The following is a 72089-nucleotide window of genomic DNA, read 5'->3' as shown; positions in this document are numbered from 1 at the left end:
GCTTCCTGCGGCGGAGCCCAATGGTTCCTACTCTGGTAGAAAACCACAGAAGGATTCTTTTAACATACGAGGAACGTGGCATCTTTCCCAACACGTTGCACCACTATAGTTTGCGGTCAGGTTTTTCGTATTATGACCAGACGACCTCAGCATGTAGCATGCCAGGGGAACCGCATTCCCCAGGTCGTCTTTCACGGCAAGCTTAGCGCTGCTGCGGGCCTATTCTTTTGACACATGGACCCGCATTGAACCTGGAAATAGGAAGAGGTTGTTTGGGTCAACTATAGAACTCAATACTCGACGGCCGTCTTTGAGACAGTAAAGTTTTTTTTTCTTTTTTTTACATTGTGCCAGTGAATAGTGTAGGTAGATGTTAAATGAAATGTTTTCTTTTATTGTTTGTTTCTCTGTCCTGATTTGCATCCTAGGCAGACAGTTTTTTGGACTATATTTTAAAAAAATTTTTTCATAAATTGAAAGTTTTACTGTACTGTAAGGGGGGCATATATTCAAACACTGTGTTTATGTTTTATTTATCAATAGTTTATGTTCGTCTGAGCCTACGAATAAATAAACATAAGCAATGTGTAATATATCTACACATTCACAACTATTTTGATCGCTATATATATTAGCTTTGAATGGGACGTGGAAACTCTAACATTTTACTGCTTACTGTCTGCACTTAGTCAAACGCCCTAGACCACTCGGCCAGTGAGGCTATATACAAATATATTTTTCATTAACCGAGTGATACTTCCTCGCAAGTAAATTTATTTCTAGTGTGAACATTAGCACATGATGTAAGAGTGTATAGCGCTTTCGATAGGACATCTTAACATGGTATTTGGAAAAACAATAGAGGATCTGCAACTAATACGGATAAAGACACATTTTTTGTTAAATATAACAAGCATTAAAAATCAATACATTCTATAGTAAAACAGTTTTTGTCTTGGTATCAAGTCAGTCCCAGATTATTACAAAAAAATGTAGTATGTGTCCATTAAGTTCTTGAACTTGTGCATGACAACAACTCAATGACTGTCTAAATTTATCTAAAATGCTTCAACATTAAAGTGACATTACACTTACTGGGAAGTTATTCTAATAGTATAGTAATAGTGACACTGAATATAGTGAAATATAAAGCTAAGTAAAAAGAAATCCATGAGACTGCAATAGGTTCCTACTTACGTAGGATGGTTTGTTGGGATTTAACTTCCGAGCTGCAATATTTTAGCTATATTCAGACGATGAACATGAAATGGATGATAAAAGGAACATAAAATGATGATGAAATGAGAAAATGATAGGACACCAGGATAATAGAGTCGACGAATTCTGATTGCCACTAGAAAAAGGGGGGATGGGTAAGGTCGGACAATTTAGCCTCCTGTGGCGGAGCGCAAAGGTACCTACTCCTATCGAATACCACAGCAGGGTTCTTTAACGTGCGAACATGACATTTGTCCCAACACATTGCACCACTATGGTTTGCGGTCAAGTTTTCCGTATTATTGTCGTGCCTTGTTTTTCACAAATTCAGAAGATGTAACTTGTTTTTGGAAAAAAATATATGTTATAGCCACCTTCACATCTCATAAAACGCATTAAGGTAAGAAAAATTGAGATGAACTAGTAATATGCATTTTTAAACAAAGTTTTACCTAAACGTTTCGTGATTTATAATTTATGCATTTCTATGATTTCAGAGATTTTAATAAGCCTTTATATGCTGAAATCCGAGAGAAAACATTTCCCTAATTCAAAATCTCGACATTCTGTCGAAAATTTCAGATTGTCTATCCGTCATCGGCACAACTTTGGTTCTTACTTTCTGTCATGTTCATAGTTAGCAAAACGCAAACACAGCTTGCAATTATGGTGTGAAGGAGTATCAATATATCTTCATCTTGAAAGCTACATTATTTGGTTCTAATAACTCTTCAGCTTGATAAAGTTTCAATAAATTAGAACCATCCAATTCAAGAAAATGGTTCATTAATGGGAAAATATCTGAAAAGTCTGACGCATTTTCATCATTGTCTGCAAGTTGATATTCAGGTTTATGTTTGTTTGTTGGGTTTTAACGTCCGAGCAGCAATATTTCAGCTATATTCAGACGATGAACATGAAATTGATGATAAAATGAACATGAAATGATGAAAGAAAAAGGGATGAGACACAAGGGCAATGGGGTCTACAAATTCTGATTGCCACTAGAAATAGAGAGAGGTGGGATGGGTCGGGCCATTTAGCCTCCTGTGGCGGAGCCCTATGGTTCCTACTCCGGGATAATACCACAGTAGGGTTCTTTAACGTTCGATGAACATGACATCTTTCCCAACACGGTGCACCACAATGGTTTGCGGTCAGGTTTTCCGTATTATAGCCTGACAACCCCAGCATGTAACACACCAGGGGTACCCCATTGATCCACCTGGGGCACACATCCCAGTTGCTCTGTGGGCAAAGCGCCCTAGCCCCCGGATAGGGTTCTGAGCACTATTTAGTCGCCTTTTATCACAAGCTTAACGCTGCTGCAGGCCTATTCTTTTAACACCCGGACCTGCGCGGGGGATATTCAGTTTTAAATACTTCATGTTCATTGATGGGTTGAGAAACATTAATCTCTACCACTTAATTCATCTGCTTCTATGTCAATCCAATATTCACACACGTTTATTTTTTTCTATTGGAATTCTTTCTTTTTTTTAATTGGGTTGCTCCGTGTGGGTCCGCATGTTCAAGGAATAGGCTCACAGAAGCCCTACGGTTGTCGTAAAAGGCGACTAGAAAGTGCTCAGAACCCTGACCGGGGGATAGGGCGCTCTGCCCCACAGAGCAACTGGGTTGTGTGTCCCCGATAAAGGAATTGGGTAACCCTATCATGTTTCATAATAGAAGACTAAATTACCAATCCCTATCTACCTATCCCTATTTTCAGTGGCAATCAAAATTTGTCGACCCCATTATTCTTGTGTCATATCCCATTTTTTATTACATGTTCATTATATTATCCATTTCATGCTCATCGCCTGAATGTAGCTGAAATATTGTTGCTCGGGCGTTAAACCCCAACAAGCAATCAATCAATCATGGATTATGAGGTAGAGTTTTTCTCATCGTGAGAAACATTGTCTTGGCCATTCAATTCATTTGCTTCTATGTCAATCCCATAACCAGACTCATGTTTATTTTTTTTCTATCAAAATGCTTTCCACAAGACGAAATTAAGAGGAATTATTACTCTTTTTGGATTATGATGCAGAGGTTTTCTTAGCGTGAAAGACGTTTTCTTGGCCGCTCTGATTATCATCATCAGCTTCTGGTAATGTAGGTTTTTGTCTCTGATCTGAAATGTGATTAAATAATGCAATACAACTGCAAAATCAAGCTAGAGGGTCAAGAGAGCCTGAATCGCTCACTTGTCAAAAATAGTCTTTTTTCACTATTGTGACACAATCATTTAATCAATAATGAGCATGTAAGTTAACAACCCGGTTCTCATATTATAAAATAAATCTCATTTTTTTTACTCTTCACGGGTAATAACTCCGACGTGGGTCAACAGACCATTATGAAACAAATCTGCATATGTTGATATTACCATGCTAATCAATATTAACCTGTCTGATTTTTGCCAAACCCATTAGTTTCTAACTTGTTTTCGGAAATCTTCAAATTGACCCCATGGTCTATTTTTTTTGGGTAACATTAGTCGTGTTTTTTGCAAGATCCAAAAAATAATACAACACAAAATCGCACAGATTGTAACGTGTATCGTAGAGTACATTCATGCCAAGTTTGATTACAATCCATCCAGTAGTTTAGGAGAAGATTTTCAAAGCTAGTTATCATAAATTCCGGAAACAAATCAATTTCAAGATCCATAACTCATTTATCCATCAATGGATCATCCTGAACATTTTAGCATAGGTCCATCCCATCAAACGCCCCATACAGGTCAAGGCAATTGGCCTTCAGCAACGCTAAGCTTTTCATAGAAGGCGACTAAATAGGGCTAGGAGCTCTGCCCACACAGCAACTGTGTTATGTGCCCCAGGTGGTGGAATGGGATACCCCTGGCGTGTTACATGCCGAGGTTGTCAGGCTATAATACGCAAATTATAGCGGTGCACCGTGTTTGGGAAATACGCCACCTTCCTCTAACGATAAAGAACCCTAATGTGGTATTCGGTAGGAGTAGGAACGATAGGGGTCGGCCACAGAAGACTAAATTGCCCGACCCTACCTACCTCTCCCTATTTCCAGTGGCAATAAAAATTGGCCGACCCCATTCTCCTAGTGTTCCATCCCATTTTACATTTCATTTCATGTTCATCGCCTGGGTATAGCTTAAATATTGCTGCTCGAACGTTAAACCCAAACAATCAACAATTTTTGTAGTGCCTTGTTTTTCACAAATTCAGAAGATGTAACTTGTTTGTGGAAAAAATAATCCTGTTATAGCCACCTTCATATCTCATTAGCCCTGTGCAGGTCCGGGTGTTAAAAGAATAGGCCTGCAGCAGCGCTAAGCTTGTCGTAAAAGGCGACTAAATAGTGCTCAGAACCTTAGCCGGGGGCTAGGGCGCTCTGCCCACAGAGCAACTGGGATGTGTACCCCAGGTGGTCGAATGGGGTACCCCTGGTGTGTTACATGCTGGGGTTGTCAGGCTATAATACGGAAAACATAACCGCAAACCATAGTGGTGCACCGTGTTGGGAAAGATGCCACTTCCTCGCACGTTGAAGAACCCTGCTGTGGTATTCAATAGGAGTAGGAACCTTTGTGCTCCCTCACTTACCATAACTGCAAGGTGTATGTCTTCCTTTTTGCTAACTATAAACATGGTAGAATAGAATTTGCGAGATTGAAGTACAAGAGAATTATAAATATGTGTGATTATGTCCATCGCAATTTATCTCATCCATTGCTTCCTCTTTCTCATCCCTTGTTAAATCTATCATCTCCTACAAAAATACTTTTTTTAATCCTTAGTTTACTCTGGTATTGTCAATGAGAAATCTGTGATGCATACATAAGGTCAGTAATAATCATTAAATGGTAGATAATACCTCAATTCACGTATAATCCATGTAATATATACAAGGATAGACTAATTGACGTATAATGTTGTATTTTCGATACCATTTCATGAAATGAAATTCGCGCGTTTTTTGTTTTGTTTGTTTGTTTTTTTTTTGTTTTTTTGCATATACAGGCATCACTTTTGAGGACAACTCACTGATGCCATGCAACTAGTTCTGACACTTGTTCTTCGTTTTATGCGACAAAGTGAATGCATATTAGTTTACCATTCTCTCCTTACTATTAATACCAGAGTTTGTCTCTAAACCTTCAGTATTGATGTTAATTTGGTTTCTGTCGTGTACATCGATCAACAACCGGATGTTGGGTTGCTATTGCTAATCGTGAAATCGATGCAGGGATGCGGATGCTGCAATTTCCGTAATTGACGTAAATTATTGATTTATCTCTCACTACAATTTATGTATGACTGATCGAAATAACAAAAATGAGTAAGGTGAGTCTGATAGTATTATATATTAAATTTTAGGTTTTATACAGCGTTAGTAATTAAGCAGTAATTAACACGCCAGGGGTACCCCATTCCACCACCTGGGGCACACAACCCAGTTGCAATATTAAGTCGCCTTTTACAAGCTTAGCGCTGCTGCAGGCCTATTCATTTGACACCCGGACCTGCACGGGGCAATTACACTTAAGAGACCTTCTTGTGTGAATGGCTATACTCCCAAATGTAAATAATTTATGGAGTGTAATGAATCTCTTTCAATGTCTGGACGTCCCAGTAAAGGAGAGGGTGGTGACTAGTTTTGGAATCCAAAAACAAACGGACAAAAATGTGGCTACCTTCTGGTATACCATCAGAGGAGAACTGGTTGCGAGTATGTCGAAATCAAGACAGACAAAAGGTTCAAATATTTATTTTCTGTGTTTTGGAAAAAGTATGGCACTGTGAATTTTCTCACACACTTCCTTTTCTTACTACCTCCTTTCACAAATATTCCTACGCACTTCGCATGTACCCATACTTACAATCTTTCCACTTATCCTTACTTTTCAGCACTTTAAAATAGCACCCCATCCACTTCGAATCAGTGTCAATGTCATCTTGGCTCTCGTGTACTATTCCACACACACGACATTTGTCTTCTCCCCTCTCTCTCGTCACCACTTTCATCTTGTTCAGTATTATTTGCTCTGTTAATTGTATATCTTTTAACTGGGTTATTGTACAAGTATTCTTTATGATAACTTTTGGAAGCAATTGTTGCATTTTGTCCTGCACTTGTACTGATATTTATTCATCTTCTGTCACTCTTTTTGTCAATTCATATTCCTGTACAATAACAAAAAAGTATATTTTGAACATCATGCGGCATATAAACTAGCATAGTCGTGAGTTTGTACCAAACAAATGATTTTTTATTTAGTTCTATAAGCTTTATAGACAATGATGGTAGCATTACGATTTAACTATTGATTTTTTTGGAATAGGAGTATAAATTGAACTTGCATATAATTACTAAATAACGTGTGTTTTACACATACCTCATAGAATGTATTGTGTTGGTGGCCGTACTTCTAAACCAAAACTTCACAATCTACTGTGGATTCTATTTCTTTAACCTAAAACAAACAATGGTTAGAAACAATGTCAACACAGTCCTTGGGTTTCATAAATATGAGAATGGAATAGGATCTATATTCAACAAAGATCTGAGTGAAGAAATATTTCAATGGCTCACTAAAATTGGACTGTCTTAGTACATTGCAAACCCAAAAGATATTGTTAGACAATAAATATACATTTAAGTACTTGATATTGTTACACAATTTTTGTCAATTCATATTCGTTTATTATGACAAAAAATATTGATATACAATAAATAATATAAATTTATTGATAAAAATTTCTTGACATTTTGTAAATATGCATTCCTCATATGCTAATAAGAGACGTACGTAATTTCAATATAGTCTTATCATTATTATTATTATTTATTATTATTATTATTGTTGTTATACCACTATACTTTTTTCCAGCAAAACAAAAGATACATTAGTCAAAGAAATCGAGACACTTCTGGTAAAAATCAAAGAAACGAGTGAGAGATGTGTACTGAAAAAACAGTGGAAAAGGGGCATTAAAAAGGGGACAAAAAATGACTACATTTCATTTTATAAAGAAGGTATCCAAGCAGTGGATAATGCGACATGTGAATAAGGTGTTACTAAAATTTTACCTTTTTATACAAGGTGAGCTTCCTTGAATAAAGTGATTTTGCCCTAGATTTTGGATCTTCTATATAGGTGTCACTTCTTCTACCTTCTTGATACTTTTTCACAGTGGATGTCTGTCCCTTTTTTTGTTTTGTTTCTTTAGTTATGAAATCTTGATTTCCGGCAAAGTCTATCACTAAATATTTTTTATCGGCATTTAATTCTAACCCCCCCTCAACAAACTACCCCCAAAGTTAATGTAAATTAGTATTATTTATTTAAATATAAGTTTTTTTTAAATACATGTATAATTCCTATCATTTTTTGGCCATTCAATAAGTTTAAATATTTTCTTAAAGTTTTAGTCTGATCTGATATACATTTTACGTACCTTATTCATTATTGGGAAAATGACTTGTAAGATTAAAATTAAGAACAACGAAACGAAAACTGCCTGGACCTAAAAATCTGCCGAGTTTTCTTATAATAATGCGCACAAATATAACAGAAAAAACCGTCGTTCATTGCTAATAAAGGGCTCATGTAAATTTAGACTGCACTGAACGCTGATTAAATGTGCTATCCTATGTACAACAATACAAGCAAAAATAGGATTGGTTGGACCGACTCGGGGTGTAGGGTGGGGAGCTGAAGGGTGGGGATGTATACACCTATAACACCTTATCTCGTAACGAACGTCGCATCAATGAAAAAAACTTTCACGATTTGTTTAAATACTACAAGCAAAATCATCAAAGCGGAAAGGACTACTCGATTATACAGAACTTAATTTGCATATTAGGTTGAACTATTAACAGAATTTCATATACGAAAAGAAATTCAAATGCAGAATCTGGTTGTATCTCTCCTCGAGTGATGCGGAATTTATAGCAGCCTTGTCAGCATCCGGTTTTTGGAAAATATTGAAAAACGGTGAATGTAACGACAGGATGTTTGAAATCGGTATTTAAAGGTTTAGAGACAAAATCCGGTATTTATATTAAGATAGTAAAGAGAGAATGGTAAACTGATATTTATTCACTCTCACAAAAAATGCAGCACCAAGTGTCAAAACTAGTTGCATGGCATCAGTGAGTTGTCCTCGAAAGTGATGCCTGTATTTGCAAAAAAACGTCCGAATTTCATTGGAAGAAATAGGATCGAAAATACAACATTATACGTCAATTAGTCTATCCTTTTATATATGTTAATACATGGATTATACGTGAGTTGAGGTATTATTTAATGGTTATTACTCACCTGTACATGTATCCCTCATGCAAACTCTTAATTATTCTTCAATATAATTTCCTACCCCTAGAAATATATATGTTTTGTTTGTTGGGGTTTAACGTCGGAGCAGCAATATTTCAGCTATATTCAGACGATGAACATGAAATGATGATGAAATGAAAAAGGGATGGGACACAAGGACAATAGGGGGTCGACAAATTTTGATTGCCACTGGAAATAGGGGGAGGTGGGTAGGGTCGGGCAATTTAGCCTCCTCTGGCGGAGCCCTATGGTACCTACTCCGGGAGAATACCACAGTAGGGTTCTTTAACGTGCGAGGAACTTTGCATAATTCCCAACACGGTGCACCACTATGGTTTGCGGTCAGGTTTTCCGTATTATAGCCTGACAACCCCAGCATGTAACACGCTAGGGGTACCCCATTCAACCACCTGGGGCACACATCCCAGTTGCTCTGTGGGCAGAGCGCCCTAGCCCCCGGCTAGGGTTCTGAGCACTATTTAGTCGCCTTTTACGACAAGCTTAGCTCTGCTGCAGGCCTATTCTTTTAACACCCGGACCTGCATTGTCCTTGTGTCCCATTCCTTTTTCATTTTGTCATCATGTCATTTCTGCTCGGACGTTAAACCCCAAAAAACAAACAAACAAAACAAACATGATCAATTGAATATTTTTATATGAAATAACAAAAACAAAAATTGACTTACTTTCTGTTCTTCTGTGATACTTTTTTTCAACATAGAGAGAGACATTTTCTTGTTAGCTAATTCCATCGTAAACTATGAAAGATGCTGTGTGAATACATTTGAGCAAGATGTATTTTTATACTCAATAATCAAAGGTTGATCACAAAACTAATTAGCAAAAGTTTCTCATCAGAAAGCACCCGTGCAGGTCAGGATGTTAAAAGAATGGGCCTGCAGCAGCGCTAAGCTTGTTCTTGTTTGTTGGGGTTTAACGTCCGAGCAGCAATATTTCAGCTATAATCAGACGATGAACATGAAATTGATGAGGAAATGAACATGAAATGATGATCAAATGAAAAAGGGATGGGACACAAGGACAATGGGGTCGACAAATTTTGATTGCCACTGAAATTAGGGAGAAGTGGGTAGGGTCGGGCAATTTAGCCTCCTGTAGCGGAGCCCTATGGTACCTACTCCGGAAGAATACCACAGTAGGGTTCTTTAACGTGCGAGGAACGTGGCATCTGGTTAGGGTTCTGAGCACTATTTATTCACCTTTTACGACAAGCTTAGCGCTGCTGCTGGCCTATTTTTTAACATCCGGACCTGCACGGGGCTCGCTAGATTGAGCCTCGAAAAATTTTTCAGACGATAGTAGTGACATTTCAGTAGAAAAATGCGTCTTTTTCTCACTTTTTTATGTTTCGCTGAGCGTATACATCCACCAACCTTGCAAGTTCGGTTCTGAGTGTGAGCTTTCCGTTTTCTAGTCTTTATAGGAACCCCTTCACCCTCCAATGTATCTTTAAGTTTCCCGTCGTTGTCGTAGAATCCTTGACGGTTACGGCTTTTTGGATCGGGATCATAAACGTCCCAATCCTGTTCGCCCCTTGCATGTGGTTTATATATAATTATTTTTCCCTTGTACGAAATTTTCATAATATTTCATCCACTTTTCCATATTTAGAATGTACAGTTTTTGCGAAGTCATTGCCACGTCGTCGCTCGTCTTTTCTTGCTTCGAATGTGTAGTGTGAACGGTAAGTATTGCGTAAGAAATGAAGCGTGTCCCCCTCTTTCGGTTAATATATGAACCTCAATGTCATGAATATCAGTTTTCGTCACGGGAACATACAAGGGGTGTGAAATAATGAAGTTCCAGCTGTTCATCTCTTTTCACAAATCGCTAAAGATGTATAATTCTCGAGTGCCATTTTTCTTCGCTAGTGCAAGGGTAAAAAAATCCACAACACCCATCTCCCACGTTTCTCCCTCCGCTAAATATGTCGATTCACACTGATTCACTTTGAATATGGTTTATTTTCAGGATAGAATGTGCGTGATTCGTCGCACATCGTAGGCGTTATATTTGTATGACCATCCTTGAAATATACACAGATACTCAGTTTTTCCTCCAGGCTTTCGCTTTTTAATTATTTTTTCCACAATCCATAGACTGTTTTCATCTTTGTCTACTCGCTGCAATTCGCTCTCGTAAAATGTGCCCTTCATCGATTCATCTCCACACGGTTAACGTGTACTGGTTGATGTCTTGACGCTTGAACCGGTGCGCCACTTTCAAAATTTCCTCTGTCCACTTTTGACTGTAACTACGATCGAAAATGTGTTTGGTGCGAGAAATTCGAACCAGTGAACCAATTTTAAACTTGTATTGTCGTTTAAAATTTTGTCTTTTATCTTTCTTCTCCCGCACCTCTTACTTGACTTGGGATTCTGTACGACTTGGGTTTTCTCTTTCTTGACAGTGGCCGTTCAAGTACAGCCGAGCCCACACGTAAGCCTCGTTGTGTTCATTCACGTCGTTAGCTGCTAAATTACTTAAGATATCTGAGAGGTGTGTTGTAACTTTGAACTATTTTTTGTAAAATATCCAGATAGCGATGTGTTCTTTTCCTGGTGAAGTATCTGAAAAGTTTATTTCGAACTGTCTGAATTACGCGTTTAGCGTAATTCGCTTTCTTCTTAGCGTTGCTGCAGGCCTATTCTTTTTCCACCCGGACCTGCACGGGGCACCTGAAATGTAAAACTACAATTATAACTATCACATACTAACTTATGTGCAACTATTACAACAAAACTAATATACGTCTATCCATTAAAAGAAATCACAAATAAAAAATTCCACAAATATTCAGAAATCAAAATTCCAGTTACCATAGCAACCGGTTTTAAATATACGAACTCTTCCCATAACTGAATATAATGAAAATGTTATATTCCTTTACAATATTGAATGTCTGTTATATGTGAAGACGAATCTATTGAGTCAATTTTGATTATAAATAAGATTGTTACAATAAAGGGTCAAATAATGTGTACATCGTAGCAAACTTTACTCAATCGCTCAAAATCATACGAATCCTTCTTACAAAAGGAAATATGTTAACTGCACATACCATAAAATTATTGCTTGTACTAGACTTAAGTTCTATACTCAAAATGTTGCTATTCATCAACATATCTAATTAAATACCGACCCGTGCAGGTCCGGGTGTTAAAAAGAATAGGCCTGCAGCAGCTCTAAGCTTGTCGTAAAAGGCGACTAAATAGTGCTCAGAAACCTAGCCGGGGGCTAGGCGCTCTGCCCACAGAGCAACTGGGATGTGTGCCCCAGGTGGTGGAATGGGGTACCCCTGGCGTGTTACATGCTGGGGTTGTCAGGCTATAATACAGAAAACCTGACCGCCAACCATAGTGGTGCACCGTGTTGGGAAAGACGCCACGTTCCTCGCACATTAAAGAACCTCGCTGTGGTATTCGATAGGAGTAGGAACCTTTGCGCTCCGCCACAGGAGGCTAAATTGCCCGACCTTACCCATCCCCCTTTTTCCAGTGGCAATCAAAATTTGTCGACCCTATTATCCTTGTGACCCATCCTTTTTGTTTCATTTCATGCTCATTTTATCATCCATTTCATGTTCATTGTCTGAATATAGCTGAAATATTGCTGCTCGGACGTTAAACCCCAACAAACAAACAAACATAATTAAATACCGCGACAGTTCTAAATGGCAACTATAACACGAGTAGCCAAATTACATTGCTGAAACTTTCGACCAATATAAATCCACAAAAATAGATCACAAAATAGAATGAAATATCACGAACCAGTAACTATATTCATAGAACCAGAATACTGCAACGATGAGGGTCTCAACGGAATCTTTCATACAATGAGGCTACGTACGTAATATCGCACATACAACTCAATAAATCAAATACGCAAAACTATCTCCCCGTCACACTAGCTCTCTATAAGACGCTGGGTTTCTGTTATAAAGGGAAATTCCCATGCATAGTATTTATTCCATTGCCTTCCCTTTCTTTGGATACAGAGACGATTTAATTTGCGCCCTCATCAGCAAACGTTGGTTAGGTTGTAACTCAGGTGCCATTTTTTGAATTTTGTCAATAATTTTGTCTACACTATAATTATGATCGTTTTCTTTATTTTGATTCAGGCTACTGGTATATCAGATGAATTTCAAACAATTGACACGTGTAAAACTACTAAAGGTGATTTTCACTACAAGCATACATGTCTTATGCCACAAAATTGTTGAGCAGTTAGAATCTGAAGTAGCATTGTATAGTTCTTTAGTACAATTTGTAGTATTTGCAAAGGCGTGTTCGTCCTTCCACACAACTTCCTCATTCTCGAAAGGGTAGCATTCTTTACAAGAAAATGCTTTTAATTCGTTTTGATGAGAATAATAACAGATAAGTGCCTCGTTCAGTTCTGGTAAAAAATCTCTCATGATCTTCATTACATTGCAAAGGCGTTCCCACTTCCGTTTATTAAGGGCGAGTCCTTTTCTCGTAGGTATCACTTTATCGACTCCGACTGGTTTCCAAAAGTGTCGAATGTCTACTGTCGGAAATTTTTGGTCTACGGTCACATAAATACCTCCGCCTAAATGACAGATATATGTTTCTGTCAGTTCAACAGTCAATGATGTTAATAACATTTCGTCAATCTCTTTCTTCTTTGTTTCCAACAACAAATAACTTGACATATTGAAAGTGACCCCCTTCTTTGTCGGAATTTTCGTTTGTCCTGTTTCATTGTAGTGTCGAATGTGTATTCACATTCTGTTCTTGGACTCTTTGGCGACTACGTACACATCGCTTTCAAGATGAACAAAGCATTTACCGTCGTTGGAAGTGTTAATATCGTTTTTCATCTCCGTATGTTCATCACCTGTCTTTACTATTTAGACGAATCAGGATTGAACTCTTGTGGTCGTCCATAACTGCTGTTTGATTCTTGTGTTCGCCACAAACGCTAACGAACCGGTAGTCTTCGTAAATTGAAATAATCGTGTGCAAAATATTCGTAATAACAGGCACAGCTATAGTATGTAACCTCCCTGTCGAATCCCATTTGAAACATTGTAGATTTGAGAAATTGCATTTATATATTTGTTCTTTACGTTTAAATGATTTTTTTTTATTAAAAGTCATTTTAATATTTTAATCAATTGTGACTGATTCTTTGGTATCCATTTTTAATAAATTCACATGCATGGATACCAACGTATCCATATGAATGTTAATTGTATTAAGTGTTTTAAGATATATTGACCAAAGCCTGTGTGTACAAATGGGATTCTGCCGGCATAGTTTTTTGGTAAAAATGTGTAATGTTAGTAAGCATCCAGTGTTGACAATACCATCGTTTAATAAAGTTGACACAATACGTTAATAAATCTGGAGATCGATGTCATCCATTGTCACATCTAATGAGACGGTCTGTTGTCAATGTGGTTATGAACGAAATTGTTCAAAGTGCTGAATTTATACTTGAATGTAAATTTAAACTATGGTCAAAATATAACAGATACTGATGAAGAACAGTGTTTCGTTTTTTTTTTTTTTTACATAATCCTAGTTGGCTTAACCTAATTATTCATTCTGAATCATTATTCGTATGGTATTTATCTAAAAGGTCTTGGACTAATCAAACATTACCAAATAAGAACTGAAAATCGTTTGTCGAACATCAACCATTACATGTACATCTATCGCCAAGTTATTCCTAATGTTATAGAAATCAAAATGCTACCCCAGACCTCGGGCTGTCTGTCTACTTCTTCCAATATGGGATCAGACCTTTTTGCGACGCAGTCGGTATTTAGTTCACTTTGACATCACGTGACGTTCATGATGCTTAACCATGGCAACCTAACCGATGTAGCTTACAACCTCGCATTTCATTGGACAAATGTGATAGCAACCATGAAATTTAAGACTCCATCGGGGGCATTTATGTCCGGAATATTTTCAATCACTTTTATATCTTGATAATTGGAATTGTTTATTTCTTGAACCAACAATATAATAGAAATACCAAACATAGCACAGTGATCACACAGTTCACCAAATAAAATCGTAGCCAGATTTGGGTATTAACAAAGCGCGGATATGCGTCGCCTATCTTTTTTAAGATAGTACTTGTTTAATTGTTCTGTAAGGCTAATGAGAACGACATTTAGCATTGTTAAATGAGGAATTGAATTCTGTCTTAATTCAATCGTTGTAAGGAAGATCTCTGACCATGTAGACATTAAGGACCGCCTTGCTGACTTACTTTGATTGAAACAGAGAAACTGAATGACAAGCAACAGTATTGATTTTATCGGGATACCACCTTCGTCCCACTTTTTTTTTAAAAAAAGAAAATCACTAAAGACCTTCACCTAACCTCAGTTATCAACCTAAATCGCCATGAAATTACAGAAGAAAAACTTCATTTCTGAGAATGACATTTAGTATTGTTAAATGAGGAATTGAATTCTGTCTTAATTCAATCGTTGTAAGGAAGATCTCTGACCATGTAGACATTAAGGACCACCTTGCTGTCTTACTTTGATTGAAACAGAGAAACTGAATGACAAGCAACAGTATTGATTTTATCGGGATACCACCTTCGTCCCACTTTTTTTAAAAAAAAGAAAATCACTAAAGACCTTCACCTGACCTCAGTTATCAACCTAAATCGCCATGAAATTACAGAAGAAAAACTTCATTTCTGTCTAAAAGCATCAAGCTGGTCCCGAGACTACAATGTAAATTGATGGATGAGCTTGACTATATTACTACGCGCATTTGACTAAGGGAATATTTTGCTACAAAGACCTCTGATATAGTAATAAACTAGCAGTATAAGATGGTAGAGTTCCCACACCCCATTAGGTTTCTTACTGAAATTACTTGGTGTGTCTTTATCTGTATTCCGTTGCAGATTATCTATTGTCTTTCCAGATACTATCTGCGGATGTCCTATCTAAAGCGCTATACACTTACATCATGTGCTAATGCTCACACTAGAGATAAATGTACTTACGAGGAAGTAACACCCGGTTAATGAAAACTATATTTATATATAGCCTAGCTGGCCGAGTGGTCTAGGGCGTTTGACTAAGTGCAGGCAGTGAGCAGTAAGATGGTAGAGTTTCCACATCCCATTCAAAGCCAATATATATAGCGATCAAAATATTTGTGAATGTGTAGATGTATTACACATTGCTTATGTTTCTTTATTCGTAGGCTCAGACGAACATGAACTATTTATAAATAAACATAAACAAAGTGTTTGAATATATGCCCCCCTTACAGTACAGTAAAACTTTCAATTATGAAAAAAATTTTTTTAAATATATTCCAAAAAACTGTCTGCCTAGGCTGCAAATCAGGACAGAGAAACAAACAATCTATAAAACATTTAAGAAGCAGTCCACCTAAGAATCATGCAGTGGGTGATTTATTGATGTCAGACATTTGAACCAAATTGACTTGCAATATGTAGGATTTAATGGAAAAACAAGAATAAATACAAAAAAATGAAAAATGTTTTCACTGTAACCATAGCAACCACAATTCCTTAGCAACCCCCAATTTTGGGTCTAAAAACACAAAAAACACCACAATTTGAATGTATTTTTTTTATATTTAATGGTGGAAATTTGTCAAACTACATCATTATCTTAATGAAGTATGTCTTAGGAGCAACAATTTACAATAAAGTACAAAGCAATCTGATTTGTTTAGATCTGGTTACCATAGCAACCCAAATTTTTAATTTTTGACAATTTGAAATGTACGAAAATCGGCTATGTTCAGACCCGTTTTGCTACCAAGAGCAAGAAGATGTTAATTAAATGTATGAATGGATGTGTAGTAGGTGCTCTCCACTGAAACATATCAAAAATAAAAATATGTAGCAAATCTTTCTTTTTTGCTCATCTGGACCCAAAATCACCCCCATAAGGACTTTTCTTCTTCTTAATGTTTTTTTATACAAACTTTGTCCAGACCACAACTTTTTTGTTTTTTAACCTAGACTTCTAATATTTGGTATGTTGGTATATCCTTTCCGGGTAGATTGTCGCATACCAGAGTGGGAGACTTTTGACCTAGACCTTTAACCTCAAGGTCAAATAACATACAAATTTTGTCTGTACTATTATATTTTGGTCTTTTTACTTAGATATCTGATCTTTGGCATTTAAGTATATCATACCAAGGCAAGGAGTAATGTTTTAGGTAGGTGACCTTTGACTTTGACCTTTGGCCCCAAGGACAAATAACATAAAAGTTTGGGCAAAATACTATAAAAAACTTTGTCTTGGCCATATTGATTTTTGTCATTTTACCAAGATATCTGAATTTTGGTATGTAAGTAAATCACATTAAGGTATAGTGTAATGGTCAAGATAGGATAACTTTTGACCTTGAGGAACATGGCATCATTCCCAACACTATGGTTTGCGGTCAGGTTTCCCGTATTATAGCCTGACAACCCCAGCATGTAACATTATACTCTGCGGAACTGCATTGCGGGGGTATAATTATTTAAGCTCAGAGTTCTTCGCCTTTGAAATTAAGTTTGTTTGTTTGTTTGTTGGGGTTTAACGTCCGAGCAACAATATTTCAGCTATATTCAGACAATGAACATGAAATGGATGACAAAACGAACATGAAATGATGAAAATAATGAAAAAGGGATGGGACACAAGGACAATGGGGTCGACAAATTTTGATTGCCACTGGAAATAGGGAGAGGTGGGTAGGGTCGGGCAATTTAGTCTCCTGTGGCGGAGCCCTATGGTACCTACTCCGGGAGAATACCACAGTAGGGTTCTTTTACATGCTAGGAACGTGGCATCTTTCCCAACACGGTGCACCACTATGGTTTGCGGTCAGGTTTATAGCCTGACAACCCCAGCATGTAACACGCCAGGGGTACCCCATTCCACCACCTGGGGCACACATCCCAGTTGCTTTGCGGGCAAAGCGCCCTAGCCCCCGGCTAGGGTTCTGAGCACTTTTTAGTCGCCTTTTACGACAAGCTTAGCGCTGCTGCAGGCCTATTCTTTTAACACCCGGACCTGCACGGGGCTTTAACGTCCGAGCAGCAATATTTCAGCTATATTTAGACGATGAACATGAAATTGATGATAAAATGAACATGAAATGATGATGGGACACAAGGACGATGGGGTCGACAATTTTTGATTGCCACTGGAAATAGGGAGATGTAGGTAGGGTCGGTCAATTTAGCCTCCTGTGGCAGAGCCCTATGGTTCCTACTCCGGGGGAATACCACAGTAGGGTTCTTTAACGTGCAAGGAACGTGGCATCTTTCCCAACACGGTGCACCACTTTGGTTTGCGGTCAGGTTTTCCGTATTACAGCCTGACTACCCCAGCATGTAACATGCCAGGGATACCCCATTCAACCACCTGGGACACACATCCCAGTTGCTCTGTGGGCAGAGCGCCCTAGCCCCCGGCTAGGTTTCTAAGCACTATTTAGTCGTCGCCTTTTACGACAAGCTTAGCGCTGCTGCAGGCCTATTCTTTTAACACCCGGACCTGCACGGGGCCAATTTATTCTTAAATGCCACGACAAAATGAAATGTATAACTTTAGGTTACCCATGTTTGGTTCTCACATGGTTTCTAGACAGCTATATGTAAAACATGTAGGGTGACAGGTCAGTAAACAAATATTTGTTATTTTGAGCTTTCCTTGCCAAAGGCCAAGTAAGCTTGTGCCACCACTTGGCTTCCCTCGTCATCGACAAATTTTCGAAGTGCTCCTCCTCTAGATAATCGTGCACAAAATGACCGTTGGGATTTATGATCTGTGAAAAACAACATAGCCGCCGTTACTAGAAATAGAACATAGGTGTCTAAAGGCATTTTTTTAGAAATTACTAAAAACACCGTTGCCTTTAGCGAAATTATGACAGGGGATAATATTGTCCAGGATTAAGAGAAAACCTATGCCGAAATTCTACAAACGATATTTACAAATGATGGAGGAATTATGACCCCTGTAAAAGTTGTTTTGGCATTCCTCGTAAGTACAACTTTGAAAATATTCTCCTCTAAAACAAGTATTCTGTAAGGTATTCCACACAAAATAAATGTTGGGATTCTTGATCCATGACAAAAACATAAGCCCTGTTACTAAAAATAGAACATAGGGGTCAGAAGGCAATTTTTTGCAAACAACTCAAAGGTTGTTGCCCTTTTTGGAAGGTTATACAGTTCAGCATTATAAGATTGACCAACATTTCACTCTTCATGTTGACGTACTCCCAAAGAGTTAGATTGGGGAAACGCTGGCAGACCCACGTGGGGTCTGGGAGTAGGCCAGAACGTCAACAGAGCAGCCCAGACGCTAGCTAGACATACTCTGAGTCCTTCGGTCGGGTATCCCGAAGGTTGGGCTTTGCTACCTCCAACTACTAACAGACATTTACTAACAGAATCCCCGTATTGGAGGTCGTTCGAGATCCGTAAGGATAGTCGAGACCGTAAAAAACCCCAATCATCATTGACCAATACCGACATTTTCGAAACGATTCGTCTACTGATGTAGGAGTTATGGCTCCAGAAACAATTCTTAATTTTTCCACATGTACATGTGCAATTTTGAAAATCTTCTTCTCTAAAACCATTTAATATCAGTCAATGGAAATAAAGCATATTAATACTTAAGTGTATTGTGCTCGAAATGACTTGTGTTTTTTAATCCATTAAAAATGTATTCGCCTGCCTATACTAAAATGGAACATAGGGGTCAGAAAAGTTTTTTAAAAATAATTCAAAAACTGTTGCCTTCAGCAAAATTCTGGTTCAGGTCATAAAATGCTATTAAAAGCATTTCCTGCATTTGACTATTCAGTTAATTTTAACTTAGCCTGTCTCAATGTCATTTTTTCTGATAAACAAATGGTAAACACAGTACTGTGACATTATGTTTAAACAACAAAATTATAAAACATTTTGAAATATTCCGTAAACAAAAACCTACATGTTCATGTTTACAGGAGTAATCATGGAAACCAAAAGAATGTAATCCTGGGACATTTTGATAAGAAGATGTGCATTTCAGTAAAACAGTAATTAAAAATGGACATGGGATATAATGTGAAGAGTTGATCAACAAAAACAAGAAATATTATTCTTGGGTCTCATGGAATTCTCTCAAAATACAGAAATTAATAAAAACAATTTAGTATCAGTCATATGACATCTGTCCTCATTAACACTCATCAAGTCAAAAGTTGATATGTTATTTGACAATGAGGTCAAAGGTCAAGTTCAAATGTCAACCAATCTAATACGAGGTGCCTCGCCTTGAGAAAACATAACCCTATACCAAATATCAAATGTCTAAGTAAAAAGACAAAAGAAAATTATGGCCCGGCCAAAATTTTGTATGATATTTGGCCAACATTTTGTATGTCATTTGACCGTGGAGTCAAAAGCCAAGGTCAGAAGTCATCCAATCTAGATTGATTGTTATCTTTTAATGCCGTTTTGGCGACTAGGACCATATCACGGCAAGAACATTTAATGAAATGGAAATATTAAAAGCAAGATCAAAGTCTCTTCATAAAATAATGAAATTAAAACAAGCAGCTATTTACATATAAAAAGGTGCATAAAAGGTGAACCTAAGACATATAATACATATAGAAACATAACTTCGATAAAACATTTAAAATATTGAAAAATCAAGGAAGGTATCTTATTTAGATTTTATCAAATAAACCGATGTCCCGCAAGAAATCGATAATGTTTTTAGATGAAACGGTCATGAACAAATCAAATATATTGGTGCAGTCAAAATAATTTTGCCTGGTGTTGGCAAAATCCACACAATCTAGAAGAACATGTTTGATAGAGAAAGGGCAATAACATGGGATACGCTCAGGTGGAGGATCACCAACCAGTAAATGTTTGTTTGTTTGTTTGTTTGTTGGGGTTTAACGTCCGAGCAGCAATATTTCAGCTATATTCAGACAATGAACATGAAATGGATGATAAAATGAGCATGAAATGAAAAAAAAGGATGGGTCACAAGGATAATAGGGTCGACAAATTTTGATTGCCACTGGAAAAAGGGGGATGGGTAAGGTCGGGCAATTTAGCCTCCTGTGGCGGAGCGCAAAGGTTCCTACTCCTATCGAATACCACAGCAGGGTTCTTTAACGTGCGAGGAACGTGGCATCTTTCCCAACACGGTGCACCACTATGGTTTGCGGTCAGGTTTTCCGTATTATAGCCTGACAACCCCAGCATGTAACACGCCAGGGGTACCCCATTCCACCACCTGTGGCACACATCCCAGTTGCTCTGTGGGCAGAGCGCCTAGCCCCCGGCTAGGTTTCTGAGCACTATTTAGTCGCCTTATACGACAAGGAAATGGCCATGTGTAAATCTAGAATGTCCAATGCGGCATCTAGTCATGACCACTTGCTCTTTGCGATTGCCCGACCCGGATTGATGAACGCCTAGATCGGGTTTTATGGAATTGAGTTTGTTGTGTTCAAGACCGTCCTATCGGTCCTGCCACATCTTTAAAATATATTTCCTTATTAAAGGTTTAAAATCGGTGTATGGCAAACTAACGTCCTTTATTATTTTATTGAATGCCTTTTTGGCAACCCTGTCTACAACTGAATTCCCCTGAATACCAACATGACTGGGTACCCAGAGAAAAACAATCTCTTTATCAAATTCCCGAAGTCGATAAACAAAATATAAAATTGTAAGATAAGAGTGTTTTTCAGTTTGTGATTCTTAATTTCCAAGAGACAGCTCAAAGAGTCAGAACAAATAATAAACTGTGACAGATTGAGTAATCAATTTAAGTGCTAACAATATGGCTCGAGCTTCAGCTGTGAATATGGAAGCGCTTGATGGCAACCGTTCAGTTACAGTTCTGTCACCATGGACAGCAGCACATGCAACGCTATCGCCATCTTTTGAGCCATCTGTATACACTGTCGAAAAATCTGGATAATTTGCTTTAATTTCAGAAAAGTTTTGTTGTAAAAATAAAGGATTGGTATCGGACGTTTTAATTCACGCAGATCAAAAATGAAAGAAGGGTGTGGAAGCTCCCATGGAGGACATTTCGAAGTAACAACAGGTGTCACTGTATTGGTCTCCAGATGAATTGCTTCCAAATGAGGTTTAATTCGAATTCCAAAAGGAGGAGTTTTGCTTTCATGTTTTCGATAAATGTCGACATAAATAGGATTAATGACACAGTCGTAGGCAGGGCTATCTGGGTAGGCCATAAGTTTACTCACATATTGAAGACCTAATTTCAAACGTCTGTCTCCAAGGGATGGTTTATTTGCCTCTGCATAAAGGCTCTCAATAGGAGAGGTTCTGAAGGCGCCAAGGCAAAGTCGCAACCCCTGGTGGTGAACAGCGTCTAAAATTCTAAGGTAAGAATTTTTGGCGGAACCATTAACAATAGATCCACAATCAAGTTTAGACCTAACCAAAGATCTATATGAATTTAATAAGATTGAGGTATCAACACCCCAATCGGTACTGGACACCATTTTTAAAATATCTAGTGCCTTAAGACACCAAGATTTAAGTAATTTGATATGGGGAAGAAAAGAGAGTTTACTATCAAAAAGTAATCCAAGGAATTTTGTTTCTTCTACTATTTTGATTTTATTACCATAAAGGAAGAGATCTGGGTCCGGATGCAGCTTTCGACAAAAGTTGTTGTTTGTTGGGGTTTAACGTCCGAGCAGCAATATTTCAGCTATATTCAGACAATGAACATGAAATGGATGATAAAATGAGCATGAAATGAAAAAAAAGGATGGGTCACAAGGATAATAGGGTCGACAAATTTTGATTGCCACTGGAAAAAGGGGGATGGGTAAGGTCGGGCAATTTAGCCTCCTGTGGCGGAGCGCAAAGGTTCCTACTCCTATCGAATACCACAGCAGGGTTCTTTAACGTGCGAGGAACGTGGCATCTTTCCCAACACGGTGCACCACTATGGTTTGCGGTCAGGTTTTCCGTATTATAGCCTGACAACCCCAGCATGTAACACGCCAGGGGTACCCCATTCCACCACCTGTGGCACACATCCCAGTTGCTCTGTGGGCAGAGCGCCTAGCCCCCGGCTAGGTTTCTGAGCACTATTTAGTCGCCTTATACGACAAGGAAATGGCCATGTGTAAATCTAGAATGTCCAATGCGGCATCTAGTCATGACCACTTGCTCTTTGCGATTGCCCGACCCGGATTGATGAACGCCTAGATCGGGTTTTATGGAATTGAGTTTGTTGTGTTCAAGACCGTCCTATCGGTCCTGCCACATCTTTAAAATATATTTCCTTATTAAAGGTTTAAAATCGGTGTATGGCAAACTAACGTCCTTTATTATTTTATTGAATGCCTTTTTGGCAACCCTGTCTACAACTGAATTCCCCTGAATACCAACATGACTGGGTACCCAGAGAAAAACAATATCTTTATCAAATTCCCGAAGTCGATAAACAAAATATAAAATTGTAAGATAAGAGTGTTTTTCAGTTTGTGATTCTTAATTTCCAAGAGACAGCTCAAAGAGTCAGAACAAATAATAAACTGTGACAGATTGAGTAATCAATTTAAGTGCTAACAATATGGCTCGAGCTTCAGCTGTGAATATGGAAGCGCTTGATGGCAACCGTTCAGTTACAGTTCTGTCACCATGGACAGCAGCACATGCAACGCTATCGCCATCTTTGAGCCATCTGTATACACCGTCGAAAAATCTGGATAATTTGCTTTAATTTCAGAAAAGTTTTGTTGTAAAAATAAAGGATTGGTATCGGACGTTTTAATTCACGCAGATCAAAAATGAAAGAAGGGTGTGGAAGCTCCCATGGAGGACATTTCGAAGTAACAACAGGTGTCACTGTATTGGTCTCCAGATGAATTGCTTCCAAATGAGGTTTAATTCGAATTCCAAAAGGAGGAGTTTTGCTTTCATGTTTTCGATAAATGTCGACATAAATAGGATTAATGACACAGTCGTAGGCAGGGCTATCTGGGTAGGCCATAAGTTTACTCACATATTGAAGACCTAATTTCAAACGTCTGTCTCCAAGGGATGGTTTATTTGCCTCTGCATAAAGGCTCTCAATAGGAGAGGTTCTGAAGGCGCCAAGGCAAAGTCGCAACCCCTGGTGGTGAACAGCGTCTAAAATTCTAAGGTAAGAATTTTTGGCGGAACCATTAACAATAGATCCACAATCAAGTTTAGACCTAACCAAAGATCTATATGAATTTAATAAGATTGAGGTATCAGCACCCCAATCGGTACTGGACACCATTTTTAAAATATCTAGTGCCTTAAGACACCAAGATTTAAGTAATTTGATATGGGGAAGAAAAGAGAGTTTACTATCAAAAAGTAATCCAAGGAAGTTTGTTTCTTCTACTATTTTGATTTTATTACCATAAAGGAAGAGATCTGGGTCCGGATGCAGCTTTCGACAAAAGTTGTTGTTTGTTGGGGTTTAACGTCCGAGCAGCAATATTTCAGCTATATTCAGACAATGAACATGAAATGGATGATAAAATGAGCATGAAATGAAAAAAAAGGATGGGTCACAAGGATAATAGGGTCGACAAATTTTGATTGCCACTGGAAAAAGGGGGATGGGTAAGGTCGGGCAATTTAGCCTCCTGTGGCGGAGCGCAAAGGTTCCTACTCCTATCGAATACCACAGCAGGGTTCTTTAACGTGCGAGGAACGTGGCATTTTTCCCAACACGGTGCACCACTATGGTTTGCGGTCAGGTTTTCCGTATTATAGCCTGACAACCCCAGCATGTAACACGCCAGGGGTACCCCATTCCACCACCTGGGGCACGCATCCCAGTTGCTCTGTGGGCAGAGCGCCTTATACGACAAGGAAATGGCCATGTGTAAATCTAGAATGTCCAATGCGGCATCTAGTCATGACCACTTGCTCTTTGCGATTGCCCGACCCGGATTGATGAACGCCTAGATCGGGTTTTATGGAATTGAGTTTGTTGTGTTCAAGACCGTCCTATCGGTCCTGCCACATCTTTAAAATATATTTCCTTATTAAAGGTTTAAAATCGGTGTTTGGCAAACTAACGTCCTTTATTATTTCATTTAATGCCTTTTTGGCAACCCTGTCTACAACTGAATTCCCCTGAATACCAACATGACTGGGTACCCAGAGAAAAACAATCTCTTTATCAAATTCCCGAAGTCGATAAATAAAATATAAAATTGTAAGATAAGAGTGTTTTTCAGTTTGTGATTCTTAATTTCCAAGAGACAGCTCAAAGAGTCAGAACAAATAATAAACTGTGACAGATTGAGTAATCAATTTAAGTGCTAACAATATGGCTCGAGCTTCAGCTGTGAATATGGAAGCGCTTGATGGCAACCGTTCAGTTACAGTTCTGTCACCATGGACAGCAGCACATGCAACGCTATCGCCATCTTTTGAGCCATCTGTATACACCGTCGAAAAATCTGGATAATTTGCTTTAATTTCAGAAAAGTTTTGTTGTAAAAATAAAGGATTGGTATCGGACGTTTTAATTCACGCAGATCAAAAATGAAAGAAGGGTGTGGAAGCTCCCATGGAGGACATTTCGAAGTAACAACAGGTGTCACTGTATTGGTCTCCAGAGGAATTGCTTCCAAATGAGGTTTAATTCGAATTCCAAAAGGAGGAGTTTTGCTTTCATGTTTTCGATAAATGTCGACATATATAGGATTAATGACACAGTCGTAGGCAGGGCTATCTGGGTAGGCCATAAGTTTACTCACATATTGAAGACCTAATTTCAAACGTCTGTCTCCAAGGGATGGTTTATTTGCCTCTGCAAAAAGGCTCTCAATAGGAGAGGTTCTGAAGGCGCCAAGGCAAAGTCGCAACCCCTGGTGGTGAACAGCGTCTAAAATTCTAAGGTAAGAATTTTTGGCGGAACCATTAACAATAGATCCACAATCAAGCTTAGACCTAACCAAAGATCTATATGAATTTAATAAGATTGAGGTATCAGCACCCCAATCGGTACTGGACACCATTTTTAAATTATCTAGTGCCTTAAGACACCAAGATTTAAGTAATTTGATATGGGGAAGAAAAGAGAGTTTACTATCAAAAAGTAATCCAAGGAATTTTGTTTCTTCTACTATTTTGATTTTATTACCATAAAGGAAGAGATCTGGGTCCGGATGCAGCTTTCGACAAAAGTTGTTGTTTGTTGGGGTTTAACGTCCGAGCAGCAATATTTCAGCTATATTCAGACAATGAACATGAAATGGATGAAAAAATGAACATGAAATGATAAAAAAAAAAAGGATGGGTCACAAGAACAACAGGGTCGACAAATTTTGATTGCCACTAGTAAAAGGGGGGATGGGTAAGGTCGGGCAATTTAGCCTCCTGTGGCGGAGCGCAAAGGTTCCTACTCCTATCGAATACCACAGCAGGGTTCTTTAACGTGCGAGGAACGTGGCATTTTTCCCAACACGGTGCACCACTATGGTTTGCGGTCAGGTTTTCCGTATTATAGCCTGACAACCCCAGCATGTAACATGCCAGGGGTACCCCATTCCACCACCTGGGGCACACATCCCAGTTGCTCTGTGGGCAGAGCGCCTAACCCCCGGCTAGGTTTCTGAGCACTATTTAGTCGCCTTTTACGACAAGCTTAGCGCTGCTGCAGGCCTATTCTTTTAAACACCCGGACCTGCACGGGGCTTTCGACAAAACTGCATACCAACAGTTTTAGATGTAGAAAACTTAAATCCATTCTCCAAATCCCATTTCTTAATTCTTTTGAGGCAAAGTTGTAACTGCCTTTCAATATTACTCATATTTTGTCCCCTGTAGCAGATCAAAAAGTCGTCTACATACAAGGAACCGTCAATATTGTCCTTTAAAACTTGGGCTAAACTATTAATTTTAATACTGAAGAGAGTGACAGAAAGAATACTTCCCTGAGGAACTCCCATTTCCTATTCCTTCTCCTCAGAAAAAGTCAAATTTTCCCTCATATTAAAATGACGATCTGACAAAAAATTATACAAGAACAGAGGAAGTCTTCCTTTCAACCCCATATCAAATATATTTATTAAAATACCATATTTCCACCTCGTGTCATAGGCTTTTTCTAAATCGAAAAAGACTGACACAACATGTTCATTTTTAGCAAATGCATTTCTGATGAGCGTTTCAAACCGGACTAAATGATCAAGAGTACTTCTGCCTTGCCTAAAATCACACTGAATATTAGTGAGTAAGTTGTGCTTCTCAAGGAACCACACAAGGCGATCATTGACCATTCGTTCCATTGTCTTGCAGACACAGCTTGTCAATGCGATCGGGCGATAATTTGAAGGATCCTTATTAACGCAAGAAGTGTATGTAGAGATGGATCAGGAAGATGTTTCAAAAGTTGATAGTGAATATTATCTAGCCCACTAGCTGTATCGTGGGCTTTAGCCAGTCACAATTTTAGTTCATCTATAGAAAATTGTTTGTTTGTTTGTTTGTTTGTTGTTGTTTAACGTCCGAGCAGCAATATTTCAGCTATAGTCAGACGATGAACATGAAATTGATGATAAAATGAACATGAAATAATGATGAAATGAAATAAGGATAGGACATAAGGACAATGGGATCGACAAATTTTGATTGCCACTGGAAATAGGGAGAGGTTGGTAGGGTCGGGCAATTTAGCCTCCTGTGGCGGAGCCCTATGGTTCCTACTCCGGGAGAATACCACAATAGGGTTCTTTAACGTGCGAGGAACGTGGCATCTTTCCCAACACGGTGCACCACTATGGTTTGCGGCCAGGTTTTCCGTATTATAGCCTGACAACCCCAGCATGCAACACGCCAGGGGTACCCCATTCCACCACCTGGGGCACACATCCCAGTTGCTCTGTGGGCTAAGGTTCTGAGCACTATTTAGTCGCCTTTTACGACAGGCTTAGCGCTGCTGCAGGCCTATTCTTTTAACACCCGGACCTGCACGGGGCCTATAGAAAATTGAGAGTTGTAGGATTCAGCATTATTTGACTTGAAGTCTAATTTTGTCTTTTCTGCAGATGATTTCATTTTTTTTGAAAATCCGGTTTGTAGTTAGTTGAGGATGAATGTTTAGCGGAAGTTTCGGCTACCTTATTGGCGATATCTTTTTCGGTAGTTAGAGTGGTATTACCAACTTTAAGGTGTTTCACTGAAGAATTCGAATTTCTTCCTTTTACTTTTCTAATAAAATTCCATACTTTATTGAGGGGAGTGTGAGATTTAATACTAGAAACAAAATTTTCCAAGAGGTTCGTCTGGCTTGTTTACATGTACGTCGAGCTTTTGCTCGAAATATTCGGAAGTTTGACAGATTTGCTGGTATAGGATTTTTGTCAAACCGGCGATGGGCCTTATTGCTTTCTTCGATCGCTTTGTCGCAATCATCAGTAAACCATGGTTTACTAGGCCTTTTTAGATTTGTCGAGGTTTTAGGTATTGTTTTATTAGCAATTGATGTCAGTCTTTCATTAAATAATAAAATGGGATCCCCAACATCCTTCATCGTTTCTAATATCGTAATTCTTCAAGACAGTGGGCTTCAAATGAAGCCCAATCTGCTTTCTCAAGTTTAAAACGAGGTTGACGTTAATCCGTTTTGGAGGATAAATGCTCCAAAATAATTGGAAAATGATCACTCCCGCACAAGTCATCATGAACTCGCCATGTAAACTCTGAAAGTACGAGAGGATCACAAATGCTTAAATCAATAGAAGAATACGATCCATTGCCTGAATGAAGGAACGTTGAAGATCCGTCATTAAATATGCACAAATCACAAATAACCGAACGGCCACTGCTTGTAGATCGGTAGTTAATGGAACTGAACTATGTATTACTCTGTCCCTAATAAAAATGGTAGATCCACCAGCAGCTCGTTCATTTGCCTCAGCAAATGTTCTATACATTGGATATCCTTTCACGGAAATTTGATCCGTTTCTTTTAAATGAGTCTCCTGGAGGCATAATGCAACTGGTAAAATAGACTGAACAAGAAGAGGTAATTCCAAAATATTAGCCTTTAAACCTCGACAATTCCATTGAAGTAATTTGGCCATTTTTTATGGGTGACGAATGGGGGATATTTTCTCTGACTTGGATCCGCGACCACGACTCGATGACCTTCTAGTACGAGTGCCACCATTAAGGTCAATTCGAATTGACTGAGCGCGCTGCTCCTTGTATTTTTTCATGGCAACAGGATCTGTTTGGCCAATCTGACCCAGCCAGTTTTCACCTGGACAAAGTCCATGATCTGTTGTTTCCATATCAGACTCGGAATCCGAGTCCGACACCACAGGCGACACAATCTGTCGCCTATACTTAGATTTCTCCAAGTCCTCCACACGGAAATTCCCCAACTTTTTTGGGGGTTGAATATTCTTCTGTTGAGATTTGGAAGACGATGACTGTTGTGATGATGGAGATGATTTTGAAGATGATCCGGAATTTTGGGATGACTGAGTCTGGGAACATTGGTGAGATTTTTTAGCTCTGGCCTTTTTAATTTCCTCTAAACATTTTTTGGATGGTTTCATTATTTTGGTGGATACCTCAGTGGACAGTTTGGCAAGGCCATTGATATCCTCTTTCCAACTCATGATCGTCTGCACCTCAACAGTCGAGGACAGACAAGCACGCTTTGCAACACTAGCATAAGATGTTTTGCCAGATGCAAGAAAATTGTTGGAAAGGGACCACTTCTGGCGAGCTTCACTATATGAAATTTTGTTTTCAGTTTTTATCTTTAAAATATCTTTTTCTTTCTTATAAAGAGGGCAATCTTTAGATGATGACATGTGAGCTTCCTCACAGTTTCTGCATTTCAGATCTTTTTTTGCAGTCAATTCCCTCGTGTCCGTCTTCAGAGCATCGGAAACAAAACAGTTTTCCTCTACACTGGCCCTTTCCATGCCCAAACTTCTGGCATTTAAAACACCGAAGTGGGTTAGGAATATACAGACTGACAGCTGTCCTGTATGGACCAATGTAGACATGAGATAGCACTGAAGTGGAACTAAATGTTAACAGGATTGTTTTCATTGGTTTGGTTGCATCTGCACGTCGAGAAGTAAACCTTTTCACTAACTTAACGCCTTGAGATTTCAGTTCCTCACAGATCTCTTCATCAGTCAAGGCGTCGAGGTCTCGACCTCGGTATTTAAGGACACCCTGTGACTGATTTAGTGACTTGTGTGCAGATGAAACCACATCAAGGTCACCAATCCTGATTAATTTCAAAAAATTTGATGATTGGCCAGGTCTGAGGCATTCAATTAAAATTCGTGATCTTGTTTTCTTTGTATCTTTAACATCACCAGCTACACCCTTGATAGTTTTCTGTATTAAAAAAGGAGAAAGGTCATTAACATTTTTGTTTTTATCTTTTGCAGAAATTACAATAAATCTTGGCCAGTTTTTATCACTTTCGTCAGAAGAATTGCAGACATCACTTTTTTTGTTTTTTTGAATAAGAAACATTGAAGTCCCCGTTGTTTTTGGTCGCCATGTTAAGTTTTTATAAGTTTCATCGTCTCTGTTCCCCACCCGCCACCGAGTGCCAACACGGGCGATGCTAGGACTCTACGGATTTCCAGCAGATAGCATCAGGGATTCCAGAGACGACATACTTTGAACAGAGCGTATCTATCAATGGCGCATAGAGAGCGTACTATTCGATTGACCCATGAGCCACCGCCTTCTTCATTTGCCATTTGTAAGCTTTTGAAAATCTTAGAAACATTGGATTAAACAAAATGCCATCAGTAAAGCAGGTGGACAAATGAAGGGCATGGCGTGACCAGCCGATTGATCGGACCGGGTCCATCCGATCTCCCGTTTAGATGACCCAAGAGCCGAGTGGCATATACAGCCGTATCCTCGATCATCCAGCCATCGATGACACGGGGGTTACGTCACGACTGGAGTCTAGATACGACCTTCATCCACTAGGACCTCCTCGCCCACCAATAACTCACGGGTTGCAACTCATGGCAAACAAGTAGGTGAACCCACTTTTTATTTTAAACACCGGGCCCACGGTCGATGTTCGGATCGCTTTAGTCTGGCCTCTAACCTTTGACCTTTTCAGCATGAGTAACCCTACCAGGAGAAAAAACTCCAGCTGGCATAGCTCTTAGGATCACTGAGGCACGCAAGCCCCCCCCCCTACCACGACAAGGATAGCGATCCACAGGGGGGCATCCAATCTAGAACATTTCACTCTAACTTGATATGATTTACTTAAATGTCAAACAGGTCAGATATCTAAGTACAAAGACCAAAAGGTTATGGCACAGACAAAATTGTGTATCGTATTTTGCCAAAATTTGTATGTCATTTGATTGATTGATTGTTGTTGTTTATTGCCGTATCGGCGACCAGGGCCATATCACGGCAAGAACATTTAATGCAAGGAAAATATTAAAAGCAAGATCAAAGTCTTTTCATAAAATAATGAAATTAAAACAAGCAGCTATTTACATATAAAAAGGTACATAAAAGGTGAACCTAAGACATAAAATACATATAGAAACATAACTTCGATTAAACATTTAAAATATTGAAAAATCAAGGAAGATATCCAATTTAGATTTTATTAAATAAACCGATGTCCTGCAAGAAATCGATAATGTTTTTAGATGAAACGGTCATGAACAAATCAAACATATTGGCGCAGTCAAAATAATTTTGCCTGATGTTGGCAAAATCCACACAATCTAGGAGAACATATTTGATAGAGAAAGGGCAATCACATGGGATACACTCAGGTGGAGAATCACCAACAAGCAAATGGTCATGTGTAAATCTAGAATGTCAAATGCGGCATCTAGTCATGACCACTTGCTCTTTGCGATTGCCCGACCCGGATTGATGAACGCCTAGATCGGGTTTTATGGAATTGAGTTTGTTGTGTTCAAGACCGTCCCATCGGTCCTGCCACATCTTTAAAATATATTTCCTTATTAAAGGTTTAAAATCGGTGTTTGGCAAACTAACGTTCTTTATTATTCCATTTAATGCCTTTTTGGCAACCCTGTCTACAACTGAATTCCCCTGAATACCAACATGACTGGGTACCCAGAGAAAAACAATATCTTTATCAAATTCTCGAAGTCGATGAATAAAATACAAAATTTGTAAAATAAGAGTGTTTTACAGTTTGTGATTCTTAATTGCCAAAAGACAGCTCAAAGAGTCAGAACAAATAATAAACTGTGACAGATTAGATTGAGTAATCAATTTAAGTGCTAACAAGATGGCTCGAGCTTCAGCTGTGAATATGGAAGCGCTTGATGGCAACCGTTCAGTTACAGTTCTGTCACCATTGACAGCAGCACATGCAACGCTATCGCCATCTTTTGAGCCATCTGTATACACCGTCAAAAATGAAAGAAGGGTGTGGAAGCTCCCATGGAGGGCATTTCGAAGTAACAGCAGGTGTCACTGGATTGGTCTCCAGATGAATTGCTTCCAAATGAGGTTTTATTCGAATTCCAAAAGGAGGGGTTTTGCTTTCATGTTTTCGATAAATGTCGACATAAATAGGATTAATGACACAGTCGTAGGCAGGGCTATCTGGGTAGGCCATAAGTTTACTTACATATTGAAGACCTAATTTCAAACGTCTGTCTCCAAGGGATGGTTCATTTGCCTCGGCATAAAGTCTCTCAATAGGAGAGGTTCTGAAGGCACCAATGCAAAGTCGCAACCCCTGGTGGTGATTAGCGTCTAAAATTTTAAGGTAAGATTTAAGTAATTTGATATGGGGAAGAAAAGTAAGTTTACTATCAAAAAGTAAACCAAGGAATTTTGTTTCTTCTACTATTTTGATTTTATTATTTGTATGTTATTTGACCTTGAGTTTAAAGGTCAAAGTCAAAGTTCACTCACTCCCCGGTACGCGACACTTTGCCCCGAGAGGATATACCAATATACCAAATATTAAAAGTCTAGGTCAAAAGGCAAACAAGTTATGGTCTGGACGAAATTTGTACGAACAGCGTTAAGAGGAAGAAAAGTCTTTATGGGGGTGATTTAAGGTCCAAATCAGTAGAAAACAAAGATATGCTATATATTTTTATTTTTGATATGTTTCAGTGGAGAGCATCTACTACACATCCATGCATACATTTAATTAATATCTTCTTGCTCTTGTTAGCAAGACGGGTCTGAAGATAGCCTACTTTTGTGTATTTCGAATTGTCAAAAACCAAGAATTTTGGTTGCTATGGTAACCAGATCTTAACCAATCAGATTGCTTTGTACTTTATTGTAAATTGTTTTCCATAAGACACACTTCATTAATATAATTATTTAGTTTGGTAAATTTCCACCATTATATAAAAAAATACATTCAACTTGTGATGTTTTTGTAATTATTAGGCCCTTAATTAGTGGTTGCTAAGGAGTGGTTTTTGCTATGGTAACGGTGAAAACATTTTTCATTTTTCATTTTATTCATTGTTTTTCTTATATATCCAACTGATTTAAAGTCAATTTGGATAAAATATCTGACATCAATAAATCACTTTCAGTGAAAATTGCATGATTCTTAGGCGGACTGCTACTTAACATCTACCTACACTATTTACTGGCACAATATAAAATAAGAAAAAACTTCACTGTCTTAGAGACGGCCGCCCAGTATTGAGTTCTATAGTTCACCCAAACAACCTCTCCCTATTTGTAGGCCCAATGCGGGTCCGGTTGTCAAAATAATAGGCCTGCAGCAGCGCTAAGCTTGTAAAAGGCGACTTAATAATGCTCAGAACAGAGTAACTGGGTTGTGTACCCCAGGTGGTGGAATGCGGTTCCCCTGGCATGCTACATGCTCGGGTCGTTTGGTCATAATACGGAAAACCTGACAGCAAACCATAGTCGTGCAACGTGTTGGAAAAGATGCAAAGTTCCTCGTATGTTAAAGAATCCTTCTGTGGTTTTCAACCACAGTAGGAACCATTGGGCTCCACCACAGGACGCTAAATTGCCCGACCCTATCGACCTCGGGTTTAACGTCCGAGCAGCAATATTTCAGCTATAGTCAGACGATGAACATGAAATAATGATGAAATGAAAAAGGGATGGGACACAAGGATAACGGGGTCGACAAATTTTGATTGCCACTGGAAATAGGGAGAGGTGGGTGAGGGTCGGGCGATTGAGCCTCCTGTGGCGTAGCCCTATGGTTCCTACTCCGGGATAATACCACAGTAGGGTTCCTTTAATGTGCGAGGAACGTGGCATCTTTCCCAACACGATCCACCACTGCGGTCAGATTTTTCGTATTATAGCCTGACAACCCCAGCATATAACACGCCAGGGGTACCCCATTCCAGTTGCTCTGTGGGCATAGCGCCCTAGCCCCCGGTTAGGGTTCTGAGCACTATTTAGTCGCCTTTTACGACAAGCTTAGCGCTGCTGCAGGCTTATTCTTTTAACACCCGGACCTGCACGGGGCCTTAAGCAATCGTGTTTGCTATCATAAACGATGACAATTGACCCAAATTTCTCTCTGTACTTGTAAGCTAGGTTTTGCTAGACATGTTATATTCATATATTGCTTCATGCTTGGGATCCATGCGTAGTGCTGTATTTGTTCTTTAAGAAAATCTACTACTCTGCAAAGATATCACTTTCGTCTTATATCTTCAATACGGGTTCTGAATTTTAAAAAAATGCATTCTTTTGTTTAGAAATTGGTTTTAGTTATTATATTATCACCGCTACGGATCAGTGAGTAACTGCCTGAATCTGTATTTGCCATGGTACAATATTGATTTGAAGTTGATTGTATTGGTTCTGAGGTTCATAGTTCGGACAAATTATGTGATGTGTCTATTATTTAAATTATGCAGATCTTTAATTACATCTGTGATGGAGTGGATATTTTGTATATTACAGTTATTATTTTTATCTTTGTATTTCTGATAAATAAATAAATTTACTTAATTATATAAATTTTGTTCATTCTTGCTATACATGTATTATTATTTGTATTGCATTCATTGTAATGAATTGTCAGATATCGTTCCATGCCTCAGTGATTCCACTAGTAGTTTACTATATGTTGATTTCATGGTTGAGTGCATCTTCATAACAGGTGCTCTCTATTCCTATACTCTTAGGTTTTATCATTCAATTTTGGAAAAACTCTGATTGTCTTTTTATTGGTTCATTTTGGTCATGTGTCACATTTGGAGGGAAATTCTTTTGTTTCTTTCTATTGACAGCCAGATTTGTGATTGATTCGCAGACATATTAATTTCTAGTTAACTTTATTAATTTACTTTGGTTTCTGCATTTATTTCTAGTGGACCACTTTTCTGCATTTAAGGTTAGTTATCCTTTACTTATGTTCTTGTATATAGTTCCATTTTCTGAGTTTAATGAGTGTTGTATGTGAGATTTGTATAAATGGCCAGAGTGTGTGATTTCTGGGTGACAGTGCTGTATAAAATAATAAAACACATAAGAGTTTAAAAATCATTAATTTTATCGATAAAAACAGTTAAACGTTGTTTATTAAAATCATAAAAAGGCTAAATTTAGAGATCAAAAGATTAAAATAACAGATAAATCATATTTTTCATTATAAACCCGTTAACTTTGACTACAATATGTTCTAATAGGTAAATATATATAGTTTTATGTTGAATATTGAAATGATCAGAGAGTACTCTAAATAGACACAGTACTTATGATAGTTATTTTTGTTACAGCTTGTACTTATTGGTGAGTTCATGTAGATCCAACATTTGTAACTATTATTTTCTGAGGAGATGACCTTTGTACCATATACATGGCAGGTTGTGTTGCATGTTGTTATTTATATGTATTCTTGTGTTAAGTGTAGTGTTTTCAGCATGATTTGCTTACATGTGCATTTTAATAGCTTATTTGTCTTGTCAATGCATGTTTTATTTATAACTTGTATTTTTTACAAAAATGTGCTTATTTTTGCTAACCAAATACTTTATGCAGTTTATATTTGATAATATTGGCAAAAAATAGAAAACTAGCACTATTTTTGTTGACTATGAGATACATGTAATTTTGGCAGATTTTGCCTATTTGAGTGCTAGAGTTATCGTTCTTAGTACTGATTATATGTATTTTACTTGCAGGGTTACTAGTATATATTTATACATTGTTACTGTTGATATGATTGGTTGGAAATACAATACACATCTTGAATCAACGCCTTGAGTTTTAGTTATCCCTAAATGGTGCTACAGCCACCAAGTTACACATCTACTAGTTTATCGATTCTGTTTAATTTCTCTTAGTTGTTATATATAGTTTAATAATCTGGATATGCAAAAACCTGCAACATACATGATAATTATTCTTGGCCATTAATGCCATTTATTTGCTTTTGTTACTTTGTATGTATGATTTTAGTTACTTTATGTTCTTTGTTGTGTGTGTCTGTTTTCCATGTCTGGTCTTTGTCCCTGGATTACATTCTTTTGATTACCGCTATAATCTTGGTTCTCTTGATTACTCTTTGATCTGTTTTGTTTTCTGTATTATATATGTGTCTTGGAACTATACTTTGCTTAAATCCTAATCGGGTCTACATTTCAAGAATGGTGTTCAGCATTACTAAAATAGAAGAAAAAAAGGAGATTGTAATTGACACAGTCATCGACCAAAAGCAAAGTAACGACAATTAAACTTCTACAGGTCACCCTACGGTCTTCATTGATAGACAAAATTCATACAATAAAGCAAGGTGTTAAAAGCTCTCAAAACAAATGAAGTGAAACTATTCATAAAAGACGAAAATCGAACTAATCTGTACAGTTTTTTTAAATATCAAAACGAATAACAACGACAAAACTGGATTACAGGTTCCTGGTTTGGGACAAGCACTGAAAGTACATTATGTGGCGGGGTTCAACATGTTTGGGAGTGCTTTTGTGAAAACTTTCTTTTTTAGGTCGGGTACTTTATTTTCTTTCAAAAATTAGTGCGAAAGTGAATATTTCGAGGTCAGCTACATTAATAACTAACATATATTACACTTCTAGTTTTTAATCCGGTTACTTATATATATATTTAACGGACACTGAGATTAAAGAATTTAGCTAAACTGTATTCTTTCTTTTGAATCAGATCAGTTGTAAAGTCAGCCTCACAGGAGTGAGGGAATACGTCAGCATGTAGAGGAGCGCAATTAGTTCCCATTGGTATGCCGACCGTCTGTTGAAAAACGCGTCCACCATTTTGAAAACATCTGATTCTGTATATTTGGAAGATAATTTTATATTTGGGTAATAATCTTGTATTGAAGATCTTTCGATTTTTTTCAGGATTCACATTTAATTAATACCAATACGGGAGTAACAAGTGTTGTGGTAGAACTGGAGACCCTCTTTAACAGCTGTGAGTATGGAAGTTAAAAGTTTTGAAAAAAGGTTTGTTTCCATATCATTTTAAGTAAGGAAAATATAAAATCTTCACAATATTTAGACAACATTTTCGTTAGGTTTGGCAATACCGTTTATCGTCACATTAACATAATTTCCATGGGTTCCAGTTGTGCACCGCATATTACGGACCTCTTTCAGTATTGTTACGAATCACAATTTATGTTAAGAATAAATAAAGGTCCCTTAGACACCATCAGATGTTTTGACGCTATTTTTTCTCTAAACAGTGACGACTTCAATATTTATTCTAAAAACACAAAACCTGTCGAAGTACGCCAGGGTGTAGAGGTACTTTAAGGGATTTTGTTTTGCTAATGGAAATAATTCTACACTGACTTTTGTGACGTCAGAATAGCGGAACGTAAGGATCTGATTTTTGGAGAGGATATATTCGAACGCCATCTTACGAGCTTCGCGTGAACGGTATATTGTGGTTCATATGATATATATTAACTTTTTATTCGACAAACAATCTTATTTTTCGGTTTAAAACTGATCAGAGGCGTATTTTGAAGAAAACTGGTCACATCTTCCCACGCCCACTGATTACTTTTGACCAATCAACGGCTTTTGGTCATTTAATGTCCTTTCGACAATGGGTACACAATGTGTAACACATTTATGAATAGTGTTGGTTGGAAATATATCCCAGTCATCAACTTCATTATATACACATGCGTTACTTCAGTAGACAAAAATCGACAATAATAACACTAAGCATAACACAGGCATGCATGTATTGTGATAGGATAATAATTTGCAATAGGCAATACCTATATCGGCCAACACCGTGATCTTTACCATACGCGTTCCGTCTGTGCAATACCGGTAAAAGGAGCAAATGAAATTAATTTTATTTGTTTTGCAGGCGCAAAATTTGTATTTGTATTTCAGCATCAAGCAAAATCAATATTTTTATTTAAAAATCTGCTTGGTTAAATAATAGGGGAATTGTTTTTTCAACGATTGAGTAAAAAATTTTTTTTTTTCCAAAATCCCAGTCATATCCCCCTTTTCTCCTCGCTTTCAAAATGGTCGACATGTTTGTAGCATTTTGCCATACTTTACAATTTTTAACTCTTATGGGCATCTCTAGTAACATCCTTTTCTGTGAAGGCGGGTCAGATTTATTTGTACCGATACCGGAAATATGACAGTTCTCTGCGAATGGTGGGAATACTATACACATATCATGTTACGCAAAAAACTTCAGACGCAACTAACGGAGCTCTGCAAATTCCAAAAAAGAAAAGATTGCTTTTCCTATCTTAGATTTGATACATCCCATCCATCCAAAAGAACTTGAGATAAAATTTACTGCTTAAAATATCATCAATGGCAATATTATTATCCTTCTCAGGGTTGCGATGGGGAATCACCTTTTTTAAACGTTCTTGATAATATTGCTCAATATGTTTAATTTGTCAATATCAAAATCATGCGAATGTCTGCGATACACGATCTTTCAAAATTTCTCAAAATGACGTATGCTTAGAAATCGTAGAAGAGGGAGAGGTGGGTATGGTCGGGTACAGTAAGGTCTGACATAACGTATGTGTTGTGATATGAAAACTGCATACGCAGCTGCTGAAGGGCAATGGAAGCAAATGATGTGTCTTAACAACTAAATTAACTTTATTTTGTATTCCAGATATTAATTCTTGCTTGAAAAATACTCAGTTTCTTCTAAAACAATGAATATTGATTGCTTTGTGTAAATTGTGCATATTAAGACACTATAGCATTGACTTGATTACGAATTGGATTAGGTAATTCTGTTGTTACCCTTATCGATTTAAGAAAACGATTTTGTTCCGGTTATATTTAACCTCTTATTGATTACCGTAGAGCGAGTCATTTTTGCTAGACGTTGATATTCGCTTATTTAAACGGCCCGTCTAAAAACACAAAAAAATATACACGAATTTATTTATCCCGGGCTTAAGCTCTTAGTGCACCATATTTCATCTTCCAAAATTAGAAACGATAAACCTAAACCTTATCGTATACCGTTTTGCTTCAAAATCGACAAATTTTACACCTTCAAAAATAACCCACAATATGGTATTGTATATCCATTTTAGGAAACTGAATATGCAAAATCTGAACCGCATTATTTAACTATGAATACGGCCTCAAGACTAATCCTTGATACTGATTTCCTTACGCCATCTACACTCGTGTTCCAACAACTTGAATGGTTGACAGTTGAAAATAGGATCACATATCACAAATGTGTTTCAACTTTTAAAAAAAGTATAAATGTTCAAAATAAAACTTCAATAATAATGATTTCAATCTAGTAGTAACATAATGTTTACTATGTTTTAAGAGCCTAATTGTAAAAAAGTCTAGCATGGTACTAAAAGTACTCGTAGTTACAGTAAACTCTGGCATAACATATGTGGTGTGATTTGAAAACTCCGTACGCCTATGCTGAAATGATCTTGCCGTAGATGAAATGAAAGTTGACAATACGGAATGAGAAGGCATTGTGTCTGTCGTATACTTTTGTCACGAGTTTTCCTTTTCAATCGATTTCACACAAGACCGTTCAATTACATTGGTGCAACTCTAAGTATCTATAAAACAATCGCCCAGCAGGAGTAAAAATTCACATAACTGCTAAATTTCTAAAAAGATGCTTATCACAAAGCAAACAGAGTTTATGTCTTTGTATGGTTGTATGAAAATGTTTAATTTTTAAAACATATTATTGAATTCTTGTATTTGTTTATTTTGATGACCTCGGGAAAGACAGTGTATTTACTAACTGTTCCATTTTCTTGAAAGAAAATGTTATTATATCAGTTTATTATTATTTTTGTTGAAAAAAATTCGTAACCCCTATAAAAATAAAATTGTTGCTACCTTGGTATTTAAAATGATAAAGGTTAATGTTACGGTTACAGTTAGGGTTAGGGTAAGTACGATTCTAAAGGAGCTATATCCCGTCCTAAGTAACACCACGCGGAAAACGACTGTTTTATTTAAAGTCTGATAGTAAAACAACAAAAATATCTAGGCATGATTAATAAACTATTGGGTATCTTATAAAGTCAAATTTTAGATTAACATACTCGCAGTCTGACTGCATGCGCTTATTTTTTTCGTTTACGTTATACTCAAAAAGGTTCCCATCAAATCTTCTAAAGCCTGCGTCTTTAAACTCCTTATAGATCTTAAGGTATCTAACAATATCTTCTTTTGGTGTATCTGGGAATATATGAAATTCAACTCCAAGTTGTTTTATTCTACTCGTTAAATCATCACGTATTAAGGATTCGATGACATCCCATTCATAAAATTCGATGTCCATTTTCAGGTAATCAATGTGCCTCTGAAAAAAAAATAGTTAATTTATTATTGTTTCGTGTTACCTTTGTAAAAAAACAAGACACATGACAGTAATGAAAAAGCATAACCTCAATCATGTCTTTTTATTTATGTTACTTACTGTCAAAACCGTCTCTGCTTTTGGATTTTGTGTTTGAGGAAGTGTTGTTATTGGATTTTGTTCATCAAACGTTGTATAAAGTTTCATAGTTGTTCTTACGAAACTGATATTTATTCAGAAGATGCAACATTTTCTCTCTCAATAAACTTTTTAACAAAATTACAGGCTGCCATGCCTATTTTTACAACAAACAGTATTAGTTACACATAAATAATGTAATTCAACTTGATGTTAACAAAGTAAATGATGCAGAAAGTCAATCCGATAAGACGTTAAACCTTACTGAAAGAGTAATCAAAGGAATCAAGGTTATAACGGTAATCAAAAGAATGTAATCCCGGGACAAAGACCAGAGATGAAAAAAACAGACATACACAACTCATTTCATTTGTTACTTTGTATGTTTGATTTTAGTAACTTTATGTTCTTTGTTTTGTGTGTCTGTTTTCCATGTCTGGTTTTTGTCCCTGGAATACATTCTTTTGATTACCGCCATAACCTTGGTTCCCTTGATTACTCTTGCTAATTTGACATTATATATGTTAAATGTACATATAATTCATAACTTACGTTTTCATGACCTAGGAAATTAATTATATCACGTAGAGTCTTAATTTCCCATTTCTGAAACGGATTCTTCTTTGTGTAAAGATCAAGCCTTGGAGAAAACATTTTTTTGGATTCTCCCCCTATTCCGATAGGAAAGAAATGAGCACCACTTGTTCGAATATATTCCGTAGAATTTCCCATACTGAAATTTAAAACAATCATGACACAAGCAGTTATTTTTTCTTACATATTTTGTATGCCGTGCAATGAATTGATAAAACATGATATTTTTATCTTTAAATCGAAAATTCTTTGTCTGAATTTACAATGGTTTTAGAGTCTCAGATCGATAATATATCAATGTTGAAAATGATGTTAATTTCAACGATGCAACACCAAACTGACTTCGTGTGTGATTCATCCGAAACATTATCTCGAATGTTGAAATTATTGAGAGTATCAAATTATTGTTATTAATTAATTTACTATATTTTTCTATGATCTTTCAAAAAAAGAATAATAATGATATTTAAAATGAGAAATTCATTAAGGATATTACAGTTTAATACAGTTTTTTTTTCAATCGGACTTTCTTTACTTAAATATTACCATTTGTAATAATAACATATCTAGCTCTTTTAACATAGTATTTCAAAATGAAATAGTGTATTCAAAACAGGATCTTATAAAGCCGTTACGCATACTTATTTAGATACAACACATTGCACATTTAAATTGCTTGATTTGTTGTTACCTTGGATCAAACGAAAATACATCACAACCAAGTGAGGCAAATGCGTCATCAGGACCAAAACCATAGTTAATACTACAATAAAATAATGATAATTACAAACACCAGAAAATAAAATTTGTCAAAATCAAGCAAATCCCCGACATTTCTACAAATTGAATGCTGCCCATTGTAATTGTTTAAACAGGCCGGTTTTAAAAAGCTTTGTTAAGCAATTAAACAATGTTGGTGTTAATTTCGTTTCAAATGAAAGGGCTACGTCCTAAATGAAGAGTATACAGAAAGATCTGTGCCCAATTGAACCGAAGTAGATATTGTTTAGTTGGACTACATACTACAGAATATACAAGTTAAGTATGTTTTGATATTCCATCAGAATGGGGATTAAACTTACATGAATAAGAATTATCTTTATAAATTAAAAGTTATTACTGAGAGCACTCCTATTCATCGTTCAACTTCAAAATATCTTACCCAAAGGAATACACCAAGCAAGGTTTCTTGACAACAAAGGGAAACGAATTACATTCCAGCCAGTTTCCACGCCATGTTTTGTTCCTACATTGAAACTCCATTTTCTTGCCCCTAAGGTCTCTGTGAAATTAAAAACAAATTTGAAAGAACTAACTCAAAAACACGTAAAATCAAAATGTCATGAAACAAAATGTGATTCACTCGTAATCAATTTTGGATTAACCTATTTAAAATTGCTACTTTATGCTCATCATTACAATGCATTCATATCACAAATGAAAGCTAATTGCAAAGGACACGAATAAAGATTATTAAAAAAAGACTTTTTTTGCAAGATTAAATAGTGGTACAAAACATATTTAAAAAGGCAAAAATAGCTGTATCACAATGTCTACACTAAACAATCAATAAATGAAATATTTACGCAGCGATTTCCTTCAGAGCCCGTTTCCAGTCTGTTCTTGGATTTAACTTATGTATATCATCCCCAATACTTCTTGATAGAGAGAGATCAAAGTTAAAAGGTCCATTTCTGAGTGCATTGATTCTGGATTCTGTAATCCGCGTCAGTCGATTTCTAACATCTGCTCGTAATAAAGACCTGCTTGTTCATTTTGTAATATTCAGTTTGTTTTTTGTTTGTTTTGTTTTGTTTTGTTCGTTTTTGTTTTGCTTTATTCATTTTGTTTTGTTTTTGTTTCCCGACCAGCGAAAGCTTTCTTTCTATATAGCCTAGCTGACCGAGTGGTCTAGGCCGCTGGGCTTTGTGTGAGTGGTGTTGCTAGAGATGTCACAGCGGTAATAATCTTAAATTTAGGTACTGCAGAATTTTTTTTAATTGAATGTATACAAGTACAGGAGTAACATGTTATTGGGGTAGGACCGGAGACCATCTTTTACAGCTGTGATTACATGAGTTAAAAGTTGTGAAAACGTTTTGGTGGTACATTTTACAGATCCAGCTATGTAGAGTTGTCTTCATGGATTCCTGTATAGTTTAGGAATCTAATACATAGACAGTAGATCACAATCATCATCTTTGGAAAATCAACCGAAAGAGGATAGTACGGATTTATGGTTTTCAACTATCTCTTCTTTGAATTGCGGTAGCAGTATAGGTTTTAAAACTGCTGATATTGACCCACTAAAAACGTTCAGACGTTTCAAAATAAAATACCTTTATTTTTTAGTCTTTACCCATTCTGACAGTGAATCAGTGTCTTCTCTATTTTTTTTTTTTTTTTTTTTTGTTTTGTCCATTTTCTTTCAAAGTCCTCTACCGCATTCATAAGTATTTTCAAATTATAATTTTAGTTTTTGGAGTGTGGTTTATGCTTCTTTGGACCTTTGAAAATAACACAAAAGAATGCAGGACAGAAAGAAGCGTACAAAAACCTGAGACAAAAAATCACAGTCTTGATTTAGAGAAATTTAGAACAAACCGTTATAGGACAACATGTCACAAATAATAACTTTGGGGATTATCCTAAAACAGATCATGGTTTTGTATTATTTGTTTTATACATATTAATCTTACATAATTTTATGACATAGTAAATACACACATTAAAACAATATCATGTGAAAAATCATGTAAGCACTTATTCGTTTAGCTTAGTTTTTTAATGTAAAAATATTTGTGTCACTTTATAGCTGTGTGACTGCAAATGACATGGATAGAAAATTAGCTAGGTTAAGGCCGTTTTAAGTTAAAATTTAAAAAAAAATCTTTTCAGTTGCATTCCACTGTAAAACTGTTTTAAAATGACTAAAATTGCTACTATACGTTTTCTATTCAGTTTGTTTGATAAGACAAGTTTCAAAATATGCGATTTTTCTACTTTCAATTTATTGGAATTTTCCTTCTGAATCACGTGATCATTTTTTGACATCCTTCAACTCAACTATAAAATGCCTTTGCCCGACCTGTTAATCGCAACCAAATTTATTAAAATCTAGCAAGATAATTTGTATTAAGGTATTTATCCTGAATTTTGCTGGAATTAGAAATGAATCGTCAGATTTGCCAAGAAATCTATACTAGAAATATGTTATGCGGTAAAATTTAATAATATGTCAAAGTCGGCAAAAGATTTTTTTCAACTATCCCTCACGATTTTTTGCCAGACACAGATAGATTTCCTTCTTCATTACGATTCTATTGCTGTATGACACAAGAAATTCGGTTGAGTGGAACAGGTCAAGCGAGATAAAAAAACCGACATAGTACGTGTCCAACTTTCAATTCTCTTTTGATTAAAAACGCTAAAATGATATGTTTTTAGATTCATGGTTAAATGACATAGTGGGTAATACAATTAAGGTATATGATGTACTTTCACTAATTTGCTTTATTATAACCGTGCACATCCTTTTTATCCACTGTATCACAGTGAAGGCTTTAAGATTGTAATACAAGTGTAATACAAATAAACTATTCTTACAGCTATATTATTCCGTTCAGTTCATCACACTATTTCGAACTACAAGGCCGCCATTCATGTATGAACTTTCTGGCAACAACGTTCTCGACCAATCAAAAACGGCTATAAGCATGAAGAATTTCATGATTAGAATTATATAAAAAATGAAACACTGAGTAAATAATTATAATAGAAGGGGAAGATGTTAAAGCTTGCAAATAATGTCGTTTTCCATATATGCAAAATAAGTCGCACTTACTTAAATCGAAAGAAATGAGAAATAAGAAAACGTTTAAAGAATATTTAAGCGGAAAACTGACGTGATGCTTGAAACTCTTTATATATTTTCCATTTTCTCCAAATGTATCTAGATAGAGTTTCCGAAAACTGTCAGTTTAATGGAAAATTGCAATCGCCAGCAGACGTTGACGTAGGCATTACTTATGACCTTGTAGCATTGTATTCCTTTGTTTTGTTACATAGTAAAAATTACACTGAATGTCTCTGAACTATCCTGTGTTTTACAACTTTCAAAACGATAGTTAAAACAACAAATTTAGTGTTATATAAGCAAACTTGGTTGTTAAGCTGATATCCAGTTTTGACAATAGTTGACAGTTTTTAATTAGTCGGTAAAATTATGACCTCTTTGAAATATAATAACATTGCAGAGGAGACATGTTTGTTTCCGTTTCTTTTATTTTATTTCATTCTTTATTATTATTTTTTTTTTGTGGTCTTAAACCTCTGTATAACTTTAATGCAATCGAATGTCTTTCACCAATTGTTATGACTTTTTTATTCTTGGGTTACCAACCATGTACTGGATTCCTAAACTCCACAAGAATCGATACAAACAAGGTTACATAACTGGGTCTGCAAATTGACCACCAAACCTCTTTCAAAACTTTGAACTTCTATACTCACACCAGTCAAAGAGGGTTTCAAGTCTCACCACTACACTTGTTACTCCCGAAGTGGTATAAATTCAATATGGATCCTGAAAAATTCGAAAATTCTTTTAGAGACCCTAATAATCAGAATATAATAGCATTACAACCTATTATTTTTCAACACCGTATACTTTTATTCTCATACATCGTTGTTGCTCCAACAAAGATGGTACACCTAGGTATTATTATATAGTTCTTGGTAGAGATTCCTCATATTTCGTGAAATATTATTCCAAATCATCTTCCTTATATGCAGAAGAAGATTTTTTTCAAAATGCTTGAATTTTTTATCGACAACATATTTGTCCAGTGTGGTTGGCGCGTTTTTCAACAAACGGTTGGCATTCCAATGGGAACAAATTGTACTCCTCTACTTGACGTAATCCTAGACTCTTATGAGGCTGACTTTATCATTGATTTGATCCGAAAGAAAGGTCATCGTTTAGCTAGTTCCTTTAATCAGTTTCCGTTATATAAATGACGTTCTATCTCTAAACAATCCGAGTTTCGGGGACTTGATACATCGCATCTAATCAAAAGAACTTGAGATAAAGAATATTACAGACATTGCGAAGTCAGCCTCATATCTTGACCTACACTTTCAGACCGATGGTAAAGGAAAACGAATGACCAAACTTTACGACAAACGTGATGACTTTTCATTCAGAATTGTCAACTTTCCTTTCATCTTTGACAACATCCTTCCAGAACCTGTGCATGGAGTTTTCGTATCACAACTCATCATGTCAGAGCTTCCCGTAATTGCGCAGACGTTTTGTATTGCGCTAGACTTACAGTTAGGTTTCTTGAACATGGTAATGTTGCTGCAAGATTAGATTGAAGTCAGTTCAGACGATTTATGGTCGTCATCATGAACTCGTGGATCGTTATGCTATTTCCTTCTGCACCATGAAAATTGATTTGTTCAACGTTTTATAGTTTTTCTTTCCTCTTTCGTCTGTCCCGGACTTGATGTTTTATGAGCAACTCGGCGGGTGTTGCTAGAAAGCAGAGGACGCTTACCCTACGATGTACCTGGTCCATGCTCTCAGTTTTTAGTGGAGTCCGAGTTGCGCATTTGCTTTTGTCACTTTGTATGTTATTTTAGTTACTTAATGTTTTTTGTTGTTTATGTCTGTTTTTCATGGTTGGTCTTTGTCCCTGGATTGCTTTTTATTGATTTCCGCTAGAACCTTGGTTCCCTTGATTACTCCTTGACTATTTGTCCATTGGGTTGATCAAGTTATGATTTGTGATTTTTTTTGTCCTACCAAATTATGACTTTTAATTCTGTGACTTTCTAAAACAGTCCTTCTCATTATTGTGTAATATTTACATTTATTAAAGTGACTTTAAATATAATTTCTAATATTTTAAACAAAATTTTATTAGCTTGGCTTATGTCAAGTGTGTATTAAGTATAAACAAAAACGCGGTTAATAAGAATTAATATTAAAATTGGGATTTTAATAAATAATTGTTTTGTCTGGTCTTATCTCGATATGGTTCGCACGTACAGCCTGTTTTTACTACGCACGGTTTGGTTATCCGTTACTTAAGTATCGGCTAGTGACTTCCATGTTCAACAGATGTGCCTTGCAGTTTTCAATTATTTGTTGGAATAACAAGAAACTGCAAAAAAACACGATAGCACAAAATGAAGAAATGGTTTATGAATGTTTAAGGCCGCTTTTTTTTTCAAATTAGTCGGTAAAATATTTGTTAAAGATATTTCAATATATTTTGAAATGCAAATTAACTACTACTGTAGTGTGCAGCGCGGCCTGGTGCTTGAATTTTCTAATCATGGGAATCAACATTTGAGTGGAAATCAAAATAATGTGTCAAAGATGAAGACTAGACAGGGAAAAAGAAACATACAACAATGATAACTATAAATAACTAGAAAACAGTTACAAAGATATAAACGTAAATGGCAACCAGGACACCACAAAAAATGGCATCATTAACCAGGTGCATCGGTAGGGTAAGGGTTTTTCTAAAAATGACCAACGATTTGCCCATTACATATCAAGTTTAGGGTAGATGAAAGAGAAAAAAGAAAACTATGACACGAAGAAAACATTGGTTGATATGGTACAGATTAATTCTCCATGACGATACACGAGTGAATGATGACGAACATAGTGCACGTAGTTTTGGTAGCCTCTTGTAAAACGTATGGTTGTAATCTCCACACGCAGGTACAAAAGGGTAGTTGCTACAGACGGAAGGATAGTTGACGAAACGGAATGAAAAGTCAATCAATCGTGTGTATCGTATTCTTTGGTCATGAGTTTTCTCTTTCCATCGATCTCTTAGTATATGATGTCAAGATATGATGTTGACTTCATAGTGTCCGTAAGGTATTCTGTGTTACGTTATTTTGGACAGATGCGACGTATAAAATATTTGAATATAGAACTATTTCAACACAATTCGTTATCTTCAAAGCGAAAACTGAGATAAAAAGAACTGGCTAATTGATGTTTTGGATCAGATCAGCTATACAGGCCCAAATGAGTAAACACAAAAGATCAGCGAGAATTGGATCTCAATTTGTACCAATTAGAATGACGACAGTCTGTTGAAGAACACTTCCACCACACCTTACAAATATGTTGTCGATTAAAACATTCTAGCATTTTGAAGCATCTTCAGTATATTTTAAAGATGATTTGGAATCGATTGTTACAAAGTATTAAAACCTTCTATCAATTACTACGTTCTTGTATCAAGGTGTTCCGTTTTGTTTTGTTTTTTTTTTGTTTTGTTTTTTCAAGATCCACATTGTATGAATACCACTACAGGAGTAGTTAATATGGTGGTAAGACTGAAGACCATATTTGACAGATGTAAGTATGGAAGTTAATAGTTTCGAAAGAGATTTGGTAGTACGTTTTACAGTTCCAGCTATGGTTTGCTGTATGTATGGTTTCTTGTGGAGTTGTGGAATTTAATACATAGACAAAACATCGCAATCTTTGTCTTTGGTGGAAAATAGAGTTTAGAACGGATTCATGGTTTGCCACTATCTCTTACTTGTGGAAGCAGAATAGGTGTTATTACTAGAGATCGATGGTAAAGGCAAAACTGTTGACCAAACTTTCCTTTCATCTTTGGCAACATCCTTCAAGAACCTGTGTATGGAGTTTTCATATCACAACTCGTACGTCATGTCAGAGCTTTCCGTAATTACGCAGACGTTTTGTATCACGCTAGACTTACAGTTAGATATCTGGAACTGGGTAATGCTGCTGCAAGATTAGATTGAAGTCATCAGTTCAGAAGATTTATGGTCGTCATCATGAACTCGTGGATCGTTACGTTGTTTCCTTCTGTATGTATGGTTTCTTGTTGAGTTGTGGAATTTAATACATAGACAAAAGATCGTAATTTTCGTCTTTGGTGGAAAATAGAGTTTAGAACGGATTCATGGTTTGCCACTATCTCTTTCTTGTGGTAGCAGAATAGGTGTAACTACTAGAGATCGATGGTAAAGGAAAACTATTGACCAATTTTACGACAAACGTGATGAATTTTCATTCAGAATTGTCAACTTTCCTTTCATCTGTGGTACCTGCGTATGGAGTTTTCATGTCAACTCATACGGTATGTCAGACCTTTTGTATTGCGCTATACTTCTTACAATTAGGCTTCTAGAAAACTACTTTTTGTTTCAATGTTTCACTAATTTGTTTTATAAAGTCTGCTGTTTTGCACTATCAAGAATATGTTGTATGTCTATAAATAAAACCTAAAGACCAATTCCTCTTCACTGTACACCACACTCATAATTTTGTTTCAGAAAGATAAAAAAAGTATGTCAATAAACCTAAAGAATGGTAATCTATTTGTAATGAAATGATTGAACAGCTGAAGGTAAATTTAAATTACAAATTTCGTCGTTGAATGTCAGTTTAGACGCACGTACTATCAAGTTTTACAAAAATTGACATAACAGGAACAATTACTCTGACTTAAAATAAGTAAAAAGATTTAATGAAAAATAACTTATATACCTATCTGTGCATTCTGAATTATGAATTTCTATCTTACCGCTAAAATACAAAAATGAACAGAAGGCACACAGGATGACAACTAAAAGGTTTGTTAACAAATGTTTCCCCATCGCTAACTCCTTCAAACTGTGCATACACCTGTCAATAAAAACACAATGAACATATATTCGATGAACATGAGTAACTAGAAGAAAATGCCTCTAATGTTAGTTTATTGAAGAACACCAGTTATATATATATATATATATCTGCCGGTCTATGTAACTACTATTCTACTGGAGTGGAATATGCCACAACAGGTACTCCTGAAGTTTGATTGGTCAATTGGCAGGGGATATGTGACAATATTTGGATGCGATCAACCGGTCCATGTATTGCCATATAACTCGGTATCGTGAATTATTGGCTAATTATCCATATAATTTACTCGCGTGTGTTGAACAACTGATTGTAAAAGCATTAATAGGAACTGTCATACATATATCTTCCTGTGAAATTTTACAAGATCATCCACATTGTATCAATAAATGTCTGTACTGGTGGTTATTATTGAGATGATCTCCTGACCATGCATAAATTTGTAAGTAATCGAAAAGCAATTAATTGCACGTGGTCCGAATCATTCACAATCGAGACAATACTACATAATATTAATTGCGTACAATAAAGTTGTCAACAATCTCTGCTTTGTGCGTACACAGTTTAGTAAACAAAGCATTTGTAGAATCAAGGGAAGGTTAACGTCGAAACCCCAGTTTCGTTAGAAAGGTTGTTAATTTCATGCCAATCGATTGATTGATTGATTGTTGGGGTTTACCGTCCGAGCAGCAATATTTCAGCTATATTCAGACGATGAACATGAAATGGATGATAAAATGAACATGAAATGATGATGAAATGAAAAATGGGATGGGACACAAAGACAGTAGGGTCGACAAATTTTCATTGCCACTAGAAAAAGGGAGGGATGGGTAAGGTCGGGCTATTTAGCCTCCTGTGGCGGAGCTCAGTGGTTCCTACTCCTATCAAATACCACAGCAGGGTTTTTTAACGTGCGAGGAACGTGGCATCTTTCCCAACACGGTGCATCACTATGGTTTGCGGTCAGGTTTTCCGTTTTATAGCCTGACAACCCCAGCATGTAACACGCCAGGGGTACCCCATTCCACCACCTGGGGCACACATCCCAGAGCGCCTAGCCCCCGGCTAGGTTTCTGAGCACTATTTAGTCGCCTTTTACGACAAGCTTAGCGCTGCTGCAGGCCTATTCTTTTAACACACGGACCTGCACGGGGCAGGAACCGTCAATATGATCCTTCAAAACTTGGGCTAAACTATTAATTTTAGTACTGAAGAGAGTGACAGAAAGAATACTTCCCTGAGGAACTCCCATTTCCTGTTCCTTCTCCTCAGAAAAAGACGAATTTACCCTTACATTTAAATGACGATCTGACAAAAAATTATACAAGAACAGAGGAAGTCTTCCTTTCAACCCCATATCAAATATATCTTTTAAAATACCATATTTCCACATCGTGTCATAGGCTTTTTCTAAATCGAAAAAGACCGACACAACATGTTCATTTTTAGCAAATGTATTTCTGATGAGCGTTTCAAACCGGACTAAATGGTCAAGAGTACTTCTGCCTTGCCTAAAACCAAACTGAATATTAGAGAGTAAGTTGTGCTTCTCAAGGAACCACACAAGGCGATCATTGACCATTCGTTCCATTGTCTTGCAGACGCAACTCGTCAATGCGATCGGGCGATAATTTGAAGGATCCGTATGATCCTTTCCTGGTTTTGGGATAGGGACAACTGAAGCCGTTTTCCAGCTGGAAGGAACGTTACCAGAAGTCCATATCTCGTTCATTAACGCAAGAAGTGTATGTAAAGATAGATCAGTTTGTTTGTTTGTTTGTTGGGGTTTAACGTCCGAGCAGCAATATTTCAGCTATATTCAGACAATAAACATGAAATGGATGATAAAATGAACATGAAACGAAAAAAAAGGGTGGGTCACAAGGATAATAGGGTCGACAAATTTTGATTGCCACTGAAAAAAGGAGGGATGGGTAAGGTAGGGCAATTTAGCCTCCTCTGGCGGAGCCCAAATATCCTATCAACTAAGGAGGCTAAATTGCCCGACCCTACCCACCTCTCCCTATTTCCAGTGGCAATAGAAATTTATCGACCCCATTGTCCTTGTGTCCCATTCCTTTTTCATTTCATCATTTCATGTTCATTTTGTCTTCAATTTCATGTTCATCGTCTGAATATAGCTGAAACATTGCTGCTCGGACGTTAAACTCCAACAAACAAACAAACAAACAAATCTCGGTATTTAAGGACACCCTGTGACTGCTTTAGTGACTTCTGTCCAGATGAAACCACATCAAGGTGTCACCAATCCTGGTTAATTTTAACAAATCTGATGATTGGCCAGGTCTGAGGCATTCAATCAAAATTCCTGATCTCATTTTTTTTTTTTGTATCTTTAACATCACCATCCCCGTGCAGGTCCGGGTGTTAAAAGAATAGGCCTGCAGCAGCGCTAAGCTTGTCGTAAAAGGCGACTAAACAGTGCTTAGAAACCTAGCCTGGGGCTAGGGCACTCTGCTCACAAAGCAACTGGGATGTGTGCCCCAGGTGGTGGAATGGGGTACCCCTGGTGTGTTATATGCTGGGGTTGTCAGGCTATAATACGGAAAATCTGACCACAAACCATAGTGGTGCACCGTGTTGGGAAAGATGCCACGTTCCTCGCACGTTAAAGAACCCTACTGTGGTATTCTCCCGGAGTAGGAACCATATTGCTCCGCCACAGGAGGCTAAATTGCCCGACCTTACCCATCTCTCCCTATTTTCAGTGGCAATCAAAATTTGTCGACCCCATTGTCCTTCTGTCCCATCCATTTTTCATTTCATCATCATTTCATGTTCATTTTATCATCACTTTCATGTTCATCGTCTGAATGTAGCTGAAATATTGCTGCTCGGACGTTAAACCCCAACAAACAAACAAACAAACAAACAAACATAACATCACCAGCTACACCCTTGGTAGTTTTCTGTATTAAAAAAGGAGAAAGGTCATTAACATTTTTGTCTTTATCTTTTGCAGAAATTACAATAAATCATGGCCAGTTTTTATCACTTTCGTGAGAAGAATTGTAGACATCACTTTTTTGTTTTTTTTAATAAGAAACATTGAACTCTCCGTTGTTTTTTGTCGCCATGTTAAGTTTTTATAAGTTTCATCGTCTCTGTTCCCCACCCGCCACCGAGTGCCAACACGGGCGATGCTAGGACTCTACGGATTTCCAGCAGATGGCATCAGGGATTCCAGAGACGACATACTCGAACAGAGCGTATCTATCAATGGCGCATAGACAGCGTACTACTCGATTGATCCATGAGCCACCGCCTTCTTCATTTGCCATTTGTAAGCTTTTGAAAATCTTAGAAATATTGGATTAAACAAAATGTCATCAGTAAAGCATGTGGACAAATGAAGGGCATGGCGTGACCAGCCGATTGATCGAACCGGGTCCATCCGATCTCCCGTTTAGATGACCTAAGAGCCGAGTGGCATATACAGCCGTATCCTCGATCATCCAGCCATCGATGAAACGGGGGTAACGTCACAACTGGAGTCTTAGATACGACCTTCATCCACTAGGACCTCGCGGGTTGCAACTCACGGCAAACAAGTAGGTGAACCCACTTTTTATTTTAAACACCGGGCCCACGGTCGATGTTGTGTGTATTCATACCAGTGAAAAAAGGAGTATGATGATATTATCAATGATCATCGAATGTTACAGAATTATGCGATGAATATTTCGTTAATGTAATGAAAGATATTGACAATGACAGCTGTGCTGTAAATAATAGCCATCCAAGTATTTCTGAAATAGTGGAATGAAGTTCAAATTTCAATCAAATTAAATCAAAGATAACTTTGTAGAAAAACAAATTATTGAGATCGATATAAACGAAGACACTGGTTTTGATACAGTATTATTTCAGTTACTTAATGTTCTTTGTTGTGTTTGTCCGTTTAAAATGTCTAGTCTTTGTACCTGGATTACATTCCTTTGATTTCCGCTAGAATCTTGTTCCCTTGATTACTCTTTTGTTACATTGACAATACCCATACCAGCAATAGGTATACCTGAAACTCAACTACTTACTTTGTCGTTTGATTGATTGTTTGTTTGTTGGGTTTAACGTCCGAGCAGCAATATTTCAGCTATATTCAGACGATGAACATGAAATTGATGATAAAATGAACATGAAATGATGAAATGAAAAAGGGATGGGACACAAGTACAATGGGGTCGACAAAATTTGATTGCCACTGGAAATAGGGAGAGATGGGTAGGGTCGGGCAATTTAGCCTCCTGTGGCGGAGTCCTATGGTTCCTACTCCGGGAGAATACCACAGTAGGGTTCTTTAACGTGCGAGGAACGTGGCATCTATCCCAACACGGTGCACCACTACGGTTAGAGGTCAGGTTTTCCGTATTATAGCCTGACAACCCAGTACGTAACACACCAGGGGTATCCCATTCCACCAACTGGTGCACACAACCAAGGCTCTGTGGGCAGAGCGCCCTAGCCCCCGGCTAGAGTTCTGAGCACTATTTAGTCGCCTTTTACAACAAGCTTAGCGCTGTGCAGGCCTTTTTTTCAACCCGGACTTGCACGGGGCGTTCATATTTTCAGGAACATAGAAAACAATATATTAAAGCTTATTATAAACAAAGATTTACTGTTTTAAAAGTCCAAGAACTGATGAATAGTAAGAAAATGTCAGAACTGAATCTATTTATATGCCTTTATATGACACGTTGGTTTGTCATGTAAATGTTTATGCTATTTTTGTAATTTATTTCAATTGCCTTTTGTTGACGGTTTACTAGAATCAAAATATATAAACTTGTCAAAGTATCTGAGATCGCCAGTGTGCTTGTATCAATGTCGCCACTATGTGATAATATACATACTTTAGAAAGTACAAAATAGCCATTGATGCCTCGATTGATTTCTAATAATTTATGTAAAACTGACCAACGATGACCAATTATCTAACATTACAGAACTTCTGACGGGAGATTATGTATGCCAAATGGTCGGAGACTATGACGGATTCGGAAGTACAAACGGTTTTTAAATGATAAGATTGGAAAATCAAAGGAAACAAAAATATTTCTACGGCATTTTTATCAGAAAGAATTACTCCTAGAAGATACAACAAATAAAAAATGCACAAATTTACGAAATTTAGAAAAATATATCTTGAAAGAGACCTTACCTTTTAAATTAACATCATATATGCCACATTGTTTTGGGTAGATATTTGTAACAGATATGATGTAGTTTCATTACGATATTTGTATTGATCCATGTACAGTTGGTGAACTATTGACGAATTTACATTAACATATATCAACTTCTCATGAAATTGTGCACCATGCAAACATTGGAAGGGTAATCAAAGGAACCAAGATTCTAACGAAAATCAAAAGAATGTAATCCAGGTACAAGCACCAGACATGGAAAACAGACAAACAGAACCAAAAACATAAAAATAACCAAAATAATACATATTATGTAACAAAAGTAATTACGCACCTCGAACTCAGATACCTCAGCAGGGTATTTTGACGTCCCAGGAACGAAACGTGGCATCTTTCCCAACACGTTGCATCATTGTGGTTTTCGGTCAGGTATGTCAGGGTTACCACCTGGGGCACACAACCCAATTGCTCTGTGGCATAACGCCCTAGCTCCCGACTAGGGTTCTGAGGACCATTTAGTCGCCTTTTATGAGTCTTAGCACTGCCAAGGGCCTGTACTTTAGAGACACCCAGACCCGTATGGTGCCAGGAAATAAATACAGATTTCAATGCTTTAATAGTATGCACAATAACAATGTTGTATTTCGACGACAGAACATGTCTGACTTTTTTCATCCTAGTGGGGTTTTTGTCTCTGTCACCATATCCATCTTCATTCTATATACATTTTCTCCAAATCTATGTCAACTTATTTTATTTCAAAATATAAGTACTATGTCTGCACTTCTGTTACTGCAAACTCTGTATCGGGTACGTTAAAAATGCCTAGAACATTATCAATCTCAACTTATGGCGCTGTGTTGATGATTGTCTTTACGTCTTTCATAATTTGTTTCATGAACCTTGCAGATACATTTTTTATTTGTTCGTCGACCCCGTGCAGGTCCGGGTGTCAAAAGAAAAGGCCTGCAACAGCGCTAAGCTTGTCGTAAAAGGCGACTAAATAGTGCTCAGAAACCTACCCGAGGGCTAGGGCGCTCTGCCCACAGAGTAACTGGGATGTGTGCCCCAGGTGGTTGAATGGGGTACCCCTGGCTTGTTACATGCTGGGGTTGTCAGGCTATAATACGGAAAACCTGACCGCAAACCATAGTGGTGCACCGTGTCGGGAAAGATGCCACGTTCCTCGCACTTTAAAGAACCCTACTGTGGTATTCTCTGGGAGTAGGAACCATAGGGCTCCGCCACAGGAGGCTAAATTGCCCGACCTTACCCACCTCTCCCTATTTCCAGTGGCAATCAAAATTTGTCGACCCCATTGTCCTTGTGTCCCATCCCTTTTTCATTTCATCATCATTTCATGTTCATTTTATCATCCTATTCATGTTCATCGTCTGAATATAGCTGAAATATTGCTGCTCGGACGTTAAACCCAACAAACAAACAAACAAAACAAATTTTTCCAACTAGGAGTTTTTTTATGTCTGTGATAGGGACTCTTACAATGTCATGTAGTGCAGATCGTACAAGTGATGGAACCGATCATTGGACGAACTGGTCCACAAACCGATGAAATCGAACAAAGGGGAGAGAAAGTGAACTATTCTGCTTGCTTAGATTTTAAAATCATGACCAAAAGACTAGACTGATCGACAAATAGCTTTCGTAACTAAACGAAAACCAAGGTCTCAAAGTAGAACTAACAGAACTATGAATCGTGTATATCAAACTTTGTAAATAAATAGACATTGTTTTCATTTATTTGGCATTTTAAGAGCATTTACTTTTATTGCTGAAACTGAGTAAATTTTGAAAGGCTTTACTGTGTTTGTAAAGCATTTTCCATTCATTATATTTTAACTTCAAATTACGAAACCATCAAGGAATTGATATATATTATATTATTTTGTAAATATTGTTGAAACCATGTACAAAAATTGAACGTTTTAAATAAGATTACCACTAATAATCAAAATCACCAGACTCAAACTCGATTGATTATATGGACTATAATTAATGATCAATGTACATCAAAGAGCCGTAGTCACGGTTGGTCACTTGCGTGATTGCCGGCACGTGCCAGTGAAATTGCACAAAAGACTAATAGTGAAGGTTTGTTTGTTTGCTGGGGTTTAACGTCCGAGCAGCAATATTTCAGCTATATTGAGACGATGAATATGAAATTGATGATTAAATGAACATGAAATGGCAAAAAAAAAAAAAAGGATGGGTCACAAGGATAATAGGGTCGACAAATGTTGATTGCCACTGGAAAAGGGGGATGGGTAAGGTCGGGCAATTTAGCCTCCAGTGGCGGAGCGCAAAGGTACCTACTCCTATCGAATACCACAGCAGGGTTCTTTAACGTGCGAGGAACATGGCATCTTTCCCAACACGGTGCACCACTATGGTTTGCGGTCAGGTTTTCCGTATTATAGCCTGACAACCCCAGCATGTAACACGCCAGGGGTACCCAATTCCACCACCTGTGGCACACATCCAAGTTGCTCTGTGGGCAGAGCGCCTAGCCCCCGGCTAGGTTTCTTAGCACTATTTAGTCGCCTTAAACGACAAGCTTAGCGCTGCTGCAGGCCTATTCTTTTAACACCCGGACCTACACGGGGCCTAATAGTGAAGGATTCATTGACTTTTATTATATTAAATTCAGTACAATAGATGCATTTGTAAATAATCCTTCCAATGGAAATACTTCTACTTCGGAAAGATGTCATCTTATGGGTCTTAGTGCACTAAGACCGGTCTTTGCGGTGTTTAGACGTACCCGTTTTAATAACATTTAAAGTTACAAAAATAGAGTTGCCCCGCCAAAGATGCGCGATTCAAAATAACCAAGTAGCTAGGGGACTGCGGAAATAAACAGTGCTTCAGCGAATTGACTTTTCATGTGGTATATTAATTCGAGCTACTGTTTCTCGTTGATTTAGTAAAAAAAAATAAGTATTAACCGTAAATTTGTTTAGTCACCATTCATAGCATTATTATTTAAACGGTCCAAATACTAGAAATTTACGTTTTTCAATAATATTAGTTGAAAAATCAGCCAACTAATTTGTACCCTGGTTCATAATTAAAATTAAGAATACTGTTTATATCTACAATCTTCCTAATGTAGATCAAAGAGTCAGCTGACCCGTCAATCGAAGTCGAAATTAATTGTGAAACAAATAACTAAGCTATAACGTTCACACACCTTTAAATTTTAGATAATTGAATATTACCTGAGGACAAATCAGTTTCCTGTCATTTTAATTCACACTGCAATTAACAACCGTTTATGTCCAAACTTAGTTTGCGAATTTGTGAATTAGTCTCAACCGGCCCTCGCCGTTTCTCAGCTGATCGTTGCGACTCCGTTACCGCGACTCAACCGGTGATGGGACGCGCGGAGAGCATTGAGAATGCAATTTTTCTCAACCGCGTTTAGATGAGAAATTAAAATCCGCATTGCACCCACTGTATCAATACAAATATCATAATGAAACTACATCATATCTGTTACAAATATCTACCCAAAAACAATGTGGAACATATGATGTTAATTTAAAAGGTAAGGTCTCTTTCAAGATATATTTTTCTAAATTTTGTAAATTTGTGAATTTGTTATTTGTTGTATTTTCTAGGAGTAATTCTTTCTGATAAAAAAAGCCGTTGAAATATTTTTGTTTCCTTTGATTTTCCAATCTTATTATTCAACAAACCGCTGTACTTCCGAATCCGTCATAGTCTCCGACCATTTGGAATACATAATCGCCAGAAATTCTGCAATGTTAGATAATAGGTCATCGTTGGTCAGTTTTACATAAATTACAGTTTGTTTGTTTGTTTGTTGGTTGGTGTTTAACGTCCGAACAGCAATATTTCAGCTATATTCAGACGATGAACATGAATAGGATGATAAAATGAACATGAAATGATGATGAAATGAAATAGGGATGGGACACAAGGACAATGGGGTCGACAAATTTTGATTGCCAGTGGAAATAGGGAGAGATGCGCAGGGTCAGGCAATTTAGCCTCCTGTGGCGGAGCCCTATGGTTCCTACTCCCAGAGAATACCACAGCAGGGTTCTTTAACGTGCGAGGAACGTGGCATCTTTCCCAACACGATGCACCACTATGGTTTGCGGTCAGATTTTCCGTATTATAGCCTGACAACCCCAGCATGTAACACGCAAGGGGTACCCCATTCCACCACCTGGGGCACACATCTCGGCTAGGGTTCTGAGCACTATTTAGTCGCCTTTTATGTCAAGCCTAGCGCTGCTGCAGGCCTATTCGTTTAATACCCGGACCTGCACGGGGCCATAAATTATTAGAAATCAATGGAGTCATCAATGGCTATTTTGTACTTTCTGAAGTATATATATGATCACATAGTGGCGACATTGATACAAGCACACTGGCGATCTCAGATACTTTGACAAATTTATATATTTTGATTCTAGTAAACCGTTAACAAACAAACGGTAATTGAAATAAATTACAAAAATAGCATAAAATTTTACATGACAAACCCACGTGTCATATAAAGGCATAGAAATAGATTCAGTTCTGACGTTTTCTTACTATTCATCAGTTCTTGGAATTTTAAAACAGTAAATATTTGTTTATAATAAGGTTTAATATATTGTTTTGTATATTCCTGAAAATATGAACAGGCTATAAATGAAATTCATCCCCAGAGTAACAAACATCACACTTTCTGTTCCCCCTATTAATATTTTGCATCTTTCGATTTCTATCTATTTGTGTTCGAAATAGACCAAATATATTAATATTTTTGTCACTTAAGACTGTTTGTTTGTTTGTTGGGGTTGAACGTCCGAGCAGCAATATTTCAGCTATATTCAGACGATGAACAAGAAATTGATGATAAAATGAACATGAAATGAAAAATGGGATGGGATACAAGGACAATGGGGTCGACAAATTTTGATTGCCACTATTTAGTCGCCTTTTACAAGCTTGGTTCTGCTGCAGGCCTATTCTTTTAACACCCAGACCTGCACGGGGCTACTTAAGACTGTAAAATGTTCTCATTCCTTTCGAGATTTTCATTGTATCAACTATAATTTATCGTATTTGGTGATGTTTGTAACATGATATCATGCCATACTTGCTTAAAATGGTCAGTTTATTACTCCTTAATAATCTTATTCAAGGAAAATGTATCGTTAAATGATGTGAAATCCATATATATGACAATACACTGTTATCAAAAATATTTTGAAACAGTGTACCAAGGAATATCTGTATTGTGTTAGAGTGCACTAAAAAGTACAAAACAACAGGTAGTTTTCTGGCTTTCCAGTGATCAATTTTCCCAAATATTAACTGTTCTTGTTTAAATAGATATTTCAAGCAAATATCAGCCCAGCTGCCAATACACCATGAAGTTAGGTGTAGATTTATTTCATACTTAATATCAATATACAAAATTCAAAAAGTATTATTGACGTAATTTAAAATTGTTGAAGAATTTATAACTATAAACTTTCATTTGATAATATTACTATTTGATAAAAAATATAAAATGGGGAGATGGTTTATGGTGTAGACGTAAAATTTATACCATACAAGAGCTGTACAGCACTCGAATTCCTGTAAGACAATATTGTCGTACGCTTTGATAGAACTGTTTATCGACAAGTTATTGGTATTGCCATGTGAACCAATTGTGCACCACTTATTGCGGACCTCTTTCTGTGCTGTTGCAATCACAATTAATGGCTAGAATGAATAAAGACCCTCCAAAACAACAATTAGAAGAAAAGTTTAATAACACTTGTAGATATTTGGACGATATTTTGGCTCTAAACAACGATGACTTCAATATTTATACAGAAGATATATATCCTGTAGAAATGTTTTTGAATAAAGCAAATATTGATAATAAATTATGTTCGTTTCTTGAGCTAAGTATTCATATCTGTAATCGTAAACTAAATACTAAACAATAAAAGGGATGATATTTCATTCCTTGTTGTCAGCTATCCGTTTTTATTTGGTGACGTTACCTTTCACAATCATATGCTGTTTACATATAAAATAGGTTCGATTTCGATATCCGTTTTGTAGGTGGTGACGTTACCTTTCACTATCATATGCTGTTTACGTATACCAATAGGTTCGATTTGCTCGTATTTGTAACAATATTTCGAATTTTAACGAAAGGAATCTTTATATAACCAAGAAATTGTTACATCAAGATTTTAGATATTACAACACATAATATTCACAATTTTTTTAACCGATATAAGAAACCCACTCTGAAATACAGATGTACTTGTCCTTATCAAATGCCTAAGCAAAATATTAAGATGCACACAATAACTTTTTTTTCATAATTTGAATAGTTCAAATACAAAATGAAGGAAAAGTACACTTTCAATTGTCAAGTTACCACTTTGAATGGTTTCCTTTAATATCATAAAATTCTCCGGAAAAATGTTAACGTTGTGATTAAGAACACAAGAAAACAACTCCCCCCATGTAACTCAGAGTTGTGATTGACCTATAATTATTTTCACCGTTGTTCTTATAGAGAAGAATAGTATTTCCAACTACCCACTGATCTGAAATGAACAATATTTAATAGCTTAACATATAGAGGCATAAGTACATTACTTGTGGAATTTGGAATCAAAAAATGGTTGCCATCTGGTAGTATAGTTAAGGTTCTTATAAAATTCATAAACAAATATTAGTAGGGATTTTTATGCTTCTGTCTATCACCACTGGAATTGACACTATTCCAATATTCTTTAGAAATTATATTTTCTCAAAATATCCGTCTTTTTTCTGAAAAGTTTTTTTTTCTTTTTCTATATTCTCATATAGCGATATTCATTTGACATGTGGTGTATATGTGTGAATGTCCAATTGCGTAGCTATAGCAGACGACACTATCATGTTTTGAATTTTGGGGAAAAAGACATATTTTGATTGGGTTTTTTGTTGTCATTGCAGCAAAGATTAACACTTGCGTTATATACAGATGTATGTTTTCTGCAGGTCAAAATCGGTTTATCTCCTTTTCCCCTCTGTTGATCTGTGCAGGTTCACTTGTGAAAAGAATAAGCCAGTAGCAGCACTAAGCTTGTCGTTAAAGGTGTAAATAGAGAAGGAGCCTCTGCTGTGCATGTACTGATTAATGTATCCCATTTTATACATTGCCTTCGGTTGATAACACGGACAGACCATACGATATCAATTTAAGTAGGTTCGATATGCTAACAGTCCTGTAGTTTCCTGTCTTTGACTGTTATTTTTTATGCAAGAGAACAACTTGCTTTAGTTGGTCAGGAAACTTAAAATTCTCAAAGACAAATTAAATAATTCAGTATCAGGTATGGTTATTTTCAGTGTTTTAAAAGAGTAATCAAGGGAACCAAGATTCTAGCAGAAATCGAAAGAATGTAATCCATGGACAAAGACAAGACATTGAAAACGGACAAGCACAACAAAGAACATTAAGATACCAAAATAATACTCTATCAAAACCAGTGTCTTCGTTTATATCGATCTCAATAATTTGTTTTTCTACAAAGTCATCTTTGATTTAATTTGATTGAAATATAAAGTTCATTCTACTATTTCAGAAATACTTACGCAGCTGTCATTGTCAATATCTTTGATTACATTTGCGAAATAGTCATCGAATAATTCTGCAACATTCGATGATCGTTGATAATATCATCATACTCCTTTTTTTCACTGGTATGTGGTTGTTGAATACACACATAAGCTTTGTTTGAAAATTGTTTTAAGCATCATGGATATTTTTTGATGTCTATCATTTTAAAGAGAGTCATGCGGCAAGTTGTTTGTAACTTCTGTATATCTTGAATTGATTTCTGGTATGTCTGATTTTAGATGTAGAGAGATCATTTTATGGACGTCGCAACAACCGTAGGTAACATTTGGTGTGTTTTTGACTAGTACTTTTATGTTTGTGAATATGACATCGTTCAGTTTTGTAATTTTGCAGCCCCGTGAAGGTCCGGTTGTCAAAAGAATAGGCCTGCATCAGCGCTACGCTTGTCGTAAAAGGGAAGTAAATAGTGCTCAGAAACCTAGCCGGGGGCTAGGCGCTCTGCTCACAGAGCAACTGGGATGTGTGCCCCAGGTGGTGGAATCGAGTAGCCCTGGCGTGTTACATGCTGAGGTTGTCATGCTACAGTACGGAAAACCTGAACGCAAACTATAGTGGTGCACCGTGTTAGGAAAGACGCCACGTTCCTCGCAGGTTGAAGAACCCTGCAGTGGTATTCTATAGGAGTAGGAACCTTTGCGCTCCGTCACAGGAGGCTAAATTGCCCAACCCTACCCATCCATCCCTTTATCTTGTGGCAATCAACCCTATTATCCCATCCCTTTTTTCATTCCATCGTCATCATTTCGTGTTCATTTTATCATCCCATTCATGTTCATCGCCTGAATATAGCTGAAATATTGCTGCTCGGGCGTTAAACCACAACAATCCATCGGAACATTCCATATATAAACCATATTATTACCTTTTATTAATCGTTTGATTAGAAATCGTCTCACATTCCAGAAGTTCTTTTCACAAACAAATCGTAAGTGTAAAATAGTCAAAGTTCTCACGTCACAACTTACGGCGACATTTTGTGAAATCGACCACAGGTTCTTTTTTCTGTCGCATGCCAGATATGACGGCAGTCTACCATCATTGGCATCTCAGCCCTTTCTCCAAGTTGTGTACCTTAACAGGGTGTCTGATAAGGAAGCATTAATTCTAGTTTCTAAAATTATCAATAACAGACAAAATAAAGACTGACATGACCGTCCACTGTCGTTTTTTGACTGATACAAACTCAAAATGTCTCGATCGACGCATTATCTCTTTATGAGAAATACATTTTGTCTACCACAGCGGTAACAATTGTTGGATCAGTCAATTTTTTGTCGCCCCGTGCAGGTCCGGGTGTTAAAAGAATAGGCCTGCAGCAGCGCTAAGCTTGTCGTAAAAGGCGACTAAATAGTGCTCAGAATCCTAGCCGGGGGCTAGGCGCTCTGCCCACAGAGCCACTGGGATGTGTGCCCCAGGTGGTGGAATGGGGTACCCCTGGCGTGTTACATGCTGGGGTTGTCAGGCTATAATACGGAAAACCTGACCGCAAACCATAGTGGTGCACCGTGTTGGGAAAGATGCCACGTTCCTCGCACGTTAAAGAACCCTGCTGTGGTATTCTCCCGAAGTAGGAACCTTTGCGCTCCGCCACAGGAGGCTAAATTGCCCGACCTTACCCATCCCCCCATTTTCCAGTGGCAATCAAAATTTGTCGACCCTATCATCCTTGTGACCCATCCTTTCTTCTTTTCATTTCATGTTCATTTTATCATCCATTTCATGTTCATTGTCTGAATATAGCTGAAATATTGCTGCTCGGACGTTAAACCGCAACAAACAAACACAAACGTTAAAGCGTGATTACCATATTAGCCCTAATGATCTTAGCGGTAATGTTAAACAGAGAGGCAAACAAAACAACGATTGGGAAGTTACTCATCAGACTTTAACCTCTGAAGAAGGAAATTGATCATGATGAAATTAGCAAGATTAATCAACCCCAACCTCAACCTGAGTTTCTTACAAAATTTGATATCCATGAATTTGTAGACACCATATTTAAAGATGTCGAATTTATTGACAAACCAGTTCCGAAAATTTGTGATTCAAAGGCTGGATGAAAAGTAAAATTCACTAATAAGATATGCTGTAGAACCCTTGCAAAACACCTATCAATTAACAGGCTGTGATCATAGATTTAAAAAAAAAAAAGAAAATACAATTACAACTCATGTTAAGAAAATTATAGACCATGAAGTCCAAGTAAAAAAGAGTGAAAGAATAATATTTGGTCAGAATGAAACTGTTGATGATCTTAACAATGATATCAAAGACTTACACCATGAAGTAACTGATCTTGACTGGCGACTAGTACAGAACAGTATAATAGACGTCAATAACATACCCTATCCTGACCTACAAAATGTAAAGGATGAAGGTACTGACAAAATTATTACGGGTATCTGTAAAGAAAAGCTAAAAGTACCTATTACGTTGAATGTTTTTTTTTTAGAACTCGTCCTAACGAAAGTGCGTAATGACAAAGTTAGTGTGGTGCCACGATTTATCTCTTGCCGTCAAGGAAATGCTGTCTTAAGTGTTAACAAGAAATTAAAAGGCGACCTATATAAATTATTCATAACAGAAAACCTTACGACAAGACGATAACGACTGTTAGATGCACCAAACAACCTGCTTCGTTTTCAAAACCTAATTGAGGCATGTTTGTCTAACGACGGACGTGAATTGGCTCTCAGTATCGACAGCAAAATACACAGAATGATAGAAAATGATTAAGACATTTTGCATTCGATTCAGTTACTTCCATCAGGCAAAAATTCAGAAAGCAACCTAACAGGCACAGATCCAACATTCCAAAAATGACTAATATTATTACTCAAATTGACAAGATGCTAACTTTGTGTATGTAGTTGTTCTATTGTTGAACTTTGACCACAAAAAAAATCGATTATTGTAAACGTGAATAGGTCTTACCTTAAACCTTGATTGTTAAAATCCTCCTTCATCCGCGCCGTGCAGATCCGGGTGTCAAAAGAATAGGCCCGCAGCAGCGGTAAGTTTGTCGTAAAAGGCGACTAAAAAATGCTCAGAAACCTAGCCAGAGGCTAGGCGCTCTGCCTACAGACCAACTGGGCTGTGTGCCCTTGGTGGTGGAATGGGGTAACCCTGGCATGTTACATACTGAGGTCGTCAGGTTATAATACGGAAAACCTGACCACAAACCATAGTGATGCACCTTGTTGGAAAAGATACAACATTTCTCGCATGTTGAAGAACCCTGCTGTAGTATTCGTTACGAGTAAGAACCTTTGCGCTCCGCCACAGGAGGGTAAATTACATAGAAGAAATGCATATTAGTGAAGTTAATGATGTTAAAGTAAATGCACAAACCTTAAATACAGAAATAATCTCTAACTAGATTGGCAAAGTTCAATAAGTACTATACACTGATCAATGTCGACAGTTCGAAGACCAAAACTGAACAAAGGAAATCCGCCAAAATTAGAAATATGACCATGAACCCGTGAAAATGACTTAATTTAGACAGAAATAAGACTTATTATTAAACAAGTATTTAATAGACATGTACTAACAATACAAGTATATGCAATACAATAAATAATATAAATACAAGTACAATGATACGTAAATTTTTACTTAAAATATACAATCCATAAAGTTTGACACTGCCACACTTGCAAATAATTATGTGGAAAGCCCCCTTGTAATTTGCATTATCTTATATCCAATCCAATTACCTGTAAATTCAACAACAAAATATGTTTAAACCAACCACTTCAGTCTCAGATGAGACGCATTATGTAAAACTCTTGGGATATCAAATTCACAAGAAATATAAGTGTTATCTCCACTATAGAAAGTTATGATAATCACATTGATCCTGTACCTGTCAAATAAGATAAAATTAGGTTATTTTCTCTGTCCAGTCGCGAGTAAACAGTCTTTTATAAAGTCAAATTTAGTACATAACGATGAAAATACAATTTCTGTTAATGCATGACTATGAATTTCACTTATAACATCCATTCATTGTTTATGTATAATGTAGGCATGAACTATTTTTAGGTAAATGCTTCCCTCTGTAATCTTTGCAAACAGTTTTTGAAAAAAAATAAATCTTTGATCATTGAGGTTCAGCATTTTTATAAACAAGTCAAATATAACAATTTACGTCCACTCTTATTTCAAATATCAGATATCATGTTGTATGAGTGTGTGAATGTAATATGATACTCTGCGAGGGTCAATATTCATCAACATCCTTGCAAAAACCCCTTTATTATACAAGGCATATAATTTTCTGGTGATCCTGAAGTATTATTTTAGCAGCCCCGTGCGGGTCCAGGTGTCAAGAGAATAGGCCCGCAGCGGCGTTAAGCTTGTCGTAAAAGGCGACTAAATAGTTCTCAAAAACCTAGCCCGGAGGCTTGGCGCTCTGCCCACAAAGCAACTTGGTTGTGTGCCCCTGGTGGTTGAATGGGATATCTCTGGCGTGTTACATGCTGGGGTTTCTTGTTAGTTAAAGAACCATACTCTGGTATTCGATATAAGTAGGAATCTTTGCGCTCCGCCACATGATGCTATATTGCCTGACCCTAACCATCCCTCCCTTTTTCAAGTGACAATCAGAATTTGTCGACCCTATTATCCTTGTGTCCCATCCCTTTTTTCATTTCATCATTTCATGTTCATTTTATCATCCCATTTCATGTTCATCGCCTGAATATAGCTGAAATATTGCTGCTTGGGCGTTAAACCCCAATAATCAATCATTATTTTAGCAGGGGTATGAATGTTGGTCCAATAAAGTAATATCAGCACTAGTGCAATAAGACTGTAGTTTTCCTTTGACAATGTTTACAATCAATAAATATGTATCATTTTTTATAATTTTATTTTTTTCTTAAATTGAAACATGATGAATAAACCTAAACTATCAGACAAGTCGATTCGCAAAAAGGTTCGCTGCTTTTCCGGTCGCTCAATTACTGCACGGCTAGGACATTGTTAGAATATTTAAAGTTAATTGCACGGATCCTTTCCCAAATAAGTCGTTTCAAGTTTGACCGAGTTTGATACCAGCCACATGTGCACCATGTTCAAAGTCTCTTTTTGTACAGTTTACGGTTGTGTACTATTTCAGCTGGCCTTTAAAACCTTTACCTTAACAAATTGAGTGGTAAAGGCATCGCTTTGATTAAAAGAATATAGGTGACCATTGTTTTCAGAATACTTTCACTCTTTATTTTTACGTAAACTTTTCTTTATTCGAAATGCCGAGAAAACTTTGAAATTGTGACTTGATCAGTGTTATTCGACTTTTCATGAGCAACTCGGCGGGTGTTTCTAGAAAAGCAGAGGACGCTTACCCTACCGGTGCACCTGGTCCATGCTCCCAGTTTTCAGTGGAGTCCGAAAACCTGACCGCAAACCATAGTGTTGCACCGTGTTGGGAAAGATGCCACGTTCATCGCACGTTAAAGAACCCTACTGTGGTATTCTCCCGGAGTAGGAACCATAGGGCTCCGCCACAGGAGGCTAAATTGCCCGACCCTACCCACCACTCCCTATTTCCACTGGCAATCAAAATTTGTCGACCCCGTTGGCCTTGTGTTCCATCCCTTTTTCATTTCATCATCATTTCATGTTCATTTTATCATCAATTTCATGTTCATCGTCTGAATATAGCTGAAATATTGCTGCTCGGACGTTAAACCCCAACAAACAAACAAACATTTAGTGGAGTCCGAGTTGCTCATTTGCTTTTGTTACTTTGTATGTATGATTTTAGTTACTTTATGTTCTTTGTTGTGTATGTCTGTTGTCCATGTCTGGTCTTTGTCCCTGGATTACATTCTTTTGATTACCGCTATAACCTTGGTTCCCTTGATTATTCTTTCGAAGAAGTGTTACTTAATTTGCAATGTTTTTTATAGTCGTATTTTTTTATAACTGAAATAATGTGCTAAAATGAACATTACTACATAGATAGGATGAGTGTTATAACATTGATATCTGTAATGTATTGGTATCAATAGAAGGTACATAAAGGAAGCGTTGTGTTCGTTGTCTTAACATTCATTTATAAAAATGTATAATTTTTTCCTAAAATTTTTAATAAGTAGAATCTGCATTCCATTGTACTGTTTATTTAAAAATTTTACAGGGTATTATATGTTTACAGGGGAATGCAGTGTCGCTTCTTATTCAGACGTGGACTTACATGTGTTGTTTTCTTTACTCTTCTGTCGTTCTTATATAACCAAGTGGGGAAGGAGACATGGATGGGTTAGTAACAAAATTTTAATCGAGGCACGTTGTACTGGGAAGGAAACGTCCATTTGATACTCTGAGGAGGCTTCGAAGATTTCTTTGTCTCAAAATATTTATTTTCGTAATATTTCACGGTTAAATACATCGATTTTTCTATGTTCATATATGTAAAAGCTTTGGTTTGGACCAGAATGAAATATGTTTTACTCACATCAGCAAGATGGAAATAGTTAATTTTAAAACGTTCCAAGTCAAAATATTTATTCAAAAAGTAATTCACCGCCCTAAAAATCAAAAGTAATCCCCTTTATAATGCTTTCAATTCAATAGGTATAATACATGTGTAACGCTAACGCTGTAAAAATAATAAGGCAATTTTTAATTATACAGAACACCTTAAATCCAAAGTGGTTATTGGAGAGAACCAAAGCAAACAGCGTTCAAATATGTTCTTCGATAATCACCTACCGAATTCCAATATAATTACAAAAACGGAGAATAAAACGACGTGTCCAACACCGAATGATGGCAACTGGAGCTTCAACTGTACCGTACCTTGTCATCAGCTTCCAAGGTTTCCAGACAGGCAGACAAGGATACAGATAAATATTGACTGCCAATATTTTGGAACCTTTCGGTACATAACCAGTTATTCCACTTTGTCAGTTCAGACAATAGTCGATCAACGATGCTTATCCCTATACATCGAACAAAACTGCTATAATGGTAGTTTTCAAGTTCCGAATGTCGTCCATTATATTTGGTTTTCAAAGCATCGAATGAATTTTTATCACTTTCTGAGTGCAATTAGTGCAAGCAAAATATTAAAGCCATGTTTGATTTTATATCATGGTGAATTCCAGCCATTCGGTAAATATTGGAAGTTCTTAATACACATGGTACCAAATATAGTGCACGTCAAACTTTCGGCACCGGGATCAATATTCGGAAAACCCTTTGGATTTATCGAACACAAGGCTGATATTGCCAGGATGCAAACATTGCAAAGTAGGTGTATATAAAGAAAGTGGCTATGTTATGTTTTAGCTTCTACGTGTGTTTCTGCGTTTCTTTTAGTATGCAATAATACGTCTGTCACAACCATCAGTTAGTTTTTTTCTAATAAAGGAGTATTTTGTCCCCCCGTCGCTACACCGTCCGTGCGTCCGTTCACACTTGTTGATGCAACTCTAGAAATCCGCTTCAGTTGCTGGATTTATAGGATTGTTTATTACTGTAGTGGATCATAATGCAGCGCTGTTTTGAATCGACAATTTTTACACGAGATATGGCATTGTTGCATTTCAACTTTTTTCAGCCGGGGGGAGGGTGGGAGGGGTGGCATATGGTTTCGGACACGATACCACAATTAATTTTCAAGTGCATATCAATATACACATGTGGGCTGATTAAAAAAATTTCACAGGCACAAACTGAATAAAACTTCTCTCGCCTGAAGATATGTACAAACAGGATTTTACCTGTAAATTGTAGAAAATTTTACCATCATTTTCTGAAATTAGTACACATGACCTGGAGATGGGGTAAACATGACAAATGAGCTGAATTAAAAGTCCTAAATTGTAACCTTCTTCCACTGAAGCAAATCGCAGCTTTTAGTCAGAACTGATTAATTTTTAAAAAATCCCATTTAATTTTAACCTATTTTCTACCAATTAAAGGCAAAACGTCAGCAAATAAGTTTCCAGTAAAAAAATGAAAAACATGTGGAAGGAACCTACTAAGTTGTAACAATATTACAACGAAACCTAAGGGGAATTAATTGTGTTGTCGTACCTTCGAGTTGCTTGTTATGTTACTTTCTATTTAATCTGTTTGTTTTGATGACGCTTTTAGATGCAAGTTAATTATTCAAATCTAAAATTAAATAAAAAGTACGAAAAGTTCCTGTGAAAATATTTTAGGTTAAATTAAGGAAGAACATGTGATATAATAATGTAAATGGCACTGGATCTATTTCAGAGTATGGTGGTATCTACATTGATGCTGATGGGATCATTTTAAAATCCTTAGACCCACTAAGGAACTATTCTATAACCCTCAGCCATGAGATCGATAATAACCTCAGTAATGGACTGATTCTAGCTACCAAAAATGCTACCTTTCTAAATATCTGGTTCGAAAAGTACAAAACGTATGATGGAAAACAATGGGCCTACCATTCAACCATTATGCCTTGGATATTGGCCAAAAAGTACCCGGATTTGATACACGTGGAAAATGGAACCTTCGTTAGACCGAATTTCATGAAACTTGCTCTATTATTTAATAAGAACTTTGATTGGTCAGATAATTATGGTATTCATCTTTATATCAGATTCTATAAAAAGGCACATGACTTCGAGGATATAAAATATTTAAATACAACTATCGGATCTGTAGCCAGATACATTCTGTATGGGAGTAAAGAACTATGCTTTAAATAAAACATGATGTCTCATTCTTATCCCAGAATTTAGTCATCTGATCAAACAAATACTGTATAACTTCCTAGTACAAACATTCAAAAACGGTAAAACATAAGATGGATCTTTATTCACATTTATGACGTCATTAGTATAAAAAAAGACTCGTCAACTTATTAAAAAACTTTAGTTGGAACAAATCAAATAAATACATATATTATATCGAACTAAAGAGTAATATATAATAAGGTTCCGGAAACAAACCGAAACTTATGTTAATTCGACTCCTATTACATGACAATGTATTAGCACATTGAATTAGCAGGCTCTTACACTTCTGCTTTACACCCATATATATTTTTCACGAATGAAAATGGTTGTCCATTGCAGTATAAATATTGTCCTCGCAAGCTATTTCAATGAAATTACTACAATTATAAAAAGGATCATTGGTTGAAAAAAGTGAGAGAAAAAAATACTGTGATCACGAGTGCCGAAGAACCCCAAAATTCAACTCACTAGTTAAATCTTTAGCCTTCTTGGCATGAGATGTCATATTTGATTATTCATGATTACCAATTGATTTTCCCATTTATTATATTATATTGAGTTTCTCAATAGAAAATAGAGAGAACAATTGCAGAAAGCATTGCCAATGTTGATAAAAGGGCATTTTTTAACTTAAAACAAGTATAATTACAGATTTCTGTAA

At 36.9% G+C, this 72089-nt stretch overlaps 2 protein-coding genes across 10 annotated transcripts; one reads left to right on the top strand and one right to left on the bottom strand.

Moving 5' to 3' along the window:
• Nucleotides 1-40054: 40054 nt before the first annotated feature.
• On the bottom strand, nt 40055-55180 carry LOC148599009 (putative methyltransferase-like protein 24). The gene is made up of 7 exons (XM_088560865.1): nt 55033-55180; nt 49750-49850; nt 42739-42898; nt 42315-42434; nt 41844-41915; nt 41111-41291; nt 40055-40423 (listed from the first exon to the last, which is right to left on the bottom strand). The coding sequence occupies exons 2-7, from the start codon at nt 49844-49846 to the stop codon at nt 40115-40117; spliced, it is 939 nt and encodes a 312-aa protein (XP_088416991.1). The 5' UTR covers nt 49847-49850; nt 55033-55180; the 3' UTR covers nt 40055-40114.
• Nucleotides 55181-58471: 3291 nt separating this feature from the next.
• LOC148599008 (uncharacterized) lies at nt 58472-71418 on the top strand. 9 transcript variants are annotated; one of them, XM_088561503.1, is made up of 5 exons: nt 58511-58586; nt 65149-65709; nt 68863-68966; nt 69342-69959; nt 70935-71418. In XM_088561503.1, the coding sequence occupies exons 3-5, from the start codon at nt 68867-68869 to the stop codon at nt 71396-71398; spliced, it is 1182 nt and encodes a 393-aa protein (XP_088417629.1). In that variant the 5' UTR covers nt 58511-58586; nt 65149-65709; nt 68863-68866; the 3' UTR covers nt 71399-71418. The 9 variants fall into 9 exon arrangements, with proteins under 9 accessions (XP_088417628.1, XP_088417629.1, XP_088417627.1 ...); XM_088561501.1 differs by lacking the exon at nt 65149-65709 and adding an exon at nt 63030-63220 and having other exon boundaries at nt 58526-58586; XM_088561502.1 differs by lacking the exon at nt 65149-65709 and having other exon boundaries at nt 58472-58586.
• Nucleotides 71419-72089: the final 671 nt, after the last annotated feature.

This window comes from Perna viridis, chromosome 14 (genome assembly GCF_037379345.1).
Source record: "Perna viridis isolate PV_CMFRI_1.1 ecotype Kerala chromosome 14, ASM3737934v1, whole genome shotgun sequence".
Classification (NCBI taxonomy): domain Eukaryota; kingdom Metazoa; phylum Mollusca; class Bivalvia; order Mytilida; family Mytilidae; genus Perna; species Perna viridis.
Note: the sequence above shows the minus strand (reverse complement) of the source record. Positions and strands in the feature narration are given on the sequence as shown.

Bases quoted from the DNA above. Each gene is read 5' to 3' on its own strand.
- LOC148599008 (XM_088561499.1), top strand. From the start codon at position 62,901: ATGTCTGATTTTAGATGTAGAGAGATCATTTTATGGACGTCGCAACAA. The intron at 68,967-69,341 runs GTTAGTAACAAA...TTAATTATACAG, and splicing joins GGGGAAGGAGACATGGATGG to AACACCTTAAATCCAAAGTG. The intron at 69,960-70,934 runs GTAGGTGTATAT...GATCTATTTCAG, and splicing joins CAGGATGCAAACATTGCAAA to AGTATGGTGGTATCTACATT.
- LOC148599009 (XM_088560865.1), bottom strand. From the start codon at position 49,846: ATGCACAGTTTGAAGGAGTTAGCGATGGGGAAACATTTGTTAACAAAC. The intron at 42,435-42,738 runs GTAAATATTTCA...TTAATTTCACAG, and splicing joins GCTCTGAAGGAAATCGCTGC to AGACCTTAGGGGCAAGAAAA. The intron at 41,916-42,314 runs GTAAGATATTTT...ATTTTATTGTAG, and splicing joins TGCTTGGTGTATTCCTTTGG to TATTAACTATGGTTTTGGTC.